This window comes from Perca flavescens, chromosome 7, assembly GCF_004354835.1.
Source record: "Perca flavescens isolate YP-PL-M2 chromosome 7, PFLA_1.0, whole genome shotgun sequence".
NCBI classification, from domain to species: Eukaryota; Metazoa; Chordata; class Actinopteri; order Perciformes; family Percidae; genus Perca; species Perca flavescens.
In genome coordinates, this window is record NC_041337.1 from 4,938,821 (window position 1) to 5,010,909 (window position 72,089).

General features: G+C 40.5%; 1 protein-coding gene across 1 annotated transcript; it reads left to right on the top strand.

The window, feature by feature from the left end:
- The first annotated feature begins 17,256 nt into the window (after positions 1 to 17,256).
- LOC114558198 (Ig-like V-type domain-containing protein FAM187A) lies at positions 17,257 to 25,073 on the top strand. The gene is made up of 5 exons (XM_028581999.1): positions 17,257 to 17,605; positions 19,173 to 19,450; positions 21,902 to 22,264; positions 23,818 to 24,056; positions 24,847 to 25,073. The coding sequence occupies exons 1-5, from the start codon at positions 17,408 to 17,410 to the stop codon at positions 25,071 to 25,073; spliced, it is 1,305 nt and encodes a 434-aa protein (XP_028437800.1). The 5' UTR covers positions 17,257 to 17,407.
- The last annotated feature ends 47,016 nt before the right edge of the window (positions 25,074 to 72,089 follow it).

Sequence of the window (72,089 nt, forward strand, 5' to 3'; positions counted from 1 at the left end):
GTAGTTATAAAGTTGCCAAAGAAAACATTACTCGACATTTAGCTTATGAAATAATCAATGGAGTGACGCACAGTAGCAGCAGACAGCTCTGCTCTGTTTACAGTTTAGAGAATATTGTTATACTCATTAATAATGTATTTCTGTCACCCACCCGCAACCATCTAAGCCTTATAACATAGAATATGTAGCCTACAGTATCTTTGTAAGTCCAACACTGATTATCTTGCATACTTGTAACAATTATTTTCATACAATCATCCTAATGGGGATTCATGTAGATAAAAATGAAAATAAACTATTTGCTGAACCCTTTTTCATACACAAAACAGCCTACAGCCCAGTGTTTTAAAATAATGAAATGACATGCAGTGGGCGCTTCACATGAAACAACATCATTATTGCAGAATAAGAAGGGGGATAATGGTGATGAAGTAATATTTTCCACCAGGTTGTCCACGTTTATTAAGCCTGCCTGAAAAATCACGTTTAGAACGCACGGGGTTAAGTATCCATCAATAACATCCGCTGTCTCATGATTACAGTCAAGTGTACGTGCAGTTGGATTCCCCTCGCACCGCAGTTGTCTTATCCTAATTCCTCTTGTATTCTCCTTCACACCTTTCCTTGACCTCATGACGTTTACCATCAGGGTTAAAGATTTAGGAGGTAATTTTTTGGTTTATCAGTGTTTTTTGCCCCCAACGGCGCCTTCCAGGCAGCTCTGGCTGGTAGGCGCCGTTGGGAGCCACTGGTTATGGTTAGGGTTAAGGTCAGGGTTAGGTGCCTTGAAGGCAGCGGTGGCAGTGCTGCCTGGAAGGAGAAATTGGGGGCAAAAAACACCATCGAGCAATTTTTGGACTTTTGGACAGCAGCCCAGCAATTGGATATAAATAAAGACGACAGGAACAAAGAGGCAAGTAGAAAACTGTTTCAAGTGTTGTACAATGTCAACATGCAGCCACTGTAAAGGTTTTAACGAAGAAGCATGTTGTCTTTTTGAATTAATGTCCACAAACATACAGTAGTATTCTAACTGTCCTGATAATGTATACTTTATTACTTTATTACTGGCATGCTGGTTCTAGCAACAAAACCTACACATCACTTCCAGTGGCGAAAGAACGTGTTTTGTTTGCAAAACTCTTAATTTGTAAAGTAACTAGTAACTAAAATGTAGTGGAGAAAAATGTACTTAGTTACATTCCACCACTGATAACTTCCAATGTCTCACTGTAATGTACTCGACTTTAGTCTCTTAGCACCCCCCTCCCAGAAGGTAAAGACTCTTTGCAAAGCTTTACTCCGAGAGAGAGAGAGAGAGAGAGAGAGAGAGAGAGAGAGAGAGAGAGAGAGAGAGAGAGAGAGACCTCAGTCTGCCCTGAAAAGGCAACACTTGTCCAACAATGACAATGTAATTGTCCTCTCCTCAGTGAAAGCTGCAGGAGAAAATGCCTGCTGACCTTTCTGATAGTGACATTTATGTTACCTGGTCATTATATATCATGTGTAAGTGGAATGCATTTATATCACCTGCTTTTATATCACAGCCCTACCTTTGCCTCTCATTCAGCCATTAACATTTGTAAACCAACGGTGTGAGAACCTATTTGAATGATTTTGGAGTTTTGCCTCTCTCTGTGAAGGCTGTTAGCACTTTCAACTTCAAGGAGACACTGGGGCAGACCTAGAACATGCCAGAGGAATAACCTATATTATCCATCTGACCCGGGGACGCCTGAGTTCCCCCAGGAAAGAGCTTGAGGATGTGGAGAGGCCAGAAGGTGTTTGAGCTACCTTGCGTAGCCGACCACTACAAACCAGAACCAGATGGACCTTTTTTTCTGCACAACCCCACCAATTTTGATTTGCACTATAGACACACTAAACACCCCTTCGGTCTAAAGCAGTGTTGTACAGATGTCACGGGTTTTATTTGATGCCCTTGCTGCCACCTTATAGATGGTTTTTACCACTATGGTAGGACGTGCTGACGTGTAAGGTGAGCGTATTGTGTCACTTCCAGTGTTCCCGTGTTACAAACTCTAGTTTGCTGCTCCGGCAAAAACTTATTGAACTCTGCTTTACTGGCTAAATTAGCGGCTATTTGCCTGGATTGCATTTGAATTACAATTGTTTTACTCAAGCACTTATACTTAGCTTCACTTACAGTGACTGACTCGCTGAATTTACAATTTTTAAAACGCTGTTAGCTACTTTAGCTTAGCCATTAGCAATGGCTAATTCCTCTCCCTCTCCTGCTCTTTCTTGCTCTGTGTGTCAAATGTTTAGCTATTCCTCTGCCTCCTTTAGTGATAACGATACATGTAATAAATGTAGTATATTCGCTGCTCTGGAGGCAAGGCTTAGTGAATTTGAGTCACGGCTCCGCACCACGGAATCAGAATCGTATGCTTCCGTAGCTAGCCAGCACCATGTAGTTAATGCGGACCACCATACTGTAGCTTCTGTAGCTTCTTTAACTTCTGCTAGCTGTCCCCCGTCAGACCCCGAGCAGCCGGGCGAGTGGGTGACTGTCCGAGGGAAGCGTAGCGTTAGAGGGAAGCGTAGCGTTAGATCCAGACCAGGGAGTGCACATGATGACGATCGCTCTAAACCGAAGCGTCTTCGCCTCTCTAACAGTTTCTCCCTACTCAGTGATACACCCGCTGAGAAGCCAATTCTGGTTATTGGGAGCTCTATACTGTGATATGTGAAGCCAGCTCTGGTTATTGGGAGCTCTATACTGCGATATGTGAAGCCTGCAGCCCCGGCGGCTACAGTACCTACGGTCATATGTGTCCCCGGGGCCAGAGCGGGCGATATAGAAACCCATCTAGAGCTGTTGGCCAAAAGAACCGTAAATACAGTAAGATCATACTTCAGGTAGGGGGTAATGGTCGTAAATCGGAGATCACTAAATTGAATGTTGAGTCACTTTGTGCGTACGCAAAGACAATGTCGGACTCAGTAGTTTTCTCTGGACCCCTGCCAAACCTGACCAATGATGAAATGTACAGCCGTACGTCATCCTTCCACCGCTGGTTGTCGGGGTGGTGCCCAGCTAATGATGTGGGCTATGTGAATAACTGGGGGGCGTTCTGGGGAAAGCCTGGTCTGATGGAGAGAGACGGCATTCATCCCACCTGGGACGGAGCCGCTCTCATATCAAAAAAATCTGACCGAGTTTATCAGACATAAACCATGACAACCCAAGTTTGATATTAGTAATCAGGGTGCAGTACTACGCCCCCTGTGTGCTCCGTTGGAGCAGTCACTCACTCATAGTCTAATAAGCACGGTGTCTGTTCCCCGACTCAGATCAGTTAAATCAAAGGTAAACAAAAGATGCGCTATACTTAACAACCTAATTGGAATTAAAACGACTGCAACGATAGAACAAAATAGGAAAATTAGATGTGGACTATTAAATATTAGATCTCTGTCTTCTAAAGCATTATTGGTTAACGAGTTGATATCAGATAACAACATTGATTTATTTTGTCTTACTGAAACCTGGCTGGGCCATGAAGAATATGTCAGTCTAAATGAAGCCACTCCTCCCAGTCATATTAATACTCAAATTCCTAGAGGCTCAGGCCGAGGAGGGGGAGTTGCAGCCATCTTTGATGCAAGCTTGTTAATTACTCATAAACCTAAATTAAATTATAACTCCTTTGAAAGTCTTGTTCTTAATCTTCAACATCCAAAATGGAAAACATTACAGCCAATTATATTCGTAGTTATTTACAGGGCTCCAGGTCCGTATTCTGAATTTTTATCTGAATTCTCAGAGTTTTTATCATGTTTAGTCCTTAAGTCAGACCAAGTACTTATTGTAGGTGATTTTAATATCCATGTGGACGTTGACAATGATAGCCTTAGTACTGCTTTCAACTCAATACTGGATTCAATCGGTTTCAGTCAGAGTGTGCACAAGGCAACGCACTGTTTTAACCACACCCTCGACCTTGTGCTGGTACAGTATATGGTATTGAAATTGAGGATTTAATAATATTTCCGCAGAATTCGGTATTGTCAGATCATTCTTTAATCACTTTCGAATTCTTACTACCTGACTATATTAAATTAGATAAAAGCTTCTACACCAGATGCCTATCTGACAGTGCTATAGCTAAATTTAAAGAAGATATTCCAACAGCATTCAACTCTATGTCATGCCTTAACATAACAGAGGACCTTTATGCTAACCTCAGTCCCTCTCAAATTGATACATTTGTAGACGGTGCTACGACTTGCCTACGGACGACCTTAGACTCTGTTGCTCCCCTGAAAAAGAAGATGATGAAGAAAAGGAAACTAGCACCTTGGTATAACTCCCAAACTCGTAAATTAAAACAAACCTCGCGAAACCTCGAATGTAAGTGGCGTTCCACCAAAGTGGAAGAATCCCGTTTGGATTGGCAAGAAAGTCTGAAAACCTATAGGAAGGCCCTAAGAAAGGCCAGATCAGACTATTACTCATCACTAATAGAAGAAAACAAGAACAACCCAAGGTTTCTTTTCAGCACTGTAGCCAGGCTGACAGATAGTCACAGCTCTACTGAGCCATCTATTCCTCTAGCTCTGAGTAGTGATGACTTCATGAGCTTCTTTAATGATAAAATTACAACAATTAGAGATAAAATACATCACCTTTTGCCCTCAACTTCTAACGGTTCACCTTTAAATGCAGGACCGCTAGAAATAACGACTAGAGCTGACATATACTTAGACTGCTTTTATCCTATAGACCTTCAACAATTAATGTTAAAGATATCCTCAGCAAAGCCATCTACCTGTCTCTTAGACCCTATCCCAACGAGATTACTCAAAGAAGCGTTACCCGTGGTAAACACTTCATTACTGGATATGATCAATATGTCCTTATTAACAGGTTATGTACCGCAGTCATTTAAAGTAGCTGTGATAAAACCTCTTCTGAAAAAACCCACCCTCGATCCTGAGGTCTTAGCAAACTATAGACCTATATCTAACCTTCCCTTTCTCTCCAAGATCCTTGCGAAGGTGGTTGCTAATCAGTTATGTGATTTTCTACATAGCAATAGTTTATTTGATGACTTTCAATCAGGATTTAGAAAGCATCATAGCACAGAGACGGCACTGGTGAAAATTACTAACGACCTTTTAACTGCTGCAGACAAAGGACTGGTCTCCATTCTTGTTTTACTAGATCTTAGTGCTGCATTTGACACTATTGACCATTCAATCCTGTTACAGAGATTGGAACACTTGGTTGGCATTAAAGGAGTTGCTCTGAGCTGGTTTAAGTCCTATTTCTCTGATCGATCTCAATTTGTAAATGTTAATGATAAATCCTCCAAGTACGCTAAAGTTAGCCATGGGGTTCCTCAAGGCTCAGTGCTTGGACCAATTCTATTCTCCTTATATATGCTTCCTCTAGGCAATATTATTAGGAAACACTCAATTAACTTTCACTGTTATGTGGATGACACCCAATTATACTTGTCAATCAAACCAGACGAAACCAGTCAGCCAGCTAAATTTCAAGCGTGCATTAAAGATATAAAATCCTGGATGACCTATAATTTTCTGATGTTAAACCCTAACAAAACTGAAGTTATTGTACTGGGACCTAAACACCTCGGAACTTCATTATCTAAAGATATAGCTACTCTGGATGGTATTGCCCTGGCCTCCAGCACTACTGTCAGAAATTTAGGAGTTATTTTTGATCAGGACATATCCTTTAATGCCAATCTAAAACAAACCTCAAGAACAGCCTTTTTTCATCTTCGTAACATTGCTAAAATTAGGAATATCCTGTCTCAAAACGACGCTTAAAACTATTCCATGCATTTGTTACTTCTAGGCTGGACTATTGTAATTCCCTACTGTCAGGTTGCTCAAATAAGTCCCTTAAGACTCTCCAGCTGATCCAGAATGCTGCAGCGCGTGTTCTCACAAGAACTAAGAAAAGAGATCATATTTCTCCTGTATTAGTTCTCTGCACTGGCTTCCTGTTGAATCCAGGATTGAGTTTAAAATCCTTCTATTGACCTACAAAGCTCTAAATGGTCTAGCACCATCATATCTAGAAGAGCTCCTAATACCCTATTGTCCCACTAGAGCACTGCGCTCCCAGAATGCAGTTACTGGTGGTACCTAGAGTCTCTAAAAGTAGAATGGGAGCAAGAGCCTTCAGCTACCAGGCTCCTCTCCTATGGAACCAGCTCCCGATCTGGGTTCGGGGGGCAGAAACTGTAATCTCTTTCAAGAATGATCTTAAAACTCTTCTATTTGATAAAGCTTATAGTTAGGGAGTGAGGAGTTGCAGTGTTCACCTAACTGGCCCACCTGCTTCTCTTCATAATTGTTAGATTAATAATACATAACAAAGTAGAGGGAGGCAGGCCAGACAAGCCCGATCCGGCAGGGGGAGAGTTCTAAGCCCGAAAAAGCTACCTCTCCTTATGACCTGTCTCTCTTAGTTACGCTGTTATAGTTCTAGACTGCCGGGGGACTTCCTTCCTTCCTTTGACACACTGAGCTGCTCTCTCCTCTCCCTTTCTATTACCTTTACTATTACTATTTGTGTGTATCCAGTCCCAGAAATGCTTGTTACTAATCCTAGCTTCTGGGGAGTTTACTCCCCGGAGTCCTTATGTTTTTTCCCCCAGCGTATTTCCTTGGAGAACGTTGGCACCAAGATCCTGGTTCCAGCTGTCGCCGTGGTCCTGCTGCACTCCCTGCAGAGCTCAGCGGTGCCCTGCAATATCATGTTTCTTCCTGCTGAACCCTGCAGCTCCCCGCTACATCCAGTCACTGTTCCATTATTAATGTGACTATTATTGCCACTGTTCATCACACCCCCAACCGGCCCGTCAGACACCGCCTACCAAGAGCCTGGGTCTGTCCGAGGTTTCTTCCCAAGAGGGGGTTTTTCCTCGCCACTGTCGCACTGCTTGCTCTTGAGGGAATTACTGTAATTGTTGGAATTGTTGGGGCTTTGTAAATTATAGAGTGTCGTCTAGACCTACTCTATCTGTAAAGTGTCTCGAGATAACTCTTGTTATGATTTGATACTATAAATAAAATTGAATTGAATTATGGCAATGCCGCGGCAACGGTAAATAGGGATTACGTTTAAAATGCTATTGGTTACTGTAGACGGTAGGTGGCAGAAGAATGCTTGACTCCAGTTGACAGACTGGTTGACAGGATTTTAGGATTTAAGAACGTTACACCCTCCGACCACAAAATGGATTACAATGGCAGAGTGGCGCTTTTCGTATTTCCGCTCGTTGACTTCACAGGAGAAGAAAGTAGAAGAAATGAATTTAACTTTGGAGAATACGTTTGTAACATGGATGTATTATAATGAATGAAACTCACAATACTTTCTTTTGGTAGACCTGATAATCATCTTATTTAAACATCACATTCATCAGCTGTGGAACCACATAGTGCATTCTGATAGATATTTCCCACCTGTCAGAATGAGATTCTCTAACTTTAATATATTGACTTAGTATCCCAGAATGTGGACAAAAATTCTCAAAGTAATGAGAAACTTTAAAATATTGACTTAGAATCTCAAATCTCAATATATTGACTTAATATCTCAAACAATTGAATTAAAATCTCAAAATATTGACTTAGTATCTAAATATATTGACTTAATATCTCAAAATATTGACTTAGAATGTCAAAATAATGGGAAATGTTAAAATATTGACTTAGTATCTTAATAAATAGACTTAATTTAAAAAAATATGGACTCAGTATCTCAAAAATATTGACTTAGTATTTTAAAATAATGAGACACTTTACAATATTGACTTGGTATTTCAAAATAGCGAGCAACTTTGAAATATTGAATTGGTATCTCAAAATATTGACATACTATTTCAAAGTAGATTAGACAGAATAAAAAAATCTTGATTGATTAATACAAAGTATGCAACACATAAAAGATAAATAATTAAGACAGTTCTAGGATTTGCATTCAGTATTTGTTTTTCTCCCGGCTCTGATGTGCTTGGAATGTTTAATCGATATCCAATCAATAGAATAAAGAATATAATTACTTCCCGGATGGATTAATAAAGAGTCAGGTATGCAGATGTTTAACAGATGTGATGACAGCGAGACTTCTAAGAGGAGAACCACTCTGCTAAATCAATAAAAACAGACATTTAAACACACAAATGTCAACAGATTTTTATTTTTAGTGGGTGTGTAGAAAAGCTTTGCTGCGTATTTGAGGAAAAGACAAAGATATATAACCATATCCCCTCAATCCTCCCTTACCACCACATTACTGTTTTCTATTACTGTAAGTATTCAGGACACCAAATCTAATGACCACAGAATCATGTAATGACCTCATATCGAGGCTTCATCCTCAGCAACGCTACACAGGCATCACATTATATTCCCCAAAGTGCATCTGTCCTCCATTAACTGCATAGCATCTGCAGTGAAATAAATAAGACTTTCATGATTAAACCATGAAAGCTCTCTGAGAGCTGGTTTTACTCCCTGCTGCTTATTCAGTCAGGAACTACCCAGTATAACCACAGTGTTCTACCATTTCTGACTGGTGCACATGTCCATTAGAGTTCTTGAAATTTACAAAAAATTCCAAATCAAAAGGAGAAAGTATAATATACTCCTCTACTGTAGACTTGGTTGCCAAGAAACTTGAGACACACACGCGTGTGTGCATGTGTGTGTGACTGCAAGTGCTCTGGGCCCACAGTACCAGCCCAAATGGTGGATTTCTGTCTCTTTATTACTTGGCTCCATATCTCCCATATGTGTTGTGGTTGGGTTTGTGAATTGGTGGCAGTGAATGGTGTAGCATAAGATTCACTCCCACACATATTCACATAATTCTAATATCAACACATTCTCCCTCCCAACTCATCACATACGGACGCTTGGTCAGGACCCCTTGGCGTCCCATTTTTGAAGCTCTGGGTACCCTTTGGCGTAATTTTTCTAGGCAAATAGACTGTATTTATATAGCACTTTTCCAGTCTTAAAACCTGTCTGGTCGTCAGATAAAAATTATACAGATTCACCACCAATGGCACAGCAATTCAAGTTTCAGGGTTTTGCCCAAGGACACTTCTACATGGGACTGCAGGGGCCAGGGATCAAACCACTTACCTTCCGATTGGTAGGCAACCACTCTACCACCTGAGCCACAGCCGCCGTGAAGGGGTGTGTTGTTTCCTCCATTAATTAAGATAAGCTGGGAAATGATTAAGTGTGGAAAATGAATGAGTAACACCTCCTCCTCCAACAGCTCCTCTTCTCACCAGCCTTCAAAGCAGCTTAAAGGGTAATTTTTTATTTATTTTTTTCAACCTGGACTCCATTTCCCCATGCATTTGTGTCTAATAGACTAATGTGACCAAGAGCCTTTGAAATTGGTCCATTATTGAAGGAGATCGCAGTGACCGGCCGGCGCAAACCGAGCTAATATGTAACCGAATGAGGCAATTGTGCACCCTCAATTTTTGTCCACTAAAAGTGATTGTTTTTGCCAGTGACAGGTTCAGATTGTAATTAAGTGTCTGAAAAGAACATCGATCTCACAAGGCGACACAGCAGTGTGGAACGTGAGTCGGGAAAAAGGCAATGCAGTAGTTTGTTATTTTGGCCTAGGCAACAGAAAATGATAGGTTTGTATTGTTATGAATACAGGTGGTCATCGAACTATAATGACCTCATGCACATTGTCGAAATCATCTCCAAAAACAACCGACTCCCTGAACGCCTTTCCCCTGACTGCTCCAATACTGGACCAATTTTTCAGTCTATTAGACACACATGCATGGGGTCAAGGTTGAATAAAACGTGAAGAAAATGGAGTGAAATAATAGAAGAGGTTCTGCTGCACAGATTTTGATACTCTAAAATCGACTCCACACAGGTTTTAGGTTTTCACAAAGTTACAGAGGCGAAATAGGGAAAGCGCGAGGGTTCGGCTCAATACGAAATCATACCAAAGGCAGGACTATGAAAAAAACATCTAATATTGATCAGTCCGGGTTTCTCTGGACACGTCCTGCTAGAAGGACGGTCGTATCGATCTTTAAAAATATAGTTTTTGCATGCAGATCAGATGCCCTACCCTTCCATACCCAACACCAGAATTTAAATTCAGCAAACAAAGTTCTCCATGAGTGAGGCTAAAAGTAGTGCTGCTTTAAAGGTAATGCAGCATTGCCTGAGATCTCCCGATTGCATCTGTTTGAGTTCTCTGAGTTTGTTGTCAGGCTCCCTTTATTGAATCTTTAAAGAACAGCTGGGGGTAATAAACAAAAGGCAGAGGGCGGACAGATCGATAAATAAAGTCTGGCGGTCCAATCCAAAATCTAATCAAACCCTGCACTGAATGCACACTCGCAGACATGTGAGCGGTTGAGCAAACTCTCTCATGAATATAATGTCCAGACAAAAACAAGTTTAATGGAAGGCAACTTTAAACAGTAAAATTATCCAGTAGAAGGTCCCTAGTTTACATTCGGGAGAGCTTTGAAGATTTTAATGCGCAGGAACAGGAAATGACAGCTGGTTATGTTTTAGGATTTTCAGTTTTCATTTCCTCTCTATAGATAAGACTAAAAGAACAACACCAGTGGTACCTTTTATATTCTTAAATTGATTTTCTACATTGAAAGCAGCCGTTGGCTTTGCTTTATTTCAGAAGGCTGTGAAAATCATCATGCAGAGCTTTGAAAGTTGCTGGAGATGATGAAAGCCTCGTCATCTTCTTCCTCCACGACCATAGAAACAGCATAGTTCCAGCACAAATCCCCGGGCCATAAGAATTAAGATAAGACTCTTGCAAAGGAAGGAGTTGGGTGACATTCTTCGGAGCGACAAAGTCTGCAGATGGAGGAGGTCAGCGTGGCTGGATGGGGCGACAAAACGTCAGATTTAAACACAGAATGCCTATGTTTGCATCCCTTTTCCTACCAACGGTCAAGTGTTTCTTTAAAGTGCTCATATTATGCTCATTTTCAAGTGTATAATTGTATTTAGAGGTTGTACCAGACTAGGTTTATGTGGTTTAATTTTCAAAAAACACCATATTTTTGTTGTACTGCACATTGCTGCATCTCCTCTTTTCACCCTGTGTGTTGAGCTCTCTGTTTTAGCTACAGAGTGAGACATCTCACTTCTATTCCATCTTTATTGGGAGTCGCACATCTACAGTATAACTGTAGTGTTACAAAGTGACGCATATTTGTCACAGAAGTGAAGGCTGGACTACAATAAAGCAGTTTGGAGCAGTTTGTGAACAGTGTTTTCGAGTAGAACTACATGAAGCAGGTAATTAAAAAAAAAATCTGGCTCCTCTGGCACCACCTACAGCCTGTAGTGCGATTTGCAAACATCCACCGCTCTCTGTTCAGATGCACCAATCATAGCCAGGACTAACTGTGTGTCAATCACTGGTCAGACACACGCATTTCATAGCATCCTCCCCTCCCCCTTCCCCGCACACGAGCTGCAGATAGGTTTCCTCCCCTTACCCCCCTCTTCACACGCGCTCCATAGACAGTATATAAGAATGGACCAACAGATCCCACTGCTCTGGACGGAGACCAGTGAAGGGTATGAAGTCTTCTGGTGCCAAGAGCAATCTCAATCATTCCCAATCTTGCAGAGACAGAGAGCGTAGGGATATGTAAGGAGATAACATAGGCATAGGCTAATTATTGATCACTAACATGCTAGTTAACATTAGTAATTAAACTTAAACAGCTAATGTAAGTCCAAACTGCTTGCGAGCTTCTCCTGTACTATACGGTAATTCCTCTACTATGTGACACAATCGTTAGCCTATTTTTATAAAAACGTATGCTATGGAGCCATAACGTGAGATCCAAGGTAATGGAGCCTTTTATACATTTTCGTGTTTCTTTAGAAAAAAAAAAAATGGACAAATAGAGTCTTTAAACGCTTCAGATGTAAAGGTATTCGCTGTCAAAGTGACGTCAAAATGAATGGCAGTCAATGGGATGCTAATGGGGGGTGATTGTTTGGTAGCATCAAAATGGCGCCATAGGAGGTTCAAGTTGTGAAGCGAAGCTTACCCCCTTGGCTCTATTGTGCACAGCTCTACTTTGTGGGGGGAGGGGCTTAGGAGACAGTTTGGTCTTCAGCAGATAGGAGGGAGGCACTGAAAAGTTGTCGATGTTCAAATTTTTTGGCAAAGTCCTGGATCTTCACAGTCCTACCTACAACACATTTAAGCAGTACTTTCACTTGTTTTTTTAAGTTTCTTCGTTTATAGTGATCTTTAGTCCAGAGGATAGCGTCTCAAGTTGGACTCAAGTCCAGGTACGTTATGGTCAATTTTGGCACGTCTGCAATTTAATGTTCCTCAGTGGCTGTCTGGAAGAAATGAAATCAATCTAAAAACTGATGGTATGACTTAAAAATGTTCTGCCATAATGTCATGTTTATGAGCTGCGTAGGGAATAGGTTAAATAATTCAAATTAGAGAGAAGGCAGAAGGTGCTAAAGTCATTTTTCAGAAACAAATGTTTTTGTTTCGCTGAACTGACATTCAACTTAATTGTGAAATCCAACAGGGAGCAGGAGGAGAAACGAATGCAAGGTGAGAAGGCTGCATATTAGATGTAATTAGATTAAACTTTAACAGTGGAGTAAATGTCAGTTTACAGGGTGTAGCCTACACAGGATGGTGCAGAAGAGGAAGAGGTTTAGAGGGAGATAAATATAGGAAGGAGAAGAGGAAATGAGGGGTGAAGGAGTGAAAAGCATTTGATGCTTCAATGAATTCTGTGATTTCATGGATGAGATGACGGAGGAGAAGATAAAGTTGGGCTGAAGAGAAGTATAGGAGGGAGGGAGTGAGAGAATGGAGGAACAGTTTGCGGTCTGTTTCAGAAAGCCAAAGTGCTGTGGTACCTGATATTGGACAATTTGTAGAGGTCAGACCTAACACGCTGGGGCAGGGTACAGAGGTAAAAGCAGTCTTCATGTTGTCCTTGGATTATGTTCACTTGTGTCTTTATGGAAGATTTATTTTAAGAAGAAATCAAACAAAGAAAGAAGGAAAATGCAATGTTATATGTATTTTATATTTCTTTTAGCCTTAACTATGACATAATTCAATGAAAAATATGTAGGACAATTATTTACTTTTTTAGAACAGCTCAAACCTGCCAATACTAAATGTAAAGCAGTGCTCACACAGTGAAGACACACACACACACACACACACACACACACACACACACACACACACACAAACACACTTAGACTTATAATCAGGGTTAATGCTTAACTTTTCTAAGTAATCCAGGTCACTACCTGGAAAGCAACTAACATTTACAGTTTAATACCATAGTAGAAAGTACAGGTGAGCAGAAAAGGTTCCCTTACTTTAACAAAACAATATAATAATATGATAAAATAGTTCAACCTTAACCATGAAAAAGCCTAACCTTAGCAACATAATTTCTGTCCCTACACTTAATCAAAACCTATCATAGCAGTTATGTCATCCTGCTGATAGGGGCGTCAGAGCAGAATACACTTTCATGTCTTGTTATAAAACACAGTTACGAGCAACATACATTTTGTCATTTTATTTGGAGTAAATATGTTGCGTAAGTATAGTGCAGACACACAGGGATGTGTGTATGTGTATAGTGTAGACACACAGGGATGTGTGTACGTGTATAGTGTAGACACACAGGGATGTGTGTATGTGTATAGTGTAGACACACAGGGATGTGTGTGCGTGCCTGTATACATCTCATTGTGGGGACAACCGGCTGTTCACACAGTCACATTGCAGGGACTCACCTCCTGTGTGGCTGGTCCGTTCTTTGAGTATGGTTAAAGTGGATTCAAGTAGATTTCTTTTCCATAATAAAATATAAAATTTGAATTTGACAACAAATTACAAATTGTCTATTCTGGTCTATTGTTTCCTTGTTTGCATGTGTTTCTGATCTGCAAACTCCATACAGAAACAAAATATTGCTAGAAATAAAATAGCAGGTGAAAATTCTGAACTCCTGTTCAGGATGTCTCTATTATGCAAAGTTGTAAAGAGTTGTACTGTTAGGGTGAAAGTTGGGGAATTAATGTGAATCAATGCAATGTCCTCATGACCGAAGTGTTTGCAGTACAGTAAACATGTTCCCTAAATACATTTGTGTAATCACTCACAAAATACAGCCATAACAAGCTTTTTATGTGCTAAAGTAAGCAGGAAATTATGATGATGAAACCGTTTCAAAAGCAGGATAAATCAAATCTTATTTCTTAAGAAATGATAACATGCTTGTGAAAAAAAACAGTAATAAAAACAGTAGTATTTAGTTTTCTTCTTCAGGAAAATCGTTGATGTAACATTATGAATAAATGTGTTTCCATTCTGACATTTAGAGAAATTCAGAGACATTTTTTAAGGATAAAAGCAACTTTTGAAAAATATTAATTTACATAAATGTGACATTTGTTAATGTAATTTTTATCAGTGTTGTGATTCATTCAAGAATTTCTTGTGTTTTATTTTTATTGTTACACAAACATGTTCACATACATCAACCTTACAGTCATGAAATGTATTTCTGAATTTGCAAATGAGGATCTTTAGTTAAATTTGTATATTTCTATATCTTAATGTATTTGTATGAGTGACGAATGAGTAGTGACTAAGTTACTCGCCATGAACGGCGTGTTTCTCTATCTTGCTTTACCTTTTCTATTAAAATCCAATCATCTAACAAGTCCCCTTTGAACCACATATTATACACCGTGTCAAGTGAATATTAGGTCTGCTGGTGAGGGCCTTTTTGCACCTGAAAGTCCAAACCAAGGTCCAAACAAAGGTTCATGTTTTTGTTACATTATATACATTTGATCCGGTTAGTTTGGTGTCACATAGCAGTTATGCAAGTGCACTGAAGAACTATATATGACTACGTCCTGTCATCATCACATACATGACCCGCGTTTCCCAATACTTCTAATTGATTGGTTCGTAGACGGGCTTCGCCGTCCTTTCGTATCAACTTTGCTGCTGGTCTCCCCATGCTACCTCAGCTCGTTTTGTTGTGTTGTTGAGAAGCAAGACACAGGAAGTTTACTTGGGTTTTGAGGAGCTGCAGCGTTTATTCAGAGACAAACTGAAACCTACACTGTACATTTACTACCATGTTAACAAGTAAACTGCTAATTTATTCACTGCTCTGATAGCCGACAGCTGTCTGCTCTGAGGGCATCCACCGTCACACTGATGCTCAACCACACGCTAAATATAAATGGACTGTATTTATATAGCGCTTTTCTAGTCTTAACGAATACTTAAAGTGCTTTAACATAGTACAGGCACCATTCACTATTCACACACATTCATACACTGTGGCCGAGGCTGCTGTACAAGGTACCACCTGCTCATCATATAATCACTGCCTGGAAGGAGCAGTTGGGGGCAAAAAACACCATTGAGCGTACACCATGTACACACTAAGCACTGAGCTGTTCCTGAAAGGAGCTATGCTTCTCATATAACGCGACGATAGCCTGCCAGAACTTCCTGTATTTGGTCCGAAAGTCTGAACCATCCAAAAAATGCTTTCACATTGGAAATGAACCGGACCATAGTTTGGTTCAATCCGGACCGAGACCAACTCATTTCATCGGACCAAATTTCGTCTGTTAGGTCCAGACCGTGGCCCAGGGGCGGTTTCACACCCGTAATTTTGGGTCAGATCAAAATTAAAAGTCTGAAAGTCTGGACCAAAAGATGTAGGTGTGAAAGCACCCCAAGCCTTATGTAAGGACCGTTGTTTTATTTGTTGTTGTGTGACTGCAACATTTAGTTTAAAAAAGGAGATATTTGTATGAAACACTACTGATGGCGATTACCAAATGAAGCATGTGCTTGTCAAAAATAGACTGGGTCTAACACAGGCCATGTGATTTATGTTGTTTTGGAAATGAATTAAATTAAATTTTTTTTAATGGAAAACAGGTACTTGTCATTTGAAGTGTTTACCCCTCTGAACACACACACTTAGTCATCCTGCTGCCATGTCACATTCTCTGTAGTTTGGAAAATTCCACCCTGAAACTACCGTACCCAATGTTTACACACAGACGCACACACACACTCCCACAGTGAAAGCATCTCTCAGTGTATGCCTTCAGCCAAGGCTGCCAGCTTGCATCATACGAGTCTTGTTTGTGTCTTCCGGCGGTGAAGTTGGTCAGAAGCGTGTTGTTTTCAGTCATTTTGCCGGAGGCCTGATGGCACACCGACTCTGCAGCTTAGCAGGGAGCCGCTTCATTGCACTCATTTATTTCTTCTTTATAATATTACAGCATCATCCTCCCGCAGCTTAACTCCTGCAGCGGTGTTGTGAAGACGTGCAGGATGAATTAAGTGTATGAAACACAACTCACCTCACACCAGCAAACTGAAGTGTGGCCTGTGAGCTGTGTGTAGCTCTGGCACAATGGCTTTTCCTGAGGCAAGCTATGTTTTTTTATTTTTTTCATGGCAATGCTGCAGACTATAACATCTCTACAGGATGCTGTAGAGATATTTAATTCTGGACAAAACTGGTGGACTGACCGACCCAGAGTCATCACTAGAGCTGAACACCAAAAGACAATAAGAAGCACATTGTGTTTGTCCAACAGGTCTGAAAAAAGTAGCACCTTTTTATAATAAACTGGCGTGATGTGACGGAGACAAATCATGACTGTGCAACCATTTACAAACTGTGATTGTGTTTAGCTTTGCAGAGTTGTTGTGGTTGTGGACAATTTTTAACCAACAGAACTTTTATAATGCAAGTTCCATGTTGTAACTATAGCAACCAACCGCCAATCCCAGCTAGTTTGTCTATATAGATCTGTTTTGACCAAATTGGTGTATTCCATCAAAAAAAAAACAGCAGGAAGAGAATAAAGATGTCTAACTTTATTGAGAGGAAGAAAGGAAGAGCGAATTTAGTCAGAATGTCCTCACAACAAATGAGATACAAGCAGGACTGTTGCTTCTAACGTAGCCAACGCAGGACATAAAGACCATAGATCTATATCTATGATAAAGACAATATAAATCTTTGGGAACTTCTCACTAGAGTTTGTGTTATGTCACAAAGTGGAATAAGACTGGCCTTTGACATCAAGATGTTTGCGTTGACAACAGAAGACGGGTCCTCGGTGAGCTCATCAGATTCCATCAAAGCTGTTGTGTTTTGAAAGTAACTTTGTTCCACTTTCCTTCTTCAGATGTGAAATAAGACAGAACAAACACACTGGGGATTTGTGTGTGTTTGTGCTGAAACACTTTATTGAAGTCCTGACTTTTGTAACTTGTAAGACCCTTCTTAGTCCTCAGTGAAGCCGAATGCCTCCTCCATCCTCCTCTCCCATCTTCCTTCCCCTCTTCCTCCTCCTGTGTCCCGAGGTGTGGAGCTATGAGGCTCCTGAGGATAAGGAGGATGTGTTTGCTAGAAAGGCGTGCCCTGCCTTCCTGACTTTCACCAATGCTGCCTACCTGTCCGGAGTCACTGTGGAGCTGCCATGCCAATGCAAACCACAAGAGGTCAGTGTTGTGCTAGTCTATATCGATAAGGATTAATTTAGGGGATTGCTCCAGTGCCGCCAGAAATTCCACCAGATGTCCTCATTTTCGGCCAGATGTCCATCACCTTCCTCTTTCTTTGAGTTGCCGTTCTAAACTCGGGTGGATTTATGAAGACTATGGTTAACTGCTCCTCAGATCTCTGCGGTGTAAATCGAGACAACTAGACTATCTGTCCAATCTGAGCTGTCTGTTGCAACGTACACATTCCACCAAAAGAAGTTCTGTCCTGAGGCTATTTTGTAGAGGCTCCGTTATTGCATCCATCACTTAGCGCCACCGTGTTTTACGTTCAATGAACAACTAAACACTTTTGTAATGTTTCTTTAATCTGCAACTCTGCTGTTGCATCTTTCCGCTACCTCTGATCCAGGGCCAACCACTCGCTTTTTGAAAGCACATTTAATTATTCGTACATGCTTGAAACAAAGCGATTCACTAAAATATCACTGATCAAATATACAGTATTGGACTGGTAGCTTTTTGAATGAGTACTGTCCTGGAAAATATTCCCAATAACAATTGGTTTGGTGAATTGCAGGTCAAAAGATGTCATACAGTATTTAATTGAAATGCATTGGTGTGCTGTTGGAGAGTTCAAGTATCATTTTGGAGGGACATGCTCTGATATTTTTGTTCAATCAGAATATCTGTTTAAATATGACTATGAATTATCTTATATTTTCTGTTCATTTAATGTCAAACTAAAGTGTAACTTTTACCTTGTCCTTATATATTTTAACATAATATCATTTACTTTTAACGCTACCTTAGCGTTGCCCAAGCCTTCTTACTGCTTTCTCTCATCAAAGTACTTTCATATACTAATTTGACATGTAAATGTTCATGTACATATATGAAAATCCACATGTAGATTCTTAGATTTGTAAGATTACTTTTATTTGCAGTTCTGGGGCAATCGGCCAGAAAAAAGCACAGCGAAAAGACCGATGACCGATGACTTATAGCAGTGAACAGCATCCGAACATGGTCACAATTACATTAGTTCTCTTAAACACTAGCTTTTTGCAGACAGTCCAGTTTTTCATGACAATACTATTATCATGGCTTTTTACCAAAAGACACAAAGAGAGGATGTGATCCTAAAAGAGTTAATACATGGTTGAGTGAGTCACATCAATGGGAAACAAGTATTTGTGTGATGTATTTAGCATAACAAGACCAAAACACATCCTATCCTAATTTCTTTGTACAATACCAGCTGTGTAAATGGCTGGAGTTGTTCACAAGCGGCTCTGCTGCTGCAGCTTCCCATCAGCTTTACAGACAAGTAGGATTTGTAGAAGACAGAGAAATATGTAAAGGGAGAAATCAAGCAGTTAAACAGAGCTGGATGGATAGAACAGAACAGAGGAGAAAAGAGGGAATGAGAGAACATCCTAAACAGAGAGACTTAAATCTCAGCGTCTGTTAAATCAATTTGAGTCTCTGCTGTATTGATCAACTGAAAAACATCATCGACCGTCAGCAGATTTATTTGAGTTCGTTAGTTTCCTGTGTGTTTCAGATCCAATCAGTTGTGTGGTTCTTTAGGGAACCTCTGGGCAGTTCCAAGGAGACCAGAGCCCTGACTGATCACCATGGCAACAAGCTGCTGGACACTAATCGTGTCCCTCACAGCGGCGACCTTCGGAGTCGATTCTCCATCCGTCTCTTCAGCCTGCTGATCTATAGAGCGGGGCCCGACGACTCCGGCATCTATATCTGCGGCTCCACAAACAAAGACTACTTCTATGGTTACGACCTGGACATCCAGGAGGCACGTACGCTCAGCATCACCCCGAGGTGACGAGAAAGAGTAACTGACATTACACCAGTCAAACTGTGACACTAAGATGAATGTGTTATTTTACAGACAAAGTAGAATTGACTCGCTGCTGTCCAGTGAACATGTATCGACACCCAAAGTCAATTATTTATGGACATTCAGTGTTTCCCACAGGTTGAGAATTTACTTGTGGTAGTGACTATAAGATGACACAGATACAGATGAAAATATTACGACACTATGCGATTCACTATCACTATTCAAACACCTCTGAGTTGTAGTTTAAAACTTTTACAGCCAATTTAATACAATTATGAGTTTTATTCACGCTCGGGTCCCTAAATACAGTTAGTAGATACAGGCACGGAGAACTGAAGGCTCGGTTAGCAACGATTAGCTCTGATTAGCGGTTAGCTCTAGTCAGCTCTGGTTAGCTAGCTCCGTTATAAAGATATGGAGCAGAGAGGAGTAACAACCAGACTTTGATAAATGACGTTGGGGGAGCTTTCACAGCAGAGTGGCCGCGTTGTTTCCACGTTTTTATTAGTACAGTAAATCCCATTGCAAGACCACTAGCAGCATGCTACTACTAACGTAACGATAGCTTCTCTGAGCAAGTGCAACGTTGATGCAACTTTGCGAGGGGCATGGGGAGGGGTTGGAGGTAAGTGATCTGTGTGCGCTGTAAAAAAGACACCGCTGTTTGGAAAGAAAATTGAATTCGGATTTTATCTACCTGGGCGGGTCTCAATTTACCTGGGTGGAGCGCCCAAGTAGAACCTATGTATGGAAAACACTGACATCCTAAGCATCATGGAGACATCCCATCATTACTGAAGACATAGTCAACAGAGGCTAATCAACTTTGTGATGAACATGGAAAAACATTTACAAACAAACATTACAAACATTTTCTTCCACCTGGACCCCATTTACACACCTAATGGGGCAATTGTGCTTTTTTTAGCTCCTGACAGACTCAGATTGTTACTAAAAGTGTCTGAACAATATTATCGATCTCAGGACGTGACATTTTGTCCGAAGACAGCGGTGTGGAGAGTGGAACACGAGTCGAGAAAAAGGAGTTCTGGGAGTTTGTTGTTTCGGAGTAGGCTACAGAAATTATAGGCTCATGTTATCTAAAAGATTTCTAATGTAATGAAAATCAATATTTGAATGATTTCGACAATGTGGATGAGTTCATTATAATTGTATGGTCACTCGTATTCATTTGAGCCAGAGTATAGGCTATGGATGAAGTATACGGATGAAGAGCGGACGAGGGGGGGAGAGAGAGAGAGAGAGAGAGAGAGAGAGAGAGAGAGAGAGTAGAACATTATATTATACAAAACTGTTAAGTACTATATTGAGTTATGTAATTGTTTTTGTAACATAGTGTGAATAACTATCAGTGCAGTATAGAATCTATGTGACACCTACTGTATGTATTTAATATGTGATATGTACTAAATATGCATTTTCTGCAAACTGCTTCGGCAACAACATGTTTTCTTTGTTCATGCCAATAAAGCAAATTGAATTGAAATTGAGAGAGAGAGAGAGAGAGAGAGAGAGAGAGAAAGAAAGAGAGAGAGGTGGCAGCTGCTCAGTGTTCCGTGCGGTCAATAGGCTATAATACATTCATGGTTTTGTGTTATCTAAAAGATTTTCAATGAAAACAATGGTTTGTATTTGCTCATGTCTCACAGCCCTGTTGATTAGAGGAGGAGATTCTCTGACGTGGTAACACAGCGTTGTGTCCGAGGTATATCACTGGACACATACAGACCACAGATATCTGGCAGCAACAGGTCCCACTCCTGACAATGAGCTTTTCGGGCATTTAGGGGCACAGCACCCACGGGAGCACTTACCAATCACCGGAGCCTCACAGCCCTTTGGCCGCTGCTTCACCCTCCTCCACCCGCTGCCTCTTTCTCGTGCCTGGTTAGCCCAGCTGGTAGAGCAGGGGCCCATATATAGAGGTTTACTCCTTGATGCAGTGGCCGCGGGTTTGACTCCGACCTGTGGCCATTTGTTGCATGTCATTCCCCTTCTCTCCTTTCAAGTCTAAGCTGTCCTAAACAAATAAAGGCCTAAAATGCCCCTAAAAAAAATCTTTAGCCTTTTCCGAAACAACAGACTCCCTGAACGCTTTTTTTTCGACTTGTGTTCCACTCTCCACACCGCTGTCTTCGGACAAGAAGTCACCTCGTGAGATCGATGATGTTTTTAGTAACAATCTGAGCCTGGTGGAGCAAAAAAAAAAATCACTTTTAGTGGACAATTATCAAGGCTTCCCAATTGCCCCATTGCAGATTGGTTTGCGCCGGCCGGTCAATGCGATCTTGCCCAATACTGGACCAATTTCAAAGATTTGTGCATCCTATTTTCATTTATTTTAAGAATGGAAAATCCATGATGAACCACTGATTTAAGTGATGCCAATTCAAATGTGATGCTCTTAGGCTCACTCCAGAAAGTATGAGCAAGAAGAGGAAAGAAAAGAAAAGACTTGGCTCTGCTCAGCCACTGTACCAGGTCTTCACCAGCTTCCAGCCCTGGTCAGTCTGCGATCGCTGTGGAGTACCCGGAGAGCAGGTTCGCGTCGGACTCTGCTATGTCCACTCCCACTACCTGCATGTGCGCTACAGACGGGCCAATCAGACAGTCGCTTCATGCGGCTCAGGGGCGGTGCCGAGGGCGTTTGGACAACTGAAGCGAAGCAGCATTGGAGCCAAGCTGGAGGTCAAAAGCTGTCAAGTCACTTGTCAAACTAAGGCTCCTCCATCCTCCAAAATCCTTGCTCTGATGGCATTTCTTGGATACAAGTAAGCACAAAGAATATATAAAGGTACTGTACATGTGGAAGACAGGACGTGGAACAGGTTATCCACATTTTGAAGTAAACAAATTGCTCCTGATGGTCAGACCAGCTGCCATCGGTGTGAATCGTTGAAATTATAAAGTGCTTTGGATAAAAGCACCATATAAATGCAGGCCACTGAGATTTTTAAAGTTCCAGTTTAATTTCATTAGTCAATATTCAAGCAAGACCAAAAGTGTAAAGCTGCCATATTCATTAACACCATACAGAAGGGCTGCAGGGAACAAATAATATACTGACGGTGTCATCCCTATGTTTTAAGGACTTCCTCCGAAATTAGGCCCTGTGTTCCCTCAGCCCTATGTTTCCCCATTTATATTAAATTTCCCCTGCATCAAAAGTATTTCCTATGTTCCGTCAGCCCACTTACCCCTACCCTTGGTCTGATTTTATGTTTTGGACATTTGACCTTGTATTCAAAGCTGTAGTAATACTGATTATCTTGGTTTAGGGGTTAGGGTTAGGGCCGAGGGAACATAGGGTTGAGGGAGCATAGGGTTGAGGGAACATATGGCTGAGGGAACATAGGGTTGAGGAAAAATAGGGTTGAGGGAACACAGGTCTGAGGGAACATAAGGCTGAGGGAATATAGGTATGAGGGAACATAGGTCTGAGGGAACATAGGGAACATTTCTAAGAAAAAAAATGTTTTCACTGAAAATGATGCCCTATGTTCCCACAGCAATATATTCCCACATTTCTAAGATTCTTTTCAAAATTAGGCACTATGTTCCCCCATCCTTTTTCATAAATTCGTATCGGATTTTATCCCCCTAACCCTAACCCTAAAAAATGTTGTGGGAGTATAGGGCTTTAATTGAAGGGAAATGTAGTAACACAAGACCTAATTTTTAATGTCCTAGAAATGTGGGAACATAGGGCTGTGGGAACATAGGGCCGAATTTTAAGAAAAATATTAGAAATGTGGGAACGTAGAGCTGTGGTAACATAGGGCCAAATTTTCTGTGAAAATAAAAATCTTAGAAATGTGGGAACATAGGGCTATGGGAACATTGAGCTGTGGGACCATTGGGCTGTGGGAACATAGGGCTGTGGGACCATTGGGAACATAGGGCTGTGGGACCATTGGGAACATAGGGCTGTGGGACCATTGGGCTGTGGGAACATAGGGCTGTGGGACCATTGGGCTGTGGGAACATTGGGCTATGGGAACATACGCTTGAGGGAAAACAGGGCTGAGGGAACATAGGTCTGAGGGAACATAGACACGCTCCCATACTGTAGAGCCTTACCAATACACTGCAACAAAGCTTGTCCTGAAGCTTGTGAATTTTGTTCACTGCTCACAGAATGTGATTCATGCTAAATCTACGACCAAAAGCCTTTTTAGACCATATGACAACGCTTGATTAAAAATAATTATCAATTATTACTAAATAAAGATATTCTCCTGTCACACTCACTCTGTGTCATTGCAGTTTGCAGTATAGCAGTAAAACATCTGTGATGTATTGAATCTCTGTTTCTGTGTTGTAGATCTGCCTCGCGGAGAGTGGAGGTGCCGGTGTTCTACCTGAACCACCCTGCGGACAATGTCCTGACCCTGGGCTGTCCTGGGGCAACACCAAATATGGCCGTGGCCTGGGACCGAGGATCTGAACCAATCTACCGATCTGAACAGTTGGCAACTCTTAACCTCAGCACCACGCCCCCTAGGCTGCTGATAGACACCGGACACCATCTGGTGTTTAAGCCTGCACAAACACAGGACTCAGGTATCAACTGCTCATATTTATTCTCCCTATCATGCATATAGGTAAGGGCATCCACCTTGCTATAGATTTATGTACTGAGTTCATTATTACATCATAGTTTGTTGGTGCTATAGTTTCTAAAGGAGGTGTTAATTTGATGCCCAAATATATATGTAAAATTAGATGAGAGCTTGTAAGTAAATAAGTATTGGTTTATATATTGTCTTTCATTTTCATTAAGTAGCATTAGTGAGGATTTTGAAGCATTTATTTTGTATCCGGAGATACTACCAAACAAATTAGATCTAACAGTGCTGGTATGGATGTGTTTAATTGTTTTTAGAATAAAATGATGTCAGCAAAAAGAGCTATTCTATGATCTCTGTTGCCAATTATAATCCCCTGTATTTGCCTACTATCTAATTGCTATTGTTAGTGGTTCAATAGTTAGTATGGACAGAATTGGTGATAGAGGTGAACTTTCAACCTACATATATAGAACCTTTTACTATTCTCCTGAGTGCTCTGTTTGTTTCAGGGAGGTATTAGAAGTATGTTTGTTTTGGTTTGTTTACATAATGTTTTAACATGAGGCTGTTATAACCGGCGCATGTGCCGACGCAACAATATGTTCAGTGAGTCTCCGAAATCTCATTTGGGCGTTCCCTATATAGTTCACAATTTCATAAACACTATAGATAATAGTCAGTGAGTGAATGAATGGAACGGTTTCGAACACACCTTTTGTCTTATTTCAACATGGTGTGTGTATTCCAAGTTCTTTGACTAAAATATCCTTTGTGTTGATTAGGTGTGTACCACTGCTGGCTGCAGGGTCACCAGGCTGCTGAGATACGTCTGCTGGTCTACGTCCATTTGGGGCGGGGACAGTCAGTGACATCACATCCTGACTTCCCGGCAGCTCTCAGGACTGTTTTAGGATCATATGCTGCCATGACAGCTGTGTTTTGCCTGCTGGTGTTCGGCAGAGCTGGAGTCATACACCTCAGAGACAGCGGAGAAACACATGTGGAGTAAACACTCATTTTAATAATTATACCTAAATAAATACTTTAAAATCATCTCTATCCATTTTCCATTAAGGTAATAGTTGTAAGGTTTTACATTTTAAGGGGTACCCATTTCAACTGAAACCATGCAAATGATCCACTAAAAAGCCTTAATAAGCAGAACCAAATGGAATCGATTTTATTACAGATTTCAGTGGTGATCCAGAAAGAAAAGCTTTGGAATTTAGCAGACTGTTTACCTGCTTTGGGTGGAGATGTGTTGACATTCTTTGAGTTTTATTTTAATTTGTTTAAAATCTGCGGACAATCTACTTAAATTCCTGCGTCTGCAGATTCCGCGTGGCCCTGTTAACAAGGCAGGTTTACTGTAAAATGTGTCATGTGCAGGTAAAGGTTAAATGATCAGCTCCTCTATCACCTGCAATTTCAAATTTGCATGTTGAAATCGACGCAAAACTTCAATGAAAGGCTTTTGTGATCACATCGTTTGACATATTTTTTGCTTTTTTCGGAGCAGACAAATTGAACCACACGCACACATTAATCACACACACACCTCGGTGGTGTGTTTCACCACTGGACCATCATCCGGCACCGATCAACCCAAAGAGAAAGAGAGAGAAAGAAGAACAGACTGAAGCTGCAGAACTTTCATCAACCTGAGAAACTCAGTTTGCAGACTTCAGACTGAAACACGTTCACAATGACAAAGTCTTATTCTTCTCTGTGTGAGACTCTGTTCTCTTTACAGACTCCTCATAGTCTTTACTCTCATTCTAAATATAATTATACAGTATATGTGTTTTAACTTTTCATTATATCTTTATCTTGTAAAACACTTTTACTTATTTTTATATATATATATATATATATATATATATATATATATATATATATATATATATATATATTTATATATATATATACCGTTTAGGAAATTATTATATATATGGGAAGTTTGAATATATTGAATGACTCTCAATGTATGGAATGAAAGTATCAATATGTAGCATGAAAGTGTGAATATATGGAATAAAAGTGTGAATAATAATTACCACTAAATGCTTGCTCTTGGGAGAATTACTGGAATTGTTGGGTCTTTGTAAAGAGTGTGCTCTAGACCTATCTGTAAAGTGTCTTGAGATAACTCTTCTTAGGATTTGATACTATAAATACAATTGAATTGAATTAAATATATGGAATGAAATCTGAATATACTGTATGGAATGAGTCTAAATATATAGAATGAGACTGTATATAGAAATTGGTCACTGTTTTCAATACCATTCTACCCAAAGACACATTTTCTTCTTCCATATATAGATGTATATTAAAAATAATTTCCTACAGCATGCCATATTTATATCTATATTGATATATATATAGTATATATCACCTATAATATAATATAGAATAGAATTGTTTTTGTTGCTAAATCAATGACTCTGGGTAAAAAGCACTCGCTTTGTTTGTAATGACTTCTGTAGCACCTGCAGGTGCTGAAGTGTCTCTTGAAAACCTTGGCGCTGTGATGGAGAGCGACAGAGAGATGAACAGGGCCAGAGGAGAGATATCTGGGTTCTTACTGTTGGACAGAGGGGGCATTAGATGACGTCTGTCCATCCACCCTGAGAGCCAGAGGGATGAACACTGAAACACTTGTTCCTCCACAGCTGCAGCCGCCTCTTCAGTGCCACTCATCCCTCCTTTATTCATCCCACCATCCCCCCTCTCCATCTTACTGCCCCAGCATCTCTAAATCAACTCTGTTTTCGTCCGTAAAGCAACCAGACTGAAGGTCTAGTGACAGACCAGAATATAACATTAAGCCTTTGTGTGTTTTATGCCAGGATCAGACTACACCATTTTTGACAGTCACTGTTAGACTAGACAGACATATTGCCAAAAATCCTTGCTGTGTCATGGACAGAAGAGTGGCAACACTACAAGTATGACACCGAAAAGCCCCCAGACGGATCATTGCATGCTCTGCTCAACATCACCATAGATTGACGCTTTGGTGGAAAATCTTTTAAACTGACCGTTGTCGATCTGAAATAAATCCAGATTCAACAACTGCATAGACTATTCTCACTTAAAATGTTTTCAGAAAGACATTTTGGTGAAATATTTTCATATAATAGTAGGGCTGTTAAACAATAGATTGTTTTTAATCGCGATTAATCGCTGAATTTTTATAGTTAATTACGATTAATCGCACATTTTATCACATGATTAAAATTCTATTATTTTGCATTTCAGAACGGTTTTTAAGTACATATTAACAATGGAAAGCAATTATTTCCAGTGTATCTTGATTGGGAATCAAATGAATGCAAAGAAAGTAACTTTATAAACTTGACTTTGAGATTTGTATTAGTTTATTGTTATTTATTATTATTATTTATTTATTATTTACTGTAAACAAAAGAAGAAAAAAAGAAGGGTACTAAACAACAGTCAGGAACTTGTTTATTGTTAATGCCATGGTCAAAATGATGGTCAATAACTTCACCAGTAAATTGCTGTTGAACGACAAAAACAACCACGAGATGGGAAAATATTATTTTTACAATTACTGTGAATGCACCATGAGGCTACCTGTTTTAAGTGAACACACCGTCTGTGTTTAATTCCGACAACGGCAACTGCTGCGCTGCAGAGCAGACTGCTACGTCCCGGTGTTGGAATCCTCTACAGTGAAATACAGTCACACTTTACTCTGTTTAACGTTAGCTGTCAGCATTTTAACTGTGTTTAATCCAGCTACTAGCCAAAGGTAGGCTAACGTTACCTGCTGTCAGATGTAGTGTAAAGTCAGGCACCGAAATGAGGCACCGAAACTTTTGTTCTTATTCGGTCTCGTTACTACCGTTTAGGTCGGCACGTTTCGGTACCCAACCCTACTTACCAGAGTCAATATAGTGTGCAGTAACTTCTAAATAATTTTGATTACTCACTGACGTCCAGTGATCACCGTTTGCACTTTGGTTTCAATAACAGGTCGGCGAGTAGCACTCTCCAAAATAGTGCTTTGCCTGAGCCCATTAGCATCAACCTGAGTCCTGTTAACTGTTCTATGCTTAGCTCGTAGGTGGTAGCTCAAGCTTGACGTGCTTCGGTGATATTTTAATTTGGCTTTACACAATGTGCGTATGGCTTTCGACTTGTCTACAAGCTGTCCAGGAGTTTTGGAAAATAAAAAGCGCCGTTCAGAATTATGTTGCTGCTGCATTTCTCCATCATGCCTGCAGCCTGCAGCAGGGGGATGTGTTAGGAGGAAGTTTGGCAGCTTAATGATAAGTAAGGCTGCGGCAAAGGGTCAAAATGGTAGCCTATTAGGCACGACGTAAAGCTGAGTGAAGTGAAAATAAATTAATAAATGCCGGCATGCGATTAATGCGTTATGCTCGGCCCTTAATCGCGTCGCGATTAACGTGTTAATGTTGACAGCCCTAATAATAAGAGATCGTATTCCAAACAAGCAGCCATTATGGTCTGTTTTGAAAGCGTTCTCTCTTCCTATTGGTCAATGTCAAGGAACAAGTCATAGAACATGTCACCCTAGGTGGAAAAAGACAAAAAGTGCTGACATGCTACACTTTCTGCGTCATAATGCGTCCCGGACGTTAGATCACTGATCTTTGATTATATCACACTACAAGTTAAAGACACACGTTTGTCGGTCCCGACCCTCATTATGGGACACGACTTTGAACATTTGTCTGTTTGTCTGTCGGGTCAAAATCGGGCTGAATTTGTATAGTCTGATTGTGGCATTAAAGGCTTCCATCAGATTCTCACATTCTCACACACTTTGATTCATACAAGGAGAAAATTCAAGCTCAGAGCCTTTTACACCAAATACATACAATACATACAATACAATACAAGAAATGGTCATAATGGTCGGGTGCATTTTATAAGAATATGGCATAGAAAATCTGCTTAGAAATATAGGAAATATTGGATGGGATAGAAAACATCACATTCATTATTAATTTGACAAGGGGAGGGCCAATCATATTTCTGGATGTGCTGGTGCCACCCTGTGCCCCCCTTCTAGACCCGTCTGAACTAAGGCATCAAAGTTCATTTTTTGAACTTGAAAATAGTAGTGTGACAAAACATTCTCTATTCAAGAGCCACTAATTTTCTTTATTCAGAGCTTTCATATGTTTGAGTAAACTATATTGTTTAAAGTTTTCTGTTAATATGAATTATTACTTTGAAAGCATGCCAGAAGCGGTTCATTAATTCAAATGTACAAATTACTCTTTTGTGGGCATAAATCAGTTGGTGATTAATTTGCCATCCGAGTTGCATACTACATGATACATATTTCAAAAGTTTAAATTGATGAATAAATCATTTCTACCTTGTATGGTTGTGTGGTTTTGCAACATCACCAGTTTATAGGTCCACATACTGTATGCTGAAACTAATTTGAATGAAAAGTTCTAATACTTTTGTGCATAATTCTATTCTTGAGATGACTGAGAGATCACGATTCAACACGATTATTTCCCCCTGTGACTGTTTGAGCGGAGCTCCATCGTCATTCATAATTAGTACACTTAATTTTCCACTGGGAATCCAGCCATTGAATTAACTGAGAAAGATTTAATTTGATTTTAATTTATATCTTGTTCTACATCTGAATGGGCCTTTGGAAACTGTGGATCAATACCTTTGTCAGATGAAAGTAATTGCACATCAGAAACTAGAGACACCCTTTAGCTGGAGAAACTGTCTCTTCCTCTGTTGGCTCTTCTTTTTTTATTCTTTACATCTCACAGTTGTTCTTTTCTCATGTTTGCTTCTGTCCCTACTCAGCTTCTTTCTACATACAAATGACATCACTGTCTTCCCCAGGACTATAAACTAGTGATGTTACGCTCTCTGCCGAGGCTTCAAGACACAAGGCATGTGTCAAGACATCCCGGAAGTTTTCCGTGAAGCACGTATCTAGGCTTGTATTGTGGTTTTTGAAGTTTTTATTTTTTTTATATATTGTATGAGGAATACCTCTTGAGATGTGTCATCTCATTTTCAAGAGGGTCCTTGTTAGGACTGGACAGTACAGAAGACAAGACATTGCAGTACAACATACACATTCACTCAAATACAAACTCCCCTAAACAACCTCCACCCCCCCCCCACCCATGCCCAGACATCACTAGTATTAGAAATGATCATAACAGAAATGTATGAGTAGTGATTAAAAACAAAAAGATAGAGCAATAACAGAAAACTGTGAGAAATTGGACAAACCAAAAACAATTACACCAAAAAAACAATCAAGTATTAGGAAAAGCATTTACACCAATGCTTGTTTGCAAGTAAATGAACAAAGATGTCTTGAAGCAACTCAAAGATGTGATTGACTTAGTGACCCAGGCAAGCTATTACAATCAAAGGGGGCTTTCAATTTAAAGGAACACGCCGACTTATTGGGAATTTAGCTTATTCACCGTAACCCCCAGAGTTAGACAAATCGATACATACCTTTCTCATCTCCGTGTGTGCTGTAATGCTGTCTGACGGCTCCAGCGGCATCAGGCCAGCACAGAACATGCAGGTGAATGGTTCCAGCAATCCTACTGCTCCAAAAAGGTGACGAAATAACACCAACATGTTCCTTTTTACATGTTGTGATTTATAGAGTCACAGCGTGTACAAAAAACAAAGTAACATGAGACACAGCCGTCTTCTAACTGTAAACAAACCGGGAACTATACTTTCAAGCGGAAGAATATAGGGCGGAGTGATATGCTCGCAGCAAGCCTGTCTGAGAATATAGTTCCCGGTTTGTTTACTGTTAGCAGATGGCTGTGTCTCATGTTACGTTGTTTTTTGTACACGCTGTGACTATACAAATCACAACATGTAAATAGGAACATGTTGCCGTTATTTTATCACTTTTGTCACAATTTGGAGCAGTAGGCTAGTTGGAACCAGTTACCTCCAGGATCTGTGCTGGGCTAAGCTAATGCTGGAACCGTCAGGCTGCGTTACAGCACGCACAGAGATGAGAAGGGTATGTATCGACTTGTCTTACTCTGGGGGTTACGGTGAATAAGCTAAATTCCCAATAAGTCAGCGTGTTCCTTTAAATGAACGCCTGCCACTTTCTTTGGAAATGTGAGGCACATTAAAGGATAGGTATTCAGTGTGTTGTAAGCTATAATTTGTTTGGTAAGGTGTTAAGTATTAGGCATCTCAACACAAATCTACAAATACTATTAAACAGTACAAACAGTCAAATGCTTAAGGTTGGTCTCAGTAGTGTTCTGATATACTGCATCAGCGTAGTCTATAATTGGAAATAATATTTGCTTCACAATTCTTAACCTGATCTGCTGTTTAAAACAATTGCTAGAACGGTACAGCATCCTCAGATTGCAGTTTAACTTCCTTACAATAGAGTTTATGTGTGCTTTAAAGATTGTCATTGCACTTAGGGAAATCTGAGTGCATCCTATTTGGCACCAAACGTAAGTTACAAAAGGCATCTGCATTAAAAGTTATATGTAACGAAAATGAAATTGAAGCAAAGAATTCTGTTATATATCTAGGTATTATATTGGACCAAACATTGTCAGGATATTCCATTGCAGAGAAATTACTGAATAAAATTGCCTGCAAATTGAAATTTTTATACCGTAATACAAGACAGTTTGACTCCAAAATAAAAAAAACTCCTTGTCTCAGCACTCATTCAATGCCATTTTGACTATGCATGCTCAGCATGGTATAGTGGCCTAACGATGAAAATGAAAAACAATCTGCAGATTATGCAAAATAATATGATCCGTTTTATACTGTCTAAACCTTCTAGGTATCATGTGGGAAGAAATGAGTTTAAGAGGGTTGAGTTCCTGCCTGTTAAGCTTAGAGTTGAACAACTTAAACTCAATCATATGTACAGTATTATTAATGGTGTAGCCCCAAAGTATTTGGGATTTCAGATTTTAATGGTACATACTCAACATGCCCACGAGACTAGGGCCAGTGTCCGTTCATGTAAGGTGCCATGTGTGAACAGCGAAGCCAGAAAATCCTATACTATGAAAATATGACTATGAAAAGGGGGCATGTCTTACGCATAGGGGGCGGGTCAAACCATCACCAATCAAAAAAGGACTTTCTGCTGAGTTCAATGATACACAAGACTACCTTAAACGGTTCAAAAGCTATAATGGGGGTGTTGACTGAGTACATGGCTGTGGTTAAAGTATAGGGGCCAGCTCAGTATCACAAGTAGACCACACATTCTAAGTTTCATGTAAATCGAATGATGTTTGTCATATAAGGCGGATTTCCTGTTGTCAGCGGGGGGCTCTATGACCAAAAGTCAATATTGGCATGTAAATGTCCTCGGGCCTGGACTCTTGATATGACAATGTACACTGTAGTTACAGCCACTTTCTCATTCATTGCTAAACAGTCAAAATGGCCACCACGCCACGCCCACACGGTTTAGCAAAAAGTTTTTCTTTTAATAACTTTTCATCATTAAGGTACAGACCAAATTTGAAGTCCATCCGATAAAATCTCTAAGAGGAATTTGTTAAAGTATAGCACCTTGACTTTTAGGCCTACTTCCTGTTGCCACTAGGGGGCGCTATGACTTTAAGTACATATCGGCCTTTATTTGTCCTCAGGGTTGGACTCTTATGAATCCTGAAAAGTTTCGAGCCAATTGGACAATGTACACTCAAGTTACACCCACTTCCTATTTCGATGGCGAAACACACAAAATGGCCGCCCCGCCACTTTTCATCTTCAATGTCTTAAGATGGCACAGACCGAGTTTGAAGTCGATTGGATGAAATCCGACGACATGTGGAAATGGCCAAAATTGCACTAATTTCGAACTTTCAATTCAAAATGGCGGACTTCCTGTTGGGTTTAGGGTATGGCTCCAATGATTTTTTTTTGTACGTCTTGACATGCTATATATGTGTACCAAGTTTCATTAGTCTACTTTAAACTAAAGTACTGCAGGGGCTCAATTTTTAAAACTTTGTAGGGGGCGCTAGCGAGCCATTTTGTGCGCCTATTCCCGAAACCCTTAAAATACGTACATTTTCACCAGACTTGATGCGATTTGAGTATGTTAAGCCCCTCAAAAAGGCGATTCATTTGCCAGATAAATAATAATAATAATTCCTTCAGTTTCAATAGGGCCTTCGCCGCTGTAGGTGCTCGGGCCCTAAATAACATAGGCCAGCATCATCATCATCAATCATTGTAACCCAATATTGGGACATGATCAGAATCACTTTAAGTAGAGAATACGCACCATGTAAGGCAGACTCTTTACCGTACCATAATAGTCAGTAAGTCAGTAAGTTGTACAAACAAGAAATAAGTAAATAAGTGGAGAATAACAGACGAGGTAAATTAGATTTCACCGCCTAATCAGGCAAAATAAGAGAAGCTGCATTGGTTAGGCTACTCTCTAGAGCATTGCAAAGGCCTTCAGAAATTCAAACTAAGAATGCAACAATAACAATAGGCCTGACAGTTCAATAAATCATATCAATCAAAGTCTGTTGGCTACCTTCAGTGGGCGAATGCAGACTGGCTCAGTTTATAGAAACATTTTGGCTTCTTTAGCGCATTTAAACTGGAACATCTTTCCAGCTGATTTGATCCTCAGCGTAGCTGGGAAGAGAAGTTCACAAAGCTTTTTTTTTACACTATCAAACTGACGTTGTTTATTCATTATTGCAGCGATATAGTCTGGGAATCCTTTTGCCCTCGTATTTAAGCTCTTTTTTTCTCCTGGCTGTGAAATTTTACCAGAATCGTCCTTGGTCCGACTTTTTTTTTGAAGGTCTTATAGAGGTGTTCTTATGCTGAAAAAAATAATAAAGCGGCTACTGTTTCCCCTCCCACTTATCAGAATAAAGGTAGAAATACAGAAATGTTCTGTATAGAAATGTCAAACAGAAAAATGCCCTTTGGGGCAATTGAACATTGCCTTCTGTTCCAATGCTGCTTTTAATTTGACCATTAGAAAAAGACCCAAATCAGCTTCAACCTGAAGTCCTTAAACAGAAAAGATTCTCTTTATACTATGGATTAGTATAAAGAGGTTAATATTTCAATATGGATCAAGAGCACACAGTAAAAAGCGTTTGCAAAACATGTTTAACACTCTTTTGAGCTTGTCCCCGTGTGTACTCAGTGTTCTCTGACTTATTTTTATACAAGAAAAGTAGGACATTGTGTCCAGAAACTCAGAAACCTTGAACATTTAATAAGCGTTGAGCGATTTGAATTCAAGTACGAGAAAGACATTTAAAAGCTGCTCATCACTGTCTGTGCACTCTGGGAAGAAGGTTGCAGTTCACAGACTTCATGACCATCCTCTCGGCTCTTATTTTGAAGTACAACCTCCCTGCTGTATTGCAGCCTCTCCTCACTAGCTGTACTTTCCTGTCTTTTAGGCAGCTCACTCTGCAGAACAGGTTGATATGCACCTTGCCCCGGGACATTTTCTCATTTTTATGGAGATGCCGAATATAGGTTCACCGCACTTTCTCTCCAGTCAAACTCTTCTTGTGTGAGCGTGGCATTTATAGGCTCATGCATGGATGTGTGCCACGTCTATGTGAGCTGCTAGCTTGAAGTGCAGTAATATAAATTCCATCAATAAAGTAACCTCCAAATCCTTATTTAGACAAGCATACGTACGTTTGATGAGCTCTGGTTTGGAGAAACTTCACCTAGGTTCCAGCTTTTCTCTATTTGAACGACCAATTCTTCATGTTTAAGAAGCATACATTCTACACATGATTAAACTCATTAAAGCTAATGTATTGGGCTTACATTGCATGAAAAAGTAAGAAATAAACAATACATAAACTTTCAAATCAACTATTAATACTGGAGAATGCCACTTTTACTCCATCTATACTTTCCTTATAAACTATGGCTTCTGGTTTGGTGAAATACCAAGCAAATACCGATACCATTCTTTTACATAATAAATATTGATTTTCTAAAATCTAGAGTCTAACTCAAACATTTGACCCTTGATGCAAATGTACCCAGCAGACAACTCACAGAGTGAGCGACCCGGAAGCGCACTTCCGTTACCAACGAGCAAGAAAGGCAGCGGGAGGACTACTAGCTGTTTTTATACGGCGCCCCGCTGTAATGATTGGCCAAAAGTTGCTGGTAGTTATGAGCCGAACTCATGAGCCGAACTCATACTGCTACACAAAGATAGCCTCTTTAAAGGCATTTATTGACCAAAACTGACTTGAATACAGAAAGGATGATGAGAGTAATCCAAACTTGTTTAAATTATAGTTTTTTATAGACATATGGCTCTAGGTTGTGGCTAGTTGGTTAAAATATAGCAAATACAAGGATGGTGATGATTTGTACATACAGACTTTTGTGGTAAACAAATTGTGGTTCACAGCCAACAGCCATAAATCGAAGAAAGTCAAGTTTATTCTCAGTGGGCGTTGGACTCCTTGTTGCCAACTCTGTTTTTATGGACAGAATCACAAGCTGCAGCCGAGGAATGGAGAGCGTTTGATTGCATTTAGGTAACCTTTTAAGACTGCGTTTTGCTGATGATAGAAGTATTGCTGGCTTCCACGACCTGCTACTTCCAGTGGGCAATGAGGCGGTTTGCATGCAAAAAAACAACAGGCCAGGATGAGAGTCAGCATCTCCAAGACCATGGCACTATACCAGAAAGCAGCAGTGGCGGCGGAGATACACTGGTAAGATCTAATGAGGTATAACCATAATTTAAATAGCTCACGTTACTGTATTGTGTGAACCGTTAAATTAATTTAATCTTGTATGTGATGTTTTCTTGTGTGGGGTGCAAAAGTTCCACCAAAACAAGATCCTTCCCGAGACTATTTTGCAGATACATCGTTGCAGCGTCCAGAGCTCAGCACCGCCCAATACGATTGTGATTAGTTTAAAGAAATGCACACAACCTAGAGTGTTTTTTTCTCACATGCTGGAATGTATGTGTGGTGGGGCCAGACCTGTCAGGCAATCAACATCTGCACTGATGTGGACGTGTTACCAAAATGTCGTGGTGAAGGGAGCAAAGCCTGAGGTCAGAGCTTTTGATTTACCAGCCGATCTGAGTTCCAACCTTCACTTAGAAGCTCTGGGTAGCTGCCGACGTTTTCTTTCAGTGTCTCTGCTCACCCTTAAACATGTGGACATGGAGAACCACTGCTCTGTTGCTCTGAAAGGAGCCAGTTGAGGCGGTTTAGCATCTGACCTGGGTGTCTCCTGGATGCCTTCCTGTGGAAGTATTCAAGGCATGTGTGACTGGAGGGAGACTCGGAGGAAGAGAACACACTGTGATTTGACATCCAATCTGGGCATGGGGTACCTTTATATCCCTCAGGAGTAGCTGGAAGAAGCAGGGAGGGATACTTTGTTTCGCCTCCTCTCATCACAACCCAGACTAAAAAAAAAAAACTGCTGCTTATAATGTGGACGGATGGAGCCTGGATGTCTGAATCACTGTCCACTTCTCAGTTTTGTTCAGCAATTGTGTGTGCTGTTGTACTTATTGACAGTGGTTAAAACAATTGACTAGTCAGGTTTTTGTAGGTGGAATTTCAAACGAGGACCTCACCTTTAATGCTATAGACAGAAAATAGCGACAGAACACTTACGATATACTTATACAATACTTACTGCTTTGGCAGAAGTGTTGTCCCTTCTGCCATAGCACTGCTGAACTAACCATCTGGCTGACCCTGTATAGATATGGTGTCATTGTAAATGTGCCTCTTTCTATATGTCTATACACCTGTCTTTATGTTATCTGTTGATGTATTTGTAGAGACATGTAGCACAAGATAGCCTGTGATGCTGCATATTAGCAGAAGGTTGATTGTTACTACTAAATTGTTCTTGCCACTTGTCCATGAGCAAACTGCTTGTTTGTGTTGGAGGTGAATGAGAAACTGTCCTCTCCCAGCACACCACTGTTTTATTTGCCCCTGTTACAAAACTTTCCTTCGTACTAAGATGATTGTAGCTGGCAGATGGAGAATGGAGAAGAAAGTGAGGTAGAGAAATTTGGACCGCACACCACAGCCATTCATCAACTTGTTAGTGCATCCAGGCCAGCAATGTAGGATGCCTGCTGTCTGCTGCAAGATAATTGAACGGAGACTAGTTTCTTACCCTTGTTTTGCCCTGGGAATTCAGACAGGATATTTAAAACCTTTCTGCAGCAATGGTACCTGCCTGTTGCTCCAACAGATCAATGAAAGATAATTCCAGTTATTTCTCATTTGCTGCCACGTCGTTGATTGATGTAAGTTCCCCAAATGCGACCACACTCATTGCAGCATTCGGTTAGCAGGGAGAGCTTCCAATGTATTCTCAGGAAACAATTACAGAACACTCCCTGTGGAGAGTGTGGGTGAAATTGGGATATATATATATATATATATATATATATATATATATATATATATATATTCAAATCAATTCAATTTTATTTATAGTATCAAATCATAACACGAGTTATCTCGAGACACTTTACTCTATAATTTACAAAGGCCCAACAATTACAGTAATTCCCTCAAGGGACCACGGCGACAGCTGCAACCAGGATCTTGGTGCCAACGTTCTCCAAGGAAATACGCTGGGTGAAAAAACATAAGGACTCCGGGGAGTAAACACCCCAGAAGCTAGGATTAGTAACAAGCATTTCTGGGACGGGATGCACACAAATGGTAATAGAAAGGGAGAGGAGAGAGCAGCTCAGTGTGTCAAAGGAAGGAAGGAATTCCCCCGGCAGTCTAGAACTATAACAGCGTAACTAAGAGAGACAGGTCATAAGGAGAGGTAGCCTGTTCGGGCTTGGAACTCTCCCCTGCCGGATCGGGCTTTGCTGGCCTGCCTCCCTCTACTTTTGTTATATATTATTAATCTAACAATTATCAAGAGAAGCAGGTTAGTTGGACACTGCAACTCCTCACTCCATAACTATAAGCTTTATCAAATAGGAGCGTTTTAAGTTCATTCTTGAATGTGGTGACAGTTTCTGCCCAGATTGGGAGCTGGTTCCATAGGAGAGGAGCCTGATAACTGAAGGCTCTGGCTCCCATTCTACTTTTAGAGACTCTAGGTACCACCAGTAACTCTACATTCTGGGAGCGCAGTGCTCTAGTGGGACAATAGGGTATTAGGAGCTCTTCTAGATATGATGGTGCTAGACCATTTAGAGCTTTGTAGGTCAAGAGAAGGATTTTAAATTCAATCCTGGACTTTACTGGAAGCCAATGCAGAGAAGCTAATACAGGAGAAATATGATCTCTTTTCTTAGTTCTTGTGAGAACACGCGCTGCAGCATTCTGGATCAGCTGGAGAGTCTTAAGGGACTTATTTGAGCAACCTGACAGTAGGGAATTACAATAGTCCAGCCTGGAAGTAACAAATGCATGGACTAGTTTTTCAGCATCGTTTTGAGACAGGATATTCCTAATTTTGGCAATGTTACGAAGATGAAAAAAGGCTGTTCTTGAGGTTTGTTTTAGATGGGCGTTAAAGGATATATCCTGATCAAAAATAACTCTTCTTTTAAATAAACTTCTATTGTGTGTATACAGTATATATATATATATATATATATATATATATATATATATATATATATATATACACAATAGAAATAGAAAATAATAAAATAAAATAGCACAGCGTGGTGTCAAGATAAAACACAGCGCTTTCAAATCGGAAAGCGGAGTTCCCTTTGCAGCGAAAACAAAATACTTTCATCCAGGAAATGCTTGTTCATTTCTCTGGAGTGTTTTTACCACGATCTTATTCCTAAACTTAACTAATCGTTTTGGTGCCTAAACTTAACTGTGATCGCTGCATGACGCTCACTTTTATCTGGCTAAACTCCACTGCCATACCTCCTGAATGGACTGTCATCTGGCAGTGCCTGTGGCCGGCTCACAGTCACCTATTGGCAGCTAAACAACTGCCGCTGTTAGCCGGTGTCCTGGAGCTTTTATCGTTCTATTTCTATGTGTTTAAGTTACAGCGCTTTGCTTTAATTAAAAATACTTCTATTTTAGGTATATAATGTTCTATTGGTGAAATAGCGTTGATCACTTTGAGGGGGACACACATTTTATCCCCATCTGGGATAAAAATAATTCACTAGAGGCAGGGACATATCGACCACAAATGGGGAAATCCCATGCGGCCTTGCCCCCCGGTAAATCGCAACCTGGATATACAGTGGGGGAAATAAGTATTTGACCCCTTGCTGATTTTGCAGGTTTGCCCACTTACAAAGAATGCAAAAATCTACAATTTTAATCATATGTACATTCTAACAGGGAAAGACAGAATCCCAAAGAAAATTCCAGAAAATCACATCATATGAATTTATTAAAATTGATAACCATCTGATGAGGAAAAAAAAGTATTTGACCCTCTGGACAAACAGCAAGTATTCTGGCTCCTACAAGCCAGTTAGACTTTCTTTAAGACACAGCCCCAATCCGAACCAATTATCTACATCAAATACACCTGCCTCACCTCGTTACCTGTATAAAAGACACCTGTCAACACCCAAACAACCAGCATCCAACATCACCACCATGGGCAAGACCAAAGAGCTTTCTACGGACATCAGGGACAAGATTGTTGATCTGCACAAGGCTGGGATGGGCTACAAGAGAATCGGAAAGCAACTTGAGAGAAAAGATCAACTGTCGGTGCAGTTATCAGGAAATGGAAGAAGCACCACACCACCGCCAACCTCCCTCGGTCTGGGCCTCCACACAAGATCTTGCCTCGTGGGGTGTCCCTGATCATGCGAACGGTGAGGAATCATCCCAAAACCACAAGGGGGGAACTGATGAATCAACTGAAGGCCGCTGGGACCACAGTTACAAAAGAAACGGTTGGTAACACACTACGCCGTCATGGATTGAAATCCTGCAGCGCACGCAAGGTCCCCCTGCTCAAGAAGAAACATGTACAGGCCCGCATGAAGTTCGCCATTCACCACCTGGACGACTCAGAAGAGGCCTGGAAGAAGGTGATGTGGTCAGATGAGACCAAAATAGAACTTTTTGGCCTCAACTCAACTCGTCGTGTTTGGAGGGCAAAGAACACAGAGTACAACCCAAAGAACACCATCCCCACCGTCAAGCATGGTGGTGGCAACATCATGCTTTGGGGGTGCTTTTCAGCCAAGGGGACGGGACAACTCCATCGTATTGAGGGGATGTATCGTGGAATTCTGGACTGACATCTCCTTCCCTCAGTGAGAGAGCTGAAGATGGGTCGAGGATGGGTGTTTCAGCACGACAACGACCCTAAGCACACCGCCAAAGCAACAAAAGAGTGGCTGAAGAAGAAGTACATCAAGGTTCTGGAGTGGCCTAGCCAGTCTCCAGACCTGAATCCGATTGAAAATCTTTGGAGGGAGCTTAAAATTCGAGTTGCCAGGCGACAACCTCGGAACCTGAATGATTTGGAGGCTGTCTGCAAGGAGGAGTGGGCCAACATCCCTGCCGAAATGTGCACAAACCTTGTCACCAACTATAAAAAACGTTTGACATCTGTGCTGGCCAATAATGGCTTTTCTACAAAATATTAACATGCTGTTTGTCCAGGGGGTCAAATACTTGTTTTTCCTCATCAGATGGTTATCAATTTTAATAAATTCATGTGATGTGATTTTCTGGAATTTTCTTTGGGATTCTGTCTTTCCCTGTTAGAATGTATGTATGATATATGATTACAATTGTAGATTTTTGCATTCTTTGAAAGTGGGCAAACCTGCAAAATCAGCAAGGGGTCAAATACTTATTTCCCCCACTGTATATATATATATATACAGTATGTATATATTGGGATAAGGTTATGCCGACCTTACACCAATCGACTTTTCAAACGATTCCACTGTCACAGACTAATTTCCAATATCGGAATGAAATCCTGAGATTTTATAAAACAAATCTATTAGTAGTATTGCCACTTTGTGACCCTGCAAGATGTCTTGTCTTGTACATTATGACAGATAGTCTTTAGATTTTAGATGGTGTCTTTTCAAGTCTTTATGGTAGGCATAACTTTAGGCAACTCAAACTACTTGGTTAGTGTTGGTAAAAGATCATGGAAATGGTTAAAAAAAATCCAACTTCCTGTACCTCCAATAACTCACCCTAACCTCTTTCCTAAGAGGTTTTGCAGCGCTGTAAATAGAACAGAATCTTATTCAGAAGCATCAACAGCGACTACACAGCCTGGCTCCCCATGAGGATGTGATGCCTTTGCCTAGTAACTCTTGAGGCAGATTGACGGAGCTGCTTTATTGCTGTCGAAATTAACAGCAATTCCTTTGAGGACTTGAGGCATTAGCTGATATAACAAAATAAAACACTCTTTCTCTCTTATCCCTACTGGTACATGCCCATTAAATTGATTTTTATTTTTCCAGCTTTTAAGATGTCTGTAACTCAGACTTTTTTGCCTCCACTCCAATACTATGGAGATTAATATAATTTATTTGCGGTGCTTAGACTATTAAATGTCATTTACAAAGTTCAGCAGCAATGTGTCATTCCACATTACCCGTAGAACACTCTATCTAACAATTTCCATGGGGAATACTGCAATAATACCAATTAAAAACTGGTGACCGTGAGGTCTGTGGAACATAATTTATTTTTTACATTTTAGCCACACTAGTAGGTCCACCACTCTGGCGAGACTCAGATATGTCAACATACAGATTTGTATGGACTTTTGTACATTTATACTTGATTATATAATAAGCCTATGTAATGGGAAAAATTACATTTAAGCATAATGCCTTATATTTTTATGTTTTAATTCTCTCACATTATTGAAAGACAGTTTATCTCAATTTCTGCTTAAACTGCTGAGGTGTCCAGTCTGGAACATAATGTGAGCTGTTTGTCTGAACAGATAAAGGTACAAGGTCACCCTAAAACTATCTCATGTTTTCCCATGCCAGTTAAGATGTAACTGGGGGGTGAAAGTCGTACAGGGAGGAGGAGGTGAGATGACTCCAAGATGTCTCTTGCATTTCTCTGATTGTCTTCATGTGTATCAGATTGCCTGTCAAAATTGTAGCGTCATAATAATCCAAGTGCGTGTGTGCTGTCACTCTGAAGATGCATAAAAGCCTAGTGTTCTGTTCACACATTTGAGAAACTGACTCCACACTGGGCTGTGGCTTTTTGTGAAATCATGTTGCTCCTATTTGCAAATATATATATGTTTTTAATAAAATACAAAAACCCAACTTGGTTTTAGTCTCAGTCTGTCTTATTTGTTTCAATTTACTAAACTCTGAAAACTCTACCCCCTGCTGCAAAGGAAACTTCCACGACACCTATATATTATAAAATTCTGTGTCAATCTCAATTTCTAAGAGATACAGCTATTCATACTCACAACCATACACGTAGCTGGCAATTTGTATGCTACAATACAGACAATTATGGAGCCTATAGGGGACTTAATTAAAATGATAACGTAAATATGAAAATGAAAATATAATTCCGCAATGATTTTGAGTAAAGATTTTACATTAAAATGCAATAATCAAATTTTCATGTTCACATACGTGTATGGGCTTCCATAGATTTAGTACAAGTAGTAGTGAGTACAAACCTGACTGAGGAGCATAGTAAACATGAGAAGGGAAGAGAATAGAGGTTGGTTGAAGCATACAGGTATGTTGAGACTGAAATGAAGGTGTTAAACTGTAGCTGGAACATACTGGAGAGTACTGTCCAGAATTGGTTTGGGAGTTGGCCTCAGGGAGTACAGTAGGTAATGTCAAAAATGAGTGATGGGAATCGAACCGCTTGTCAGTCATCCATGTCACATGTGGTGGTGGAAAAGACATTTTAACCGATCTACCCAGGACCCATTACAGCTCACGTTATATTCAATTCAATTCAATTGTATTTCAATTCAATTCAATTCAATTCAATTCAAATCACTTTATTCATCCCCAGAGGGTACTTAAATGACACAAAGAGCAGCATATTCCACGACATATAGTACATCATCAATTAAATAAATAAATAGTAGTATATAAAAAGAAAAAAGGGGGAAAGGGGATGGGATGAGTGTATCAGCCATTAGTCTACGGATTGTTGCAGTGCAGTTCAAAGATTTGGGAGGTGGGGGAGCTGGACAGCCCTGGGGACAAAGGTCACCCTCCTCCTCTGGGTCTTACAGCCTTGCAGAGGTGTCAAGTAGTTACCTTACTTAAGTAGAAATTTTGGGTATCTATACTTTACTGGAGTAATTATTTTACAGCATACTTTTTACTTCTACTCCTTACATTTTCACGCAATTATCTGTACTTTCTACTCCCTACATTTTAAAAATAGCCTCGTTACTCATATTTCAGTTCGGCTTGTTGTCATTCCAGCTCGTCAGTCATCGTTCAAAAAAACACACACACAAAAAACCTATCCAAATCGCTCCATCCGGAGAGAGTGAATTTGATTCTGGTTGGATGAGAAGTATAAACATAGCTATTCCGACACCCTATTGGTTTGTACGCGATCCATAACACCTGTACAGACCCGGTGCTAATACGACACCGGTGCCTTATCGACTGTTATCTACCAGACCGAATAGCAACATGGATTTCGGTGCCTTAGGTGCCTGCCGAAAACGGACGTTAGAGGGAACTGAATATCGCCGCACGGGACGCTAGTCAACACTACAGTTGGAAGCAGGTTAGCCTAGCGTTAGCTAGAAGATGGAGTAAACATGATAAAATGCTGAGAGCTAAACGGTGTAAAAGTGTGTCTATATTTCACTGGAGAGGAGTCTGACACCAGACTGTAGCTGGCGTTGTCTGAAAAACACAGAAGAGATGTAGCCTACGTGTCACCTTTTTCAGCCCTTCTGAGTTTGCAGGTATTATTTTAATATACTGTAACATTATCATAGTCATATGATTTTGTCCCCGCATTTTAGAGTTAAGCTGTTGTCCTTAATGGTATTTCCCCCACTTGATCAGGGGTCTTGAACGTTTTTTAAGCCAAGGACCCCTTAACTTAAAGTGAGATGTAGCAGGGACCCCTACATATTGTATGAAATTAAGTTGCATATTAAACTGGGCCTACAATAACTGTTAGGGTAACCTAAAGCCTTCTTACATACCTTATTTCATAAGCTATTAAAATATTAATTGTTGGCATGATTTTATAAATCATATTTTAATGTTACATACTGTATGTGACATACTGTATGTTGCACAGTAAATCTAGGATTAACTGTATCTGTGGGCTGATATCTTAGTGACTACCTTACCTATAGGCCAGTAAGCCTATCATCAGTGGGAATTTATATTTGCTAATAATATGTTGGAATTATGTTAAGGCATTTTATTTTTTTTTTTTTTAAAGACTCAAAATGTGTACAATAATTCGGAGGCCCCCCTGCAATGACTCTGAGGACCCCCTGTTGAAGATCTCTGCCTTACATTACTTTTACTTTTATACTTTAAGTAGTTTTGAAACCAGTACTTTTACACTTTTACTTAAGTAAAAAGCTTGAGTTGATACTTCAACTTCTACAAAAGTCTTTTCAAACCCTAGTATCTATACTTCTACTTGAGTAATGAATGTGAATACTTTTGACACCTCTGCAGCCTTGACAGTGGAGTCTGCGCCTTGAGGGGAGCTACTCAAACATTGAAAACATGACATTTGATGGATCACGAAGGATCCTACAGGCAGTATTCAAGGTCAGCTGTTCGCATAGGGTGGACAGAGCTCTCAGGGGGTGTCCAATAATTCTGGAACTGATTAACAATTTGAAGACTAATGGAGTAAAACCAACAAGTGAAGGAAAAGGGTATCACACTTTCAATAAATGAGTAGTAGAATATGGTTAGGATGTCCTTGCTTACATCAAATTATCTTAGTTTCCTGAGCAGGTACTGCCACTGTTGGCTTTTCTTCAGAAGTTCCTTTGTGTTGGACGAAAATGTCAGCTGGCTGTCAAAGATAGTCCCGAGGTAGTTATAGTCCTCTACAACCTCTATTGGCTTTCCCTGGATGGTGGTAGTGACTGCTTCAGCCAACTGCCTCTGCTTGGGGGAGAAGTCACTATCATCTCCTTGGTTTTATCCACATTCAGCTCTAGACAGGACATTTCACACCCCTTCACAAACTCCTGCAGAACTGAGCTGTGATCATGGAGGGAGCCTGAAAGCAGACACAGGATGACTGTGTCATCAGCAAATTTCACCATGTGACAGTTTGGCTGAGTAGATCTGCAGCTGTCTGTGTAGAGGATGTAGAGGAGGGAAGAAAGGACACACCCTTGTGACGAACCTGTTGGTGTGATCCGGATATCTGAAAAGGTGTCGTTAACCAGTACCCTCTGTGTCCTGTTGGTCAGAAAGTCTATAATCCACAAGGTAAGCTGATGATCCAAATGAAAGCCGGTGATGAGCTTCTCTGCCAGGATATGTGGCTGCATGGTGTTAAATTCAGATGAAAAGTCAGCAAACAGAAGTCTGGCTGTGGAGTTGGTGGTTTCCAGATGTTTGAAGATATTGTCTAAGATGAAGATTTTAGCATTGTCAACCCCCCTACTCACCCGATATGCAAATTGGAGTAAATCCATCATTGGATCTGTTACCTTGGTGATATAGTCCTTCATGACTCTCTCCATGGCCTTTGTTACCAGGGAGATTAGGGCCACAAGCCTAAGGTCGATCAGGACTTTGGTGGTACCCTTCTTGGGTATGGGAATCACAGTAGAGTGTTTCCACAGCTGGGGGACGGTGCTGCAATTGATGGAGCACTGAAACAGGTGTTGGAGTACACCCCCCAATTGCTCAGCACAGTGCCTAAGGGTCCACCCACAGATGTTGTCTGGGCTTGGCACCTTATTCACTTTGGTCCTCTTGAGGGCGCTGACCACTTCACCAGTGTCGATAGTGATGTCACAGTCATCAGGTTCGAATGAGGAAATTAACCTGTTGAGATCAGAGCTGTTATCTTTCTTGAATCTGGTGAAAAAGATGTTCAGGTCATTGGGTAGTGAGGTTGGGCTGCAGCATGCAAACTGGATGGCCTTGCGACTGCTGCCATACTTTTAAGGAGGTTGCCCTGGGCAAATGTTCTCTCCACCTTGTTTTTGTATCTCAGTTTGGCCTTTTTATGGCACGCTTGACATCTCTGTGGAAGTCTTTCTTTTCCAACTCAGAGCCGGTGAAGAAGACGCTCTTTTTTTGTTCAAAATCTCCTTTAGGTCCTTGGTCACCCAGGGTTTGTTGTTAGGGAAAATTGTGACCTTCTTAGTAGGTATAATATTGTCCACACAGAAAGAAATATGAGATTATACTGTATCCATTTGCTCATTTAAGTCACTAGAAGAGGATGTCAGTATGGACCTGTTGCTGGTCTCAAAGCATCCTTGCGGCTCCTTGATGCTGTCGGCAGTCCACTGCTTGATGTCTGTTAGAAAAATTGTGATATAAATTTTTCTGTCTTATTATTAAAACTGTTTGCATAAGAATACCATATTATACTTATTGTACTCTAAACAAGATACCATCCCAGGTGAAAAAACATTCTATTAAAAATATACTTTAATAAAGCTGGAGCTGCTCCCCCCGCGACCCAACACCGGATAAGCGGACGAAGATGGATGGATGGACTTTAATAAAGTGTACTAAGTATATTTTCTAAATTTTACACTATTTTCGTCAAATCCAAGTATGGTTAAGTGTATTCAATTATGTATTAACTTCAACTTAACATCTATTTGACTACACTTCAAGTGTAAATAGTATACTAAAATGGAACAACTTTTTTTAAACTTCAAGTGCACTAAAATCAAGATTCATGAGCAATTAAGCACACTTACAGTACAATTGCATTGTATTGCCATTCTTATTGAAATACACTTAAAAAGGCATTGCAGCGCAACTTAAAGTTGCATTTAAGTATATTTTGTTCATACTGCTATCGTACTTATAATTACTATAAACTATGTTAATTTAGTATGCCTCTGTGATATTTCAAGTGATCTACAAATGCACTTCATAACTATATTTAATGCTTTTAAAGTGTCCCACTATGACAATAATAATGTGTTTGAAGTGAAGTTCAATTACAACCTAAACATCATAAACACGTACTTTCAGTGCAATGTTATTATAGTGTAAGGTAGTAACAAATTGTTTGAAGTATATTTCATCTGTACTTTTATCCCCATTTTGTTATACTTAAGCATAAATGTTGCTATTACACTACAAGTGTATTATATTACAATTCAGTTCAAGTGCATTACATCAACAGATTATAAATTGCATTTCAGAAAAGGATCTTTATTATTGACACAAAAGTAAAACACAAAAGCAGATATTGGCAAAAGCAGGACCCTTAAACAGTAAAGGCAGCGTAAAGAAAAAAAAAAAAAGAAAGAATATGAGCGATATCCGCCGTGCTCAGACATACGCCGCTGTGGACGATGTCTTCCAGTTCTAGTGTTAAAAATTCCTTAGAAATAAAAGTTTATTGATCTTTGAAAAAGTGTACCTGCATTATTATGCCATTATCATTATATTAGATGAAAATGGTCTCAGGACGACAAGATTATGGTTTATCACAATAATTTCTGGGACAATTTATCGTCCAGGAAAACTTGTTCGTTGACAGGCCTACTCGCTTTATACTGGACCAATGTTGAAGATCGTTGTTCCCATCAGTAACAACAACAGAGGAACATAGGGTCCAAGTTGAAAAATCCAAAGTTACCCTTTAAATTATGCACTCTGTTTTCAAAATAGTTTTTCAAATGACAACATTTTTTAACCCTATGTAAAAAAAAAGTTCTATCTGGTATAGCAGTACCAAAGATGCCTGTTGGTCTTTAATGGAGTCTGTTTTCTAGAGAGAAAACTTTTGCTTGGTTTGCAAAAGGTTATTTCCATGCAGCTCCATGCAAATCCTGTCCAGTTAATTAAAACAAAAAAAAATAGTCCAAAGAGTACAGCCATACCAACGATGCCTTTAGGGACAACTACGCTGTTTGGTTGACGGCGCAGTCTCCCTGGCCCTTTCACTGGAAGAGCCTGTTTTTTAGAGCAAGTGCTTTGTTGGTAAGTTTCCCTCCATCAAGTTCCATGCAAATCTTTTGGATCGAAGGCGAGCAGGGTAGCTGATGTTCAGGGCATACTGTACATTAGTCCAAACAGCGTAGCAACAGGTAATGCTACATTATAAAGATCTTGCAACATTTTGATGCCTTGAAGGACAATACCAATGTCCCCTGCTTCATCACTTGAAGCATGTTCTTTAAGAACATAAATCCCAACACTGGTTTCTTCAGTGGCCTCGTTGTTGGCGTCTTCATCCATTCATTGATTGATGTTAACTTACTTTTTCGTGAAGAAGACAACATATGGCTGCTGTAGAATTAATCCTGCACGCAGCCAACACATACTCAACATTCTTCTTCACATTCTTCTTGTTTTGGCGATGTCCTTGTTGAAACAGTTTGCCTGTGTTGGCAGCATAGACAGTATATAAACGGTTGGTGTCAGTGCCCGGGAAGTGCCACCTACACTTCCTGGCGCCATTTGATTCAAATATACCATTTCCGGTAGTGACCAAACTTAATTCGATCATTTAAAATGTTCAATTCAATCAATTTCAATCAACGCAAAAGGAATCTATACAAAAACACCTGAAGTCTACAAGATTGAACCATGTTCTTGAAAGGAATATAAATGAATTGCGTAGCATATTCTAAATTCATTTTTGTAAATTCAAAGACCTGCTATTTCCCATTTTTTCAGTGTACTTTGATATGCTAATAAAAGTACACTTATATTTAGTGCACTTTGTTTACAGTGTACTAAGATTACACTACTGATGAAGTGAAATTAGTGTACACTTTCAAAAATTATACTAACTCTGTATTAAAAATAAGTGTACTTACTATAAGTCTACACTAAGTTACAACTATACATTTTTGTATTTTAACATATTTTATGAAAGTACTATGATATGCCACTAAAAATAGACTTATTTTAGAGTGTACTGTATAAAGTGCACAGAAGTCACACTTCTAATGAAGTGAGATCATAGTACACTTTAAAAAAGTATACTAACAATTAATTTCCAAAAAGATATACTTCCCATAAGTACACTGAATTGCCACTCTAAGTATGTCAAATTTAATACACAATTTAAAATACATTAACAAAAAAGTACACTTTCAAAAACTACATTTAAAAAATAATTTGATTACTGGTAAATTAGTATACTTACTTTTTGGACTCTGAAGTTGAACTTAATTACATCTATTTTGAAGTATACTTTTAAAAAGTACATATTAAATACTCTTTAAATAAAGCACAACAAGTAGAAGCATACTTGTTTTATACTTCATGTACTTCATTCATATTTCTAATACACTAAAGTATACTACTTTTTTACCTCGGATAGAGCCATTGACTGTCCTTGTCTGAGCACGATGTGATGCTGAGGAAAGAACAGGCGCTTCCTGACTGAGATAAAGAAAGACATTGACTTTATTATGACTATAGACTTTGTATTGCATTCCACGTTGTATTACAAAAGCTGTTGTAGAGAGAGTTTTGATAGTCATCTGTACTTTGCTGAGTGCTGAAACTGGCTCCTTGTGTTCGCAAGTAAAAATGAACATTGAGACAGCTTGAGTGTTTCTGTCTATTCTTTGATAATGTAATTATCCTAACAATATCCCTCCTTATTTTCTCTGACCTCTTCACAACTGGTAGGTTTGCTGGGGCTAGTAGAATGCCAAGGTGGTCAGCAGAACCAAGAGGGGGCAGGAGGAAAGCTTTATATGCATCTGGCACTGATCCATAGCATTTATCCAGTGTCTTTCCTGAACGGGTGGGACAGTTGATATATTAGTAAAAACCTTTAAGAGATCTGTCCACTGAGCAGTGATTAAAATCACCTAAAATGAATTTATGGGTGTCTGGGGATATAAATTCAAGTTTATCTAGCGTTTTTCTAATACAGTAAATGGCTGAGGACTCTTTAGCTCTGGGATGAATGTAGACTAGAAAAAAAAAAGTTGTGTTAACAGCCAGCATTTCGATGTCAGCATTGCACAGTTCTTCCCTACCAACAGTTGTCGCGCACCAGCTCTTCTTGACATATAAGCAAACACCACCTCCCAGCTGTTTGCCTGCGAGTGTGGGATCTTGATCAAGACGTATGGGGGATCCAAAGCCATCAATATCATCATTTGCATCGTTATTGCATTTATAGTATCAAATCATAATGACAGTTATCTCAAGGCACTTTACAGATAGAGTAGGTCTAGCCCACACTATAATTTACAGACTCAACAGTTCCAACAACTCCCCCAAAAGCAAGCATTTAGTGCAACAGTGGTGAGGAAAAACTCCCTTTTAGGCAAAAAACCTTGGACAGACCCAGGCTCTTGGTGTGCGGTGCTGGTTGGGACACAGAGACACTGATACAGATATAGAGAAATATGAATATGATTCATAATAATTATAGCAGTTGGTATAATGAGTAACAATAAAGATATGGCCCTCATTTATCAACTTAACGTAGAAACCAGCGCATATATGAGCGCAGAAATCATCTTACGACAGGCTTCACGTGTGATTCATGAAACGTTCGTATCACGCCAATCAGAGCATAAGAATGGTCGTAAATACAGCGGCTGGAAACAATCTTTTCTGAGGTGGAGATTGAAACCCTGATATCTCAGCTTCATTTGACCTAACGTGAACTATTTGGCAGCCTGCAAACTGATATTAAAGGCTGAAGAAAGAATACGGTATGGAAAGAGATCACTGATGCGGTCAACAGTGTTGCCGTAGTAAATCAGACTCCAGCTGAAGTTTATTTAATGTATAACCTACATCCTTGACATATGTATGCTATAGTCCTAACAGTGATATACAGGTTTATATTGCAATTCTTTAGGCCTACATGTAGGTGTACCTATATTTAAATAATCACACAGTAGCAGAGTTTGTGCAGTGTCTTTTATCGGTCAGAGACAGGTAACCGTGAGCTGTGAGGGAGAGCACGTGTCCTCCGCCCCTCGTGCTAGACCACCACCCCGACCCTGTCTCCTGACAGCAGAGGGGCTGGAAAAGCAAGCCGAAATAACTTGGTCAATGGCAGAAATACGTCATTTACTTGTGGCCATTAACGACACTTTAAAAGAGAAACGAAAACCTGAAGAAAGAATAAAAACATTTGTGCATTGTCATGTTTCTTGTATTGAATATTATTGTCATACATAACACTATACCTTTTAAAACGAGGAATAATATCCTGTCTCCTTCGTATAGCCCCCAGTTGGGGCTGTGCTGGACACTGCTCTCTGGGCATCGGGTCATCTGGCTCCATCACTACATTTAGTTTTCTTGCGCATTGTTGTGCAGAACCGCACAGGCTAAATCAATGTTGCAGACTTTTTGTGGTGTGTATAGTAGGGTCCCCCCTGCTGATGCAAGATAGAGCCATCTGCCCTTAATCACTCCAATGGAGTGCTCCACCGTGGCATGTGGTATGTGTGCACTATAAAAGAGCCAGATCAGCCAGATAAGTGGCAAAGACATAGCTACTCTGGATGGTATTGCCCTGACCTCCAGCACTACAGTCAGAAATCTAGGGGTTATTTTTGATCAGGATATATCCTTTAACACCCATCTAAAACAAACCTCAAGAACAGCCTTTTTTCATCTTCGTAACATTGCCAAAATTAGGAATATCCTGTCTCAAAACAATGCTGAAAAACTAGTCCATGCATTTGTTACTTCCAGGCTGGACTATTGTAATTCCCTACTGTCAGGTTGCTCAAATATGTCCCTTAAGACTCTCCAGCTGATCCAGAATGCTGCAGCGCGTGTTCTCACAAGAACTAAGAAAAGAGATCATATTTCTCCTGTATTAGCTTCTCTGCATTGGCTTCCTGTAAAATACAGGATTGATTTTAATATCCTTCTCCTAACCTACAAAGCTCTAAATGGTCAAGCACCATCATATCTAGAAGAGCTCCTAATACCTTATTGTCCCACTAGAGCACTGCGCTCCCAGAATGTAGAGTTACTGGTGGTACCTAGAGTCTCTAAAAGCAGAATGGGAGCAAGAGCCTTCAGTTATCAGGCTCCTCTCCTATGGAACCAGCTCCTGATCTGTGTTCGGGGGGCAGAAACTGTCACCGCATTTAAGAATTAACTTAAAACTCTCCTATTTGATAAAGCTTATAGTTAGGGAGTGAGGAGTTGCAGTGTACACCTAACTGGCCCACCTGCTTCTCTTCATAATTGTTAGATTAATAATATATAACGAAAGTAGAGGGAGGCAGGCCAGCCCGATCCGGCAGGGGAGAAGCCCTATACTAGACTGCCGGGGGACTTCCTTCCTTCCTTTGACACACTGAGCTGCTCTCTCCTCTCCCTTTCCAGAAATGCTTGTTACTAATCCTAGCTTCTGGGGAGTTTTACTCCACCGAGTCCTGTTTTTTCACCCAGCGTATTTCCTTGGAGAACGTTGGCTCCAAGATCCTGGTTGCAGCTGTCACCGTGGTCCTGCTGCACTCCTTGCTGAGCTCAGCGGTGCCCTGCAATGTCATGCTGCTTCCTGCTGAACCCTGCTGCTTCTTGCTACGTCCATCCATGCTCTGCTGGGCCACGCTACATCCTGTAACGCCCTGCAGCGCCCTGATATGACATGAACTACTACGACTACCATTTGAAGTCACTGTTCCATTATTAATATGACTATTATCGCCACTGTTCATCATATCCCCAACCGGCACCGTCAGACACCACCTACCAAGAGCCTGGGTCTGTCCGAGGTTTCTTCCCAAGAGGGAGTTTTTCCTCGCCACTGTCACACTGCTTGCTCTTGAGAGAATTACTGAAATTGTTGGAATTGTTGGGGCTTTGTAAATTATAGAGTGTGGAGCTTTACGCTTGTTTTCTGTCGTACGTTTGTTTCGTAAATGAGGGCCAATGGCACTATGACTAGAAATAATAGTTGTAGCAGTTCAGGGCATAGTAGGGCGTAGCAGGGTGTAGAGCAGGACCACGGCGGCAGCTGCAACCATGATTTAGGTGCCACCCCAATCCAAGGAAAACTGTGAGGCATGAATGTGACTTTAATTTCAGATCCAATTTGATGGACGTTAAAAGAAAGATGTATCTCTGTCAAAATACTTATTGTACTCTACTGTATATTCAGCAGACTAGAAACTATGACTTTTTTAAATTTATTTTTACTTTATTGGTTTACACATATACAAATACTACAGATTAATATACACATAATCAATAAACGATGTGATGGAGAGATGCCAACAGGAGATGCCTCTGAGGGGCTCAATCAGGGCACTCTCCAATGCATAATCCAATTAATATAGAAATAAACTAAAATACTGTAAAGAAAAGAGAGTTACAAATACAAAAGGTAAAATAATATTAGAAAATTACATGGGTTGTTTACAAAGACATTCCATAGAGATAACATTGCACAGACAAACAGAGATCTATAAGGCTGTGTTCAGACTGCCTGCGATGGTCGTCAGACGGTGTGGCAAAAACACAGGTCTTTCCATTCATTTGGAATGGGAGTAGTGCGTTTAGGCTGCAGTTGCTGCAGCAGGGTTACTCAAAAAAACGCAGCGGGCCTGCGGCGAAAAGTTGAGACTGACTCAACCTTTGGAGAAATGCAACCCAACGTCACGCAGCGGTGGCCATGTAACAGAGATCATACTTGTCAGTGTGTTTTTGTGTTTTAGCTGTGGTTTAAGGCGGTGTGAGAATCCCGTACAGGAAACAGGAAGCCATCACTGCCTCTATCGCTGCCACAAGAAAGTTTTAAAACACTGTGAGGGTAAAAAACGAAACACAAGCATAGAACTTCCCAGGACTTTGTGCAATAACTGAATGTTTCCTGTAACAACAAATCACTCGCTACGTCTAGCTCGTCTCTTGCGTGTCCCCTCTGCAGCAATCCCCACCGCAGCCTAAACACACTACCCCCCCCATTCAAAATGAATGGAAACACCTGTGTTTCCGTCTGACGGCCGCCAAGCAGCCAGTTTTGAATAAACCCACTGCAGAGACAAGAAAGGTCCTGGACAGTCTCATTGCACCAGAATAAGAATGAACCTTATCTGAAGGAGCTTTTCTTTTAAAATCTCATCAGAGGCTTCACCCTTTCCTATTTCATAAGACCCACTATCAACACCTTTAATTTCCTGCCTGTTTATCCCTTCATTTAACCTTGTATTGTAACCTTGTTTAACCTTGCATTTTCTATCTTCCTTTCATTAGTTTATTGCACCTTCGTCTTGCCAATGTTCTGTCACTTCCTGTTGTCCAAGGCATTACTTGTGCTTATTTTTCTTTTGTTCTGTCGTTCCGTCTGTCGCAGGCCTCCTTTTTCCCCTCCGTTTACCATTTACTCCGCCTTTGTATCTGCGTTAAATTGCCTTTTCATTTTTCTTACTTTTTCTCTTTCTTTTGGGATTCATTCATTTTTAATTGCTAGTCCTTCCAGAAAAATGCGGAGATTTTTTGTGATTGTTGCGGGCAAAAATCCTTGATTATGCGGCACGTTTTCTTAAAACATGCGATGGAATAAGCGGGATATTTATGCTATTTTATGCAATGAAATTGCGGGAACTTGCAAGAATTGCGGGAACTTGCAAGAATTGCGGGAACTTGCAAGAATTGCAGGAACTTGCAAAAACTGCGGTTTGATGAAAAAGAGAAAAAAAAAGTGATTCCCCCAACACCCTGTTCTCACTAGGCTACTACCTTAATGTAAAGAGTAATTTCTTATTATTTCCTATGATAAGCAAGCATACTACATCACAGAAAATGCTGGGAATATTTAAGTTAAGTTTTATTTCAGACCTTTATAAACACATGGCTCAAACTTACAAAACATTGATGAGTCAAACAAGTTCTGTAGCTTTACAAAAGGAATACGCTACAACTTCTGTAAAATAAAAAAAATATAAAATGTGTGCTTCCTGTTTTACAGAGGTAGATATACAAAACCGACATCTTCTGTTAAAATAAGTGCTTCCAATGCACAAAGTGCAATCTCTTACTGTAACATAAATTTACTTACAACTGTAAGGTTTTTGAAATTAGTATGATTTAACCCACTGGTAACAAAAAAGTGCAATCGTACAACTGTAAAGTTGCATCAACTCCTGAATGAAACAGTCCACTGTGAAAATGAAAACTATAACTGCATAGCCTCTAACACTGGCCAATCATTCGCCATCCTCATCCTCCATCCCCTCTCCCTCAACGTCCATCTCTTCCTCCTCCTCCACCTCCATCTCCTCCCCCTCCACCATCTCCTACCTCTCAAATGCTCCATTGCGGACTCGTTGGTTGTGGTAAAGGAAGACCAAAGCTTTGAGGTTTTGGTTGGTAGTTGATCTTCTTTGGTTAGACAACACCAGTTTGTAAATGCTGTTGCTGCGTTCAGCATCTGCTGAGTTTGAGACAGCATCTTTGTACTGTTTGGCCAAGGAACTCAGCACAGGAAGTCTCTCCTGTAGGCCATCCCAAAACACATCCAAATCCACCACGCCGGCTGGTGCAGCTCTGAGTGCTGCTGGACCAAGAGTCTTGAAGTAAGCATCAAATTCATCACTCTGCACTTCAGTGAAACCTGGAATGGCCTTGTAGCTTGCTACGGAGTCATCTAGGAATGCGATGTGGCGAGGGTCAAACACCCTGACCTCCTGGAGAAACTCAGTGACCGGCTGCCCATGTGACATGTACTCGGTGAGCTTTTCTTCAGCTTTTTCATATGCCTGACCAACTGTGCAGAGGATCTGTGTCTTCGTGGTGTGTGGTGAGTCAAACCCTTCAAAGTATTCGGCACATGCCTCATACTGCAGCTCTTTGTTGGCAGCAAAGACCACCTGAAGATCCTCCAGATAAGTGAAGATCTTTGTGGTCACAGGACGTCTGCTCTGGAAGATATCAAGAAGACTTAGGAAGCTTTTGCACTTGTCAGCCATGATGTTGATCTGGACATTCAGGGACTGAGCTAGGTCTGGGTCTTGAAGCATCTCGTGGAGTCTCTCCACAGACTGTGGAACACTTCTGCTACACACCTGCAAAATAACAAATAGAAAGAAAGGAATTAGGTCAAACATACAATATTTATGTTTGATCGTCCTGAACTATTCATGTTTGTTTGTGCAAATGGGGTTAACTGATGAAGAAAAGGAAGTGTTAATTGTATTGAGGAATTATGTGAATGAGGTTTTTACCTCTATTTCCATATCTATGAACTCCTTGTACAGTCCAAAGTGCTGTGTGGTACTGCACTGCAGAGAACCAGGAGTTCCAGCGTGTTGCACAGGGGTTTGGAGGCATGACAGCTTGTCATGAAGCAGAGGTATCTTCTCTTGCATGATCCAGCATTGAAGAACATCTGGGAGAAACTCAGCATGAAGCTGTTCAACTGAACAAAAGGTTCGCGGAAGGCATTGCCAATGAGATTCATTATGTGTGCCATGCATGTGATGTGTAGTGAGTTGGGGAACAATGACTGCAGAGCTGATGTGAATGCCTTCTTCAAGTAGCCTGCACAATCACATCCTCGTTGTTAATGATGTATTCTTGTAGGCACCTTACAACAGCCACGGATACAGTGGAATGATTGCACTGCTCAAGGAAAACAGTATGTGCAAGGTAGGCCAAGATCCTCCCAGAATGATCCTTCTCAAGTGGTGCAAGGAGGATATTCAGGACACATCTCCCCTCGACATCTGGAGTCTCATCAAATATCACAGCAAGAGGTTTTCCTGCAAGAAGTGTCTTCAGCTCCTCTTTTTCCCTCTCATATACTGCTCCCAAGTACATCTCTTGAAGCTGGTGAAACCCTGGAATGGCGTCGCCATTGATGACTTTCTCATTCAGAAATTTCCTCAGTGCAGGGTGGTCACTCTTAGACAGTGGGATGTTGATGGCAGTGCAGGTGGCAACCCAGGTTTCACAAATCTACAAGCAGAAAAATACTTTTGTATCATTGGGCTGTATTACACACACACACACACACACAGTCCAGTGTAACCTACAGAAAACTGCAGCATAAAACTGAATCATTTACAGTAAGCCTTTCACAGACAATAGTTTCTGCAAATAAAACATAGGCTAATTCTTTGATGGCAAAATCAATCATCTTGCATGGGAAATTACACTACTGTTAGGCTATCTAACCCTAACGTTAACTTACATCCACACACAACATAATTGGAAATCTCATTCACACTCGCACCTCTCTCTGTTTCATTCTGTTTTCAATTTAACTATCAACCTTTTCATAATTTTAAAATTATAATTAATTAATAATTAAAAACCTTGATTCTTTCAGCCTTAGCAACTGTTTTGGAAGTTGACGCCTCGGTGTCGGTGAGCTGTTTCTTGGCTGCTTCCGCTGCTGCTTTAACCATCCTCAAATGTTTGGCGGTGGCAAAGTGAGTGTCCAGTGTCGACTTCCGCCTGTGGTCCAAAATGCAGTTGCACGGAGTGCAAAATAATAATTTAACTGCTTTGAGGGGTTATTTTTGTTTGGCAAATGAGACTGATTTGCAGGCTTCATCATGGCTTCTTCGCGGGGTTTGCAGCTTTTCGATGATGTTCACGTCACGCAATTACGTCACTTCATAACGTTCCCATGGCAACAGGGGAAAATGGCTGCTCTTGTGTGAAGTAAACGCAACATTTTTCAACTTTCTGCTAACATATATGTGACTTTTATGCAACAAAAATGCGGGGATTATGAAATCATGCAAGCAGTTACACACAAACGCAGAAAAAGCAAGAACTGCATTATTTCCTTACATCCTGTCATCTGGTAAAGGAAATGACTCTTTTTATTTTGCATATTTTGCGCCGAAATTGGCAATTTATGCGGCGAAAGTGCACCGTATTTGAAAAAATGCGGCCCCCGCATGAATATGCGGACTTTGGCTGATTATGCATTGAATTATGCGATCGCATAATCGCGTTTTTCTGGAGGGACTGAATTGCAGTCATTGATTTAGCCCTTAGACAGTCTACATGTGACTGTTTAATGTGCAGCTAAGTGTGAAGGGAAACACTTAAATTTGAACATTTGACTGACGTCCGCATTATGAATAAATTAGAAGTTGAACTGCTGTGTCAATGGTCTAAGGCTACATTTACATTGCCACGTTTTGGTTTGAAAACGATTATCTTTTGCTACGTTTCCCTCTCTCATTCACACTGCTCTGGTGTTTCCGAGCCCCTAAACCAGAGAAAACACTTCTGTTGATGAGATGTGCGGTTTGGGTGCGTTAGTTTAAACGGAGATTAGTTCTTCTGCTGGAGCTATAAAACAATTGTGTGCACAAAGATCGCTTTTGGCACAAAACATTGCTTAAAAACCAAAACGTAGCGATGTAAATGTACCCTAAAGAAGAGGACACTCAAGGACACTTTGGTGCACCAGGGAAGAAAATCAGACACAAGCACACACATCTGCATCAGACAGTCGAGTTGCTGCAGAGTTCAGTCAATTCTGGTGACAAAAATCAGCATTTATAGGTCAAAATAGCAACGTTTCAGCCGCGCAGTTAGGAAGTGTTTCAGCAACTTTAGATCACGTGAAATTACAATATTTCTGCATAATGAACAGCGGTGGAAGAAGTATTCAGATCTTTTATTTCAGTAAAAGTACTAATACCGCACTGTGAAACGTTTTTCTACTTGTTTAGATTAGATTAGATTAGATTCAGCTTTACTGTCATTGTGCAGAGTACAAAGTACAAAGACAGCGAAATGCAGTTTGCATCCAAACAGAAGTGCAAAAAAAAGCAGAAAAGTGCAATGCGATATACAGGTACACACAGGTGGTGCATAGGTGGGACGAGAAATATATTGCAGTGTTATAAGAGTAGAATTAATATGGCTGTGTAATATGAACAATGTATGAACAACGTACAGATATGTGCAATATAGTAGCAGACGTAATATTTTGTGTTGTTGAAGTATCAATTATTGCTGGGGAATTCCTGACGTACTTAACGTAGGTGGGTTTCTCTCTTGGTCTTCTTCCACGCAGGGCGAGATAATTAATTTCTTTCCACAGAATCCCTCTTCTATGATTCATTATATTTGCATATTATTCTCTGTCATATGATTTCTTTTCTCCGCCGCAGTATGTAGATGAGATAAATGTCTGGGGGACTAAAATGCTTTGTCTTCTCTCCCATGGTTGCATCTGTTACTGAGCTAAAACATTGTATTTGTCCAACAACAAAAAAATAAAACACATTTTTTATGTTTCCTGTTCTATATTTTTTTTTCCCGATGTCTTCTTGAATACTTGGCGGCATTTTACCAGAGGCCCATTCCAGAAAGCAGGTTTAGTGAAAACTCTGAGTTGGTTAATCCTGACATGAGGGAAACTCTGGGTTTTCCGTTCCAGAAAGAGAGGTAACTTAATCTCGGAGTCTGTGAACCTAACCTGGTCGGGAGCAGGTTTTCTTCAAGAAACCTCGAGTTTCTCTCAGTCTCCTCACTCTGAGAGGGAGGGGAAACTCATTTCCTCATTCATTCATTCAGTCTGTATCAGGCGCATTTTAATGCAGTTTTATCTGCATGAATAAAAAAAACGTATTGGTTTATGTTAGGCAGACTATAATGTTTTTTTTCTCAAACATGTCATGTCCTTTTGTCGACGATCCCGTTGATGAAAAAGCTGTATTAATTCACAGAGAGTTTACGTCGGGAGATTATATTGAGTCCCGAATATACTAAATGTTTTTTCATTTCCACATAACCGATTTGAGAGGTATTTTTTATCACAGTCTATTAGATATGTAGATACCTTATCCTTCCACTAGTTCAACATCGTGGACAGGCTTTAACATCCCAGCAGATTCTTTGTGTCGCATTACGTTTTTTGCAAACGGCAGTTTTCTTTATAACAGCAGCGGATCATACTGTAATAGTAAAGCCACTGTATGCAGAGCCGTCAGAAACGTGTGATCGCTCTCAAAACGTTTTTTAAACATGTTCCCTGGACACAAACCAGTGAGAGCCATTAAAAAGAAATAAATGATTATACTTATAATTCTGTTAATGATCATGGTGCTGCAGCCTCAGAATGGGTCCTAGTAGGCTATAGTTTACTTTGTCGCCCGCAGGATTGCACCTGAATAAAATTATAGGTGTAGCCTACATTTCCAGTTTTCACCAGTAAAGTTAACTGTGATTAAATATGAAATTAATACACTGTTGCTTTTTTTAACGAAATACATGTTCAAACCATAGACTGTTAATATCTATGTTTCAAACTCGCTCTATGTGCGCATGAGTTTGTTTGTGGTTGTTACCATGGTGAATCGTAGAATCATGGTTCCATTTATACTGCCTTATGTGCACGCGCGTAACCCTGAGAGAACATACTCCAAGTTGATTGAACCAACTCAAATCAGCTGTTCTGGAACCGAAAACTCAGAGTTTCCCATCTTGGGGTAAATCAACTCAGACATCAGGGTTGGACTCAGAGTTTGTTAAACCTCCTTCCTGGAACGGACCCCAGGCCATGAATCTGTTTATGCTATCTACTGTTGCTGAAAAACAGTTTTCTCTCGACATTACATAAACATTTATGTCACTCCTTCACTCTTTTTCTTAGTTCCATCTCTGCCTGCAGATGTCTCAGTCCCCTCTCCGCCTCTCCATTTCTTCCCATCTCCTCATTTATTCTCTGTCATGTCTTTCTCCATCACTCACTTTTGTTCCTGTCTGTCTGCACGCAGACACGCAGCTCATTCATTCCTCTTACTTAGCCGTGACTCGGTGTCCAGTTTAATAAAAACCGTCCATCAGACATCTTTTTTTTATTTTTATTTTCTTTATTGTTGTTCCAGTCCCCCCTGTGGGCGTCGTCTCTCTGATACCCTCCGGCATTTATTTCCTTCTCTTTCCTGACAATTTGCATCTAAATGAAACCTGCTGATAGAACACTAGGCAGTCATTGATTATGCTGCTGTTATTTGATGACATTACTAAACAGGGACGCGCTGAAGTGATGGTGATTGCCGCTTCTTAATGACTGTTTTCAGACTTGATATTTTGTGTGTTTGATTTCCTTTGACACAGAAGGTTTTGTCTGAGAAATGAATTGGAAAATGTACTGTGGATCTAATGCCTAACCTTTGCTCTATTCACATTCAGTGATCCTTCCAGCTGAGGTTGAAAACCTTGAATTCACATCCAAACGCAGACATTTGGAGAAGGCTGTTATCATCCAGTAATGGTGTGTAGATTATTGGTTCAAATCACGAGAAATTAATTGCACCTGTAATAAAAATCTTGGTTTAACTTCATTAGTTTGATAATCCTCCCCCTTTGTCAGCCTGACATTATTGTTAAGTCTATGTGCGTTAAGGTACATACAGGTTGTGATTTGCAGGGGGGGCGTGTATATATATTTCATTGTACTATTCCTTTTCAAGTATAACTCCCTCCCTCCCAAGTATGACTCCCTTTTCCAAGAATAAAATATAGCCAGGAATGCACATTGCTTTTATGCAATTTAATCCGTATATAACCCACTTTATGGTGAGCAGGGCTTTTCTGTCAGGAGGAAGTCAGGCGATGTAATATAAAGAGTGACAAAGTCTGCGTAGGGAGGAGGTGGGGGTAGATGGATGGGTCGAACAAACACAGGACTTTCACCCCGGAAGACCGCTGCTTTGCCCTCGCGTGGCTTATTTGAACCCAAATCACCATCTTTTCCTAAACCTAACCAAGTAGTTTTGCTCCTGTCGCTGGACATTCGTAGAATAACGCGCTGAAAATGGTCCTGAACTCTTTTTAAGATATGTGTACGTTGTGTGAGGATGTCTTGTATGTATATTTCATTGTGCTATTCCTATAGTATAAATATCTAAGTATAAAAATCCCACTTACTAAATTCATCAACAACACCCATCTTATCATGTGAACAAAGTTACATACTACAACCAAAGTTAAGAACAAACTTTCAGGCTCAAGTTCCACAATTGTTAAAAAAATCAAACAAAATATTACAATGAGCACATTCACGCAAAAAAGAGAGAATGTAAGTGTAGACATCTTGTTCCAAAGTGTCAAGACATTGTTTTGTGTTTGTGTGTGTGGGGGGGTGGGGGGAGAGTCTGTTTAACCAACACAGTCTCACTCCCTACTCGTCAAATGTATGACGCATGGTCAAGGACCCTGGCGTCAAGTTTCAACGAAATAGGGGTACCCTTGGCGTTATTTTTCGACGAGGGGGTCCGTCAGATAGACATTCATGTTATTCCCTCACCGTCGGATATCGACGAAAGAAAAAAACACGCCCCCCGCCCCTTAACTCGAAATCTGTGACAGTTATTGGTATTTTTAGCCCAATAACCATTGTTTTAATCAACAATATTCACGAGATAGTATCATGGTTTATATGTATTTCTTTTTATGTTATTATTTCGGTATATTTCGGCCAGGGAAGCTGGATTGCTTTTTTTGTTGATTTATATTTTTTAAACTATAATGCTACATCTATCAACATTTATTTAGATGTTATCATTGTATTCATTTCTTTACTTTAATAATATTATTTCGGTCTTATTACCGGTGAAATATTACAGTATAGGCTAATACAGAACATTACGATATGATCCGAGCAGGAAGCATTCAAAGCCGATAGGCTTATCCCCCAATGCAATGCGGCCATTCATTTCAAAGAATCGGGCAGCGATCAGCTGGTCTTTAACGCCAGGATCGCTTCAATATACATATATACAGTCAGTGGTTGTGTCACCAGCAACAACACGTTGCTCAGTTTTGTTCCAGTAAGTTATGAACCATAATAACGTTTAAACGAATCCGCGGAAAACTCCGGAAGTGACGTAGTACGTCCCGCTCAGCGGATACGAAGATAAAAATATATAGGCCTAACATTCGTAATATTAATGTTTTTTTCTAATGTTGTATTTGAGGAGTTAAACAATAAAGATTGTTATAATATTAAAATACAGTTTCATGTATTTGTCTACGTTTAAACGAATCCGCGGAAGTGACGTGAAATTCCACATCTCGTCTGTGAAAGAATGTTCCACGTTGTACGTGAGAATTTACACAATAAAATACTAATAATGAAAAAATTGTGTTTTATATTTAGCACTTTTATTTGCCTTATATATACTATATAAAAAACCTACAGTTGAGTGTTTAGAAATACAGCCTTACAGGCTTGTTTGACTAATTTGCATTTGTTTTGAATTGTACTGTTGTGAAAAACAATATACAAAGAGAAGCATTTTTTATTTTATTTTCCATACATAGTTATTTAAAAACGCAATTTTCTAATTTTGCAGTTGATGAATATTAATAGCAAAGACTAAAGGGGAAAAACATAAGTATATTTATGGAGGGATTCTGTGCAAGTCGGAGGGAATTCCCTAGAACAAGCTGGAAGGATTACATATCTGGCCTGGCAATACCTCCCCAGAAAGAGCGAGAGGATGTGGCTGGAGAGAAGGATGCTTAGCCTGCTGCTGCCAAACCCCAGATGGATGGATGGATGGATGCAGGGTGTGATGGGATTTCCCCCTTTGTACACCTGCCTCGGCTGAATTATTCTCATCACCGTTGGGGACGAAAATAGTAACTCTGGCTTCAGAGTGTAACTTCCCACGCAGCTCGCTGCAATACAGCAGGGCCTATCTCGAATATCTGTGGCTGCATTCATAAAATGACTAATCAAAAATAACCAAAGACAAAGTATTGTTGTTATTATTATCAGTAGCAGTCCATAGTGTAATTAAGGCATTATTCAATGCTAACTTTTGGTAAATTTAGGAGAAATGTACAGGTGCAAATAGACAAAGTGAGGTAAAATAAAGATCTAAATGTGTATTTTGGATGTTATATGTATTTTCATTAAAAAATGATGCTTTTCCCTGTAGTGTCTCCCGTTAAAAACTCAAAGATCCTGAAGAAGGTCAGAGAAAAGTCCTGCTAGGCGGCGCTCTCTCTCTCTCAATCAATATTCCCTTCCTTCCTCAACTCTCTCATTTGCTCTCCTGCCGTGTTGCTCTTCGCCCTGTTCATCCCTCCATCTGTCGCTCTGTCTTTCTCTCTGTGTATGTCTCTTTGCCCTTATCTTCCTCTGTCAGTCACGGTGCTGTGTGGCGCCCTGTTTAGTATTCCCCTCAGTCACATCAGTCAGGTTGCACTCAATCACACACACACACATGCGCACACACACACACACACACACACACACACACATGCTGCAAGTACCACTGGTAATGACTTATCTTTCCCTACATTGGCTACAAATTAGAAGTTCAAATAGACACAGACATGTGGTAGCACACCCACACACAGCTGACGTGTCCTTGGTTCCATGGTTTAAAGTGCACACACACACACACACACACACACACACAGACATACACGTGTTTTGGTCATGTCGGTCCAATCACTTTATATTAAGTGTTTTGCCATCGCATTGCAGTAGCGGTCATTTGTGCCAAGGACAGATCCCACGTTCCTTTTCTGTGGGACTGTCTCTTGCGAAGGACGTGGCCTTCCGAATGACGATTGGCTGACGAGAAACATTCATGTCCCTGCCGGCCTACGGCCACCTCGTTACTGCCCAGCACGTTTCAACATAGCAGCGAAACCTTTTTGCATCCAATAGATAATAGTTTTAACTCAATGTGAAGTCAATTAACAGCAGTGTTGTAATCTAACACAAGTACAAATATTTTGTTACTGTACTTAATTTATGTGTTATTTATATTTCTGGAAACTTTCACTTTGACTCCACTCCATTTCCTCAACAAAATGTATACTTTTACTTCAATTCACTGTCCCCTCAGCATCTTTGTTACTCGTTACTACAAAATAAAATCTGATTTCAAATTTGTTAGACAGCATAAAAGCGGGTTTTGGCGAATCATTGCTGCTAGATTGCAAGTTAATGCACGCTCCATTCCAGTTAATGACGTAATAGGTGTTTGTTTGTGACATCATTTATGATACATACTTTTTCTCTGATTATTATTATAACCGTTTGCATTATAACAAGACAAAACACTGTTGCTGCTCTCGCCATCTGGTATCTGGGAGCCACTGTCTTGTCCTTGTCTGATGCTCAGGAAAGAACAGGCGCTCCCTGACTATAGAAGGGAGGCGTCATCGACTCTGAAAAGGTAACAACTGACGACATCAGACCCTGTCTCGTGATTGTATTTCACACAGAAATAAGCTACTGTAGAAAGCTTTACGTTAGGTCATTGTCTGTACTATTCTGTATTGTGGAGAAGGCCTCCTGTTGGGTTCTCAAGTAAAATCAACTTTAATATATCTTCCGTGGTCTCTGTCTATCATTTGATAATGTCATGATTCTAACAAAGACACACCGGCTTGCCCGGCCACGCCTTTGGTTGTATATAAGGCACTTGTGCTGGCGTTGAATCACTGATAGTTTGATCGGAACCGTTCCACTTCCGGGATTTCTTCGGTCACGCAGGAAATTCCGCCGGATGCATGAATTTTCTGTTTCCTTCTGCTTTCTTTGTGTTGGAATTTTAAATTTGGTGGATTTCTGAGGACTATGGTTAACTGCTCCTCAGATCTCTACAGGATAAGTCCAGACAGCTAGCTAGACTATCTGTCCAATCTGAGTTTTTTTGCCATTAAACTAGAGAAGGTTTTCCTCCCATACCCGAATGCTGTGTGGACTAGCCAGACTCTCCTTCAGTGCACTTTGGAGGAGGGTCTGGCAAAGCGAGACTACCGAGTGGCCTACAGCTGGAGAGATAGTCTCTTCACTCAGAGAACCAAGGTTACAACGTAACCAAGCGCTCTGCCGCCAACGTAACAGGCGTTGACCACCCCAACGACAGTGGTGAAGAGGGTGGTGTTGAAGACAACGTTTTGTACGTTAAGGTGAAAATTTTCACCCCAACGTGAAGTATCCCGTATCAGTATCCCAACTGAACGTTGACCCTTCTGTGATAATCCTTCCTTTAATATTAGTCTAAATAATTTATTATATCTGCTTTTTTAACTCAAGAATTGAGGTTTTTTTATTGACCAACCGTGTTGGTGGTGTTTATACATGGTAGTGAAAAGAAGCGTTAAAGGTGCAATATGTAATATTGTATGTAATACTGGCAGCTAGCGGTTAAAATTGTTACTGCACTACCCCTCCTGCCCCGACTCGAAGTAAACAGGGGTTGCCAGGCTGAGACCGGGTTGCTAGACGCTTTTCTCACATAGCCAGACATTACTCCACAGCACAGCAGTGTAGCTAACGTTAGATGCTAGTCTCACATAGCCAGACATTACTCCACAGCACAGCGGAGTAGCTAACGTTAGATGCTAGTCTCACATAGCCAGACATTACTCCACAGCACAGCGGAGTAGCTAACGGTAGATGCTGGCTATATTGACAGTCATAAAAGCCCGTGCTCACGCGGAGCTCTGTAACCAACTGACAGACACACTATTTTGGCTTAAAATGACAGTATGAACCGCTAAAAACACAACAACCTCACTGTCCTCTCCACACGCCAGTCAGGCACACTTCCTTGGCTTAGAATTACAATACGAAATGCTAAAAATACCACTACCTTGCCGACGGAACACACTTCATTGGCTTAAAATTACGGCAACAATCGCTAAACACACTGCAAACTCATAGTCCTCTCTTTCCGATTTACAGCCCCCCTCTCGTGGCTTAAAATAACTCACCGTTGTCGGCTCCAGCCGCTGAAGAGGCTACACGCTGTAAACAGCCATGGGCTGCTTGCCTGGTCCTGCCGGTAACGTTAACAGTTAGCAGGGTTAGCATGGCGGCGTTAGCCAGGACCAGTCGGGATCACTTTACTGGCTATGTCTCAATTGTTTTTGCGAGTAACCAACTCGGGTACTCTAGCTATATAATTCAATGTGAGTACTCAAATGTTGTAATGACAAAAAATGCCCATCCCTAGTAGCTGTGATAAATTAGCCTGAAGCTAATGCTTACCTGTTCAGGAGAAAATAAACCAACTCTGCGTCCTTTTGGGATCTAAGCTGTCTCCATCTTTCAAATACATCTCCAATATTTACCAGGAGGTTGTTACGTCTCTGGTCACGCAACTGTTAGAAACATGCTGTTTTCTTTTTTTACGTCAGGTAGAATCTATCTCCGTTGATCCTGTTTGTTTGTGTGCTGCTTTCATGGCTGTACTACCGTTACAGCTGTAGCCTGCTGGGTTTACGTTTTTACAGGTATATCTGGCAACCCGGCCTGGCTGTCAAACTGGGCCGTTGATAACAACACACAGATCAAAACATAAACATAAATTCCGTCACGTAATGTAAATTTCAAAAAGAAGAAATACTGAAATTAGCATTGTTGTCAGAAAAGATAGTATTTCAGTTTAACATGTTTCCTTAATATATGATGAGGCATTGGTGTCATTTTTGGATTTATTACAGTACAAATATTACATATTGGACCTTTAAACGTCAAAAAGCGCCAAAAAACAAGTGCCAAAAGTGTCGAAAAAAGAGACAAAAACGTCAGAAAGTGTTGTTTTTCAGTTTTGACCAGGAGGACGATGCATGGTCGAATGGAAGACAACACAAGGGTTAAAGGAACTCGCCGACTTATTGGGACTTTAGCTTATTCACCGCATCCCCCAGAGTTAGACAAGTTGATACATACCTTTCTCATCTCTGTTGCGTGTCGTAACTCTGTCTGACGCCAACAGCGCTAGCTAAGCCTAGCACAGATCCTGGAGGTAACCGGTTCCATCTAGCCTACTGCTCCGAATAAGTGACAAAATAACGCCAACATGTTCCTATTTACATGTTGTGATTTGTAGAGTCACAGGGTGTACAAACAACAAGGTCACTATGCTTTTACTATCTAGTAATTGCTGACTCTATTACTCCAACTCTGAGCAAACTCCAGGCCAACTCTCTGGTCCTCACCACAGGGCTACAGGTACTGCGAGCAAATCACTCCGCCCAAGTAGCAGAAGTAGCAGTGCTTCGCCTTCTGAGAATATAGTTCCCAGTTGGTATACAGTTAGAAGATGGCTGTGTGTCATGTGACCTTGTTATTTGTATACGCTGTGACTATACAAATCACAACATATAAATAGGAACATGTTGGCGTTATTTTGTCACTTATTAGTAGCAGTAGGCTAGATTGAGCCGGTTACCTCCAGCATCTGTGCTAGGCTTACCTAGCGCTGGGGGAGCGTCAGACAGGGTTAAAACACACACGGAGATAAGAAGGGTAAGTATCGACTTGTCTAACTCTGGGGGTTACTGTGAATAAGCTAGAGTCCCAATAAGTTGGTGTGTTCCTTTAAGTGAAAATCAATCAACATGTAAAAGTGCACCACACAAAGGTATACATGCCAACACTGTGCCATTGAAAAATATCCCCAAAAATGACATCCTCCAACAAGATATTCATATTAGGTGGGGTTCATGTGATTTGTATCAGTATAAAGCCAGACGGTTATCAAAAAGCTGGATGACATTCAAACAATAAAAACAACAAAAACCAAAGTCTAAACCGACTGAGCAATCAAACTAAACCTTTAACAACTATAACAAATTTGATTTGACTTTACTTTTGCCATAACAGTAGCCCTTTCCCAGCTCAAAAGAACTGTTCAGAAAAAACACGAGCTAAGCTGCAGTTGCAGTTAATGAGCCTGAAGTGAGAAATGATGACTGTCATGTGCCTGTTGGTTTGCTGCTCCGGATAAAGCCATCAGCCAACAGAATTAACAGGTACTCTGTTAGATAGATCATGTAGCGTAATACTGCAAATGATTAGGCAGTGAGAGGAGGGGAGATAAAGAAGGGTGGAGAGGAGAGGAGATGAGAGGGCAGGAAAGGTGATGAGGTGAAGACAAGAGAGGTGAACGCACATGTGTCAAACTCAAGGCCTGCGGGAAAATCCGGTCCCTCGCAGATTTTTTTCCGGCAGTTTTGGTTCACAATACATTTTGGCTGGTCTAGTTGTGCTACAATTTAAAAAGACGGGAAACTGTTTTCAAACTGCAATGACGCAACACTCAGAGCACAAGTTTGAGACTCATTAATTCTCCCAGAAGCAGAGTGTTCATATTTAGGCTGTGAAACAGGTTTTTGTGAGTCGGCTGTGTGGTAAGCCCCCAATGTCGACTTCAAGGCAGCGCTGCGACCGTTGAAGTCAAGGAACCTAATGCCTGGCTTAGACTACAGGAGTTTAAGGCCGATGTATGCCCGATTTACCCCTCCTGAGAATCTGAGAAAAAATCTTGACGAGGACCTTGATCTGTCCCGATGTTCGGCGCAGATTATCTGGTAATGTGAGGCGTTCACAGATCGAATCTTGCACCTCCCAATTTGCTTGCAGACACATCGGGGCCGCCCCGATAATATCAAACATGTTTGATATCTAGGATTATAATCGGACGTGAAACGACTATGATTACGTCAGTATTTCCACAATAAACAATGAGAGACAAGTCTGCAAGGAGACGGAAGTGACGGAAAATTTTGAAAATGTCCGCGAAAGCAGCGGTAGGACGAGTCCGGTGGACAACTGTCCTGGAAGAAAGGATGGTGGAGATGTGGCAACATCTCAGCTAAAGAATACCATAATCGGAATGAGAAAGAGAAGAGCTGGGGAGAGATCGCTAAAGATTTGGACCTACCGGGTGAGTGTACAAAGTTGCTAGCACACTAGCTAGCAAATGTAAACATTAGATCTAGGTCAATGATCATCTGCTACATTCAGGTCTAACAAAAAGATGCATTGCACATAGTTTGTTTGAATAATATTACTAATATTTAAAGATATTAGTTCAGCTGATTTTAGAGAGGAAACAGTGTATGTCAGTGTCAGTGTATATTTTTCAGTGGAGGAGGTGAAAACAAGAGCAACAACATTATGGACACAATACACCAAGCTTCTCAAACCCAAACCAAGTGGGAGTGGGGAGAAACAGGCTTGGCTGTTGAGGAATTTGGAGTTCCTCAAAAAACATGTTGCCCAACGCCCCAGTGAGACCAGTGTAAGCAGAGCAGTATTACAGACAGGCATATTGTAGTAATGTAGATATTTGCATCGTGTATAATTATTTGGGACAATACAGTGTGTGTGTGTGTGTGTGTGTGTGTGTGTGTGTGTGTGTGTGTGTGTGTGTGTGTGTATGTATGTATGTATATATATATATATATATATATATATATATATATATATATATATATGTGTGTGTATATGTATATATATGTGTGTATATGTATATATATGTGTGTGTATATATATAAAGAAAAAAATAATGAATATTTTGTTTGAGGCACAGGAGGCTGACCAGTCCACTCCATCACCATCCTCACACATTCCACCAGCTACATACTCACCTCTCACACTTACACAAATGCTCTCCTCAACCCCTTCATACACACTACCACAACATCAACACTACCATCAGCTTCTGCCTCCTCAAGGTCCTGCTCAGCCTCAAAACTATTTCAGGATATTAGAAGATATGGATGATTAGTTGCAGATAAAATATGCAGTATGATGTACGCAAAGTTCATCACACATGCATACAACTTCAATATGTGCATTTGAAGTTACTGTAAGAAATGTGTATTTGAAGTTACTGTAAGAGATGTGCATTTGAAGTTACTGTAAGAAATGTGCATTTAAAGTTACTGTAAGATATGTGTAGTTCAAAGTGAAAGCTTTTGACAGTTGTATGAATTAATTAATATTTTAAAATGTTGAGTTGGCAGTTTAATACTTTTTTATGCTGAAAATAATTGAATAAAGAACTAAAATGTGATCATGAATACTGTCTTTATTTTAATAATAGCAAATAGACATGCTGTGAGTTTAAATCATAATTTGTTTTTAAATAACATTTTAAATTTCATAAATATATGGGAGCAGAATCAAATAAAGCATTTTACAGCAGAACAAACAAATACCACAAAAATATAAATTATGTAATCTTCTAACTATGTACATTGCTGTGCTACACCTAGCTAACGCTTAGGTTTATCACTTTTCTAAATGTAGTCTTCTTGCAATGGCACCTGGCCAGCAGGTGACCTAAAATAATCCTTCAGGACATCACAGTGCTGCTTAGCAGTGAGGGTGGGGTTTCGTGCCCTTCCAGCTTGCACATTCTGCATGGCCCCCAGGCCATCTCTCCTCCATGCTCCTTCGTTGACTCTGTGGTCTGCATCCTCCCAGTCTGCCAGTGCTGGTGGCATGTAGGCCTCAGAACGGCGTTCACAAAGGAAGTTGTGGAGGCATGCTGAAGCCAGGGTGATCTTTGTAACACTGTCTGGGTGAAGGAGAATTGTGGAGCGGAAAACTCGAAACCTATTGGCGAGAATGCCAAAGGCATTTTCTACAACTCTGCGTGCCCGTGACAGCCGGTAGTTGTAGACCCTTTGGTTGTGGTCCAGCTGCCTGAAAGGGTAGGGCTTCATCAGATGTGTTCTTAGTGTGTAAGCCTCATCCCCCACAAACATATAGGGCAGAAAAACATCTGACCTAGGGAGCTCTTCTGGAGGAGGAACATTTAGGAGCCCCTTGTCCAGCGCTTTCCTCAGGTCAGAATTAGCAAAGAGACCAGCATCTGAGACCCTGCCCTGAGTGTCAACACTGATATAAATAAACTTATAATTTGCATCAACAGCTGTAATCATAAGAACAGAAAATCTGTTCTTATAATTGTGCCACGTGCTCCCACTGTGGGCTGGGGGCTGAATGTAGATGTGCTTGCCATCAAGGGCACCCAGGCAATGTGGAAATTGCCATTTTTCCACAAAGTTCTTGGCAATTGCTCGCCATTCGTCCTCTGATTTTGTTCTCTGCAAAAATAAGAGCAGAATGATAAATGTATTTACAAGGGA

What these genes read in the sequence shown, in the direction of transcription:
- LOC114558198 (XM_028581999.1), top strand. Translation starts at nt 17,408, where the DNA reads ATGCCTCCTCCATCCTCCTCTCCCATCTTCCTTCCCCTCTTCCTCCTC. An exon ending in ATGGCATTTCTTGGATACAA is followed by an intron (nt 22,265 to 23,817) that starts GTAAGCACAAAG and finishes TCTGTGTTGTAG; the next exon opens with ATCTGCCTCGCGGAGAGTGG. An exon ending in TGCACAAACACAGGACTCAG is followed by an intron (nt 24,057 to 24,846) that starts GTATCAACTGCT and finishes TGTGTTGATTAG; the next exon opens with GTGTGTACCACTGCTGGCTG.